The 71,157-nt window shown below is 44.1% G+C and overlaps 2 protein-coding genes across 7 annotated transcripts; one reads left to right on the forward strand and one right to left on the reverse strand.

The window, feature by feature from the left end:
* Nucleotides 1-1,771: 1,771 nt before the first annotated feature.
* On the forward strand, nucleotides 1,772-25,710 carry PLAT (plasminogen activator, tissue type). 2 transcript variants are annotated; one of them, XM_027599473.2, is made up of 15 exons: nucleotides 1,890-1,926; nucleotides 9,219-9,312; nucleotides 13,199-13,296; nucleotides 14,152-14,194; nucleotides 16,084-16,221; nucleotides 16,609-16,719; nucleotides 17,261-17,435; nucleotides 18,108-18,199; nucleotides 19,424-19,598; nucleotides 20,109-20,194; nucleotides 21,556-21,751; nucleotides 21,866-22,002; nucleotides 22,162-22,302; nucleotides 23,149-23,315; nucleotides 24,613-25,710. In XM_027599473.2, the coding sequence occupies exons 3-15, from the start codon at nucleotides 13,234-13,236 to the stop codon at nucleotides 24,769-24,771; spliced, it is 1,683 nt and encodes a 560-aa protein (XP_027455274.1). In that variant the 5' UTR covers nucleotides 1,890-1,926; nucleotides 9,219-9,312; nucleotides 13,199-13,233; the 3' UTR covers nucleotides 24,772-25,710. The 2 variants fall into 2 exon arrangements, with proteins under 2 accessions (XP_027455275.1, XP_027455274.1); XM_027599474.2 differs by lacking the exon at nucleotides 9,219-9,312 and having other exon boundaries at nucleotides 1,772-1,926; nucleotides 24,613-25,709.
* A 3,180-nt stretch (nucleotides 25,711-28,890) lies between these two features.
* On the reverse strand, nucleotides 28,891-47,256 carry AP3M2 (adaptor related protein complex 3 subunit mu 2). 5 transcript variants are annotated; one of them, XR_003521088.1, is made up of 10 exons: nucleotides 46,980-47,052; nucleotides 44,998-45,340; nucleotides 41,815-41,986; nucleotides 37,501-37,638; nucleotides 34,499-34,584; nucleotides 33,933-34,066; nucleotides 32,367-32,574; nucleotides 31,947-32,091; nucleotides 30,600-30,785; nucleotides 28,891-29,152 (listed from the first exon to the last, which is right to left on the reverse strand). XR_003521088.1 is itself a non-coding variant. In XM_027600578.1 (9 exons), the coding sequence occupies exons 2-9, from the start codon at nucleotides 45,268-45,270 to the stop codon at nucleotides 30,685-30,687; spliced, it is 1,257 nt and encodes a 418-aa protein (XP_027456379.1). In that variant the 5' UTR covers nucleotides 45,271-45,340; nucleotides 47,103-47,256; the 3' UTR covers nucleotides 28,891-30,684. The 5 variants fall into 5 exon arrangements, 4 of the variants coding, with proteins under 4 accessions (XP_027456379.1, XP_027456380.1, XP_027456378.1 ...); XM_027600578.1 differs by lacking the exon at nucleotides 46,980-47,052 and adding an exon at nucleotides 47,103-47,256 and having other exon boundaries at nucleotides 28,891-30,785; XM_027600579.1 differs by having other exon boundaries at nucleotides 28,891-30,785; nucleotides 47,037-47,078.
* Nucleotides 47,257-71,157: the final 23,901 nt, after the last annotated feature.

Raw genomic sequence — 71,157 nt, forward strand, 5'->3', positions numbered from 1 at the left:
AGCTCCACCCCACTGGAGACTACTTTGAAGGTTGTAATTAAATTTGCATTTTAAGTGGGGGCTAAAAACCTAAGGGAATGCATTTCTAAAGGTGGAATTGTAGGTATCCTGACAAGTGTTGGGAAAGGACTCTCCCTGCCCACTCCTGGATCACACACTGTTATGGATCCTGGCATATAGATCCTACCCCCCCCCCCCCGCCCCCCCCCCCCGCTCAGGCTTTAGGAGCCAATACCCAGGCTCCAATCTCTGTGTCATCTAAGGATTTAAGCGTAATCGTTCAGGAGTAAATCATCCCCTACAGGAGTTCAGATTAAAGATCCCTCCATCCCTGCTGAACCAAAATGGCAGAAAAAGCCTCTGGCCCTCGTCATGGCATTGCACATTACAGGGAGGTAGAGACGTCTCCATAGGACAGAGCCATTCTTGGCTGCAGCTTATCTGATGTCCTAGCTCCAATGCTCTGTAGCTAACTTGACCCCCATGGTTCCCCTTTTCTATAACGGCCATTGGCAGAGCTACGGCTTGATAAAAATATGGAAACACAGTTTGACTTTGGACACGACTGCCTTATTTTCCCACCTCAAAATCAGCTCTCATCGCTTGACAAATATGAGCACATTCAGGATCAGAATCTATGAAATCTGGCCTCTCCTACAAGCGCTGGTCATCCCTCAATTTCTTCTGCCCACCTCAGCCTTCTGATCCCTCTCCTGGCACCCTCTTCCTTCTTTCTTTCACACTGCCTTGTCTCAGCCAGACACCAACCAATAATACAGATGCCACATATCGAGCCCCGAGCCAGGGAGCTCCTGCACATGGTCACGCTCTAATCCATGCACGTGACCTCTGATGCGCTAGCTCAGCACGACTGAAAACCCTGGCTGAGGTCACATCCCTCATTACTGGTACCGCTGATTCAAGCCTAAGCCTCCCCCTACACCTGCTGCTTTTCCTTATCAGTCATCTGCAGGTTCTTAACAGGTCAAACAGGCTGCCCATAGCTAGGAGCATTTGCATTTAAAAGCAAACTCCAGAACAGGGGAAAGTTTAAGGGATGGATAACCAACGATAGAATTTCAGGCAAGGCTGTGCAGAAAGAGAGTTTAGACAGAGCACTGATTCAGGGCCCCCCACCTTTACTCCATAGCCCCACTCAGGAAATGCTGGAGCAGAGAAATCCTCAGCCATCACTTTACAGGGAAGTGAAATGATTTTCTCCATGATGATAGAGCGGGGGAGTGGCAGGGTGGGTGCCTGACGCAGATTTCAGGCTGGGGTACTTTCCACAGCAGAGGAGCCCTGCCCACCTTTGTTTACCGGCCCCCCTCTACCCCCTTCCCCACGTGCCCCAACCCTGGCACTTCTGCGCCTGGAGGGAACTGGTCCACCTGTCCAGTCCTCCCACCCTCTTGTGTCCAGAGGGGCAGATTTAGGGCTGGAGATTCCAGAAGAAGCCCTCAAGGCCTCGTCTGTGTGTATTTGTTTAGAACCGTAAAGTCCTCTTTCCATGATAGGCTCACAGCCAGCTGGTCCTGAGGGTCCCATTTAGGTCATAGACTAGGGCTTTAAAGGAAGATGATTGTTAAGGTTCCGTCCAACTCCCAAATTCCTGTGATTCGATGACATCAGGATTGTGAATAATCAGGCTGGCCCTAAACCAGGTTGGGCTGTGCTGCTTCCATCAGAAACTTCCTCCCCCTCTTTATAAAAACAGGCCCGCCCCACTCGGCTCCCTCAGGGCCCTGTCCACTGGACATTCTCTGGCTGCAGAGAAACCCGCCCACCCAGGGCCACTGACTCCACCCCTTGCCTTGAAACTTAAAGCAGGCCGGAGCTGTGCAAGGAGATTGGAGCGGAGGTCCCGCAAGAGCCCAGGGCTGAAGAGAAAGCTCTCCAGGGAGGGAAGGAAGGCGAGCAGTGGCGGTAAGTTGAATTCTGTGCCTCCCTGTCTGTCCATCTCCTCCTCTCTTAAAAGTCTTTCAGGCAAACTGAGCCAATAGAGGAATGCCTTCAGGAGGGACTGACTTTGTAATTCAGGCAAAAAGCGGATTAGCTAGAATCCGAGCCCCAAGGGAGCCTTCTTTTTGTATCTGCATTTCATTGGGATGGGCTGAAGTCTTTTGGAGGGGCGAGGGCAGTCAGGGGAAGAGAGAATAGGAGGGATTATTTTTTGGAGAAGAAATCTCTGCAGAGTAAAGGGGAAAGTGAAAAGAATTAGAGAAATGCTCTGAAGAGACAATGGGAAGCCCTCATGACTAAAGGGCAAAAAAACGTGCAATCAACTGCCTTCGGGATTTTTGGCTATCAGAGCCTGGAGGGTCCACGGGGTCTGGCTGCCGCCCTCCCTCAATGAGCCCATTAAGAAACCGGGGCTGGGGATGGGGTGGGGGGAGGCAGGGGTGGTGGTGCACGACTTGCCTCCTTGCCTTCGAGCGGGATTAAGTAGGTGGGAAGTGCTGGAAAAGAGAAGGCCTCTGATCTCCCCCCCCCCCCCCATGTCCCCTACGCCTATCTCCACTGGTTGGTTTTTGCCCAGTGTGCAAGTATGAGGTCCTCTTTAAGGACTTTCAATTACAGAGGGGAAGAATAACATCAATGGCTTTTCTTCCTAAGGTGCTCTGCAGGACGCATATCAGGGCTTTCCAGATTTTCACTGTTACTATCTTTATTTTCTTAACCTTCCTGGGAGGGAGCCAGGGAAGTAGAAAAACATGCTGCGCTCCCAGGTTAACTAGTGACAAATTCAAATGCAAAGAAGTGTGGAAATGATGATTTACCTGGTGGTCAAGTCAGGTTAATAATGGTGATCTCCTGCAGTGGATTGATGACAGAAAAAAATTATGTGTATGTGTGTGTGCATTTGCAATTCCATGAACAAATTCTGCAAAAACAACTAGTAAGCGGAGTCCCCTCAAAGGGGACTTCCTAGCAATTCTTGCCCACGGGCAGGAAGACTCATCCTGGGATCTAGACGCTGACTTGTCCAGAATCAATATATGACGGTCAGCCTGAGTGCTTCCTGTGAGAGCCGAGCCAGGCTCGGGGCACCAGCAGGGATTTGTGAATGTTGAAATAGAAAAAGCTCCACACCACTCATCAATTTATTCTACCTAAAGTGTTCTCAGAGGTGCCAACCTCAAACCTCTGGATCTCATCACGAATAAACGGTAGCTCCCCACTGCCCAGTGGTTTAGTCTCTGTCCACATTCCCTAAGACCAACTCGGTTTATTTTGTGATGCCACAGATCAGATACTCCTGGTGTCTGTGCTACTCGTCAGTGGCTTCATCACACGGGGTGGGGGTTGGGGAGGGACGGGACGACAGCCAGGGAGTAGCTGAGCAACAGCAGTGATTTGTGCTCATTGAGTAGAGGTTCTGGGACTCGGCTTTATTTTCCTGGGTCCCAACATGTTGAGTAGAACCATGCTCAGTACATTTCAAACTATTGTAACCAGCAGCCCGGCCATACCTAGTGACCGTATCCATCTAACGCTTTTATAAATGACTGGCTGGGACCACAGAGCATTCGGGGAAACTTACTGTCCAGGGGAGGCCTGTTACTAATCTGCAAACAGCACCTTTTCTAGTTAGGGGGTTTTAGAGCAACTGAAGGGGCCCTTTGACGAAGATCATCCTTTGGGAGGAGCGGTGCCAGCTTCAGGATTTACAAAGCTTCTAAAATGTGTGCAGGTTATTTTCAATCAGACAGTTGAGGGGGCATCGTGGTTCACAGGAATGGTGGTGAACTTAGCTCCAGTTCAAATTCAAAGTCCATCCACTTCTCAGAGATACTGAGTGCCTGGTGCTGAGGAAGAATTTAGGTGTTGAGTTGAAATGTTCAATTTCACTTGATTATTTGGCACTGTGCATCTGCAGTCTCAGAATAAAATTTCTACTTTCTGTGAGTGAATTTCAGCTCTGCTCTGATGAGATGGCTAGGATAGACAATGAGTGACCAGAATATTCTCTTCATTCATTCTTTGGGTCATTAGCTTTGCATGGAGAAAAATTCTGTGCATAGTTTCAGGCTATAAGCCTTCTCTTAAGCCAACCAGCTCGCAAAGCTGGTAGTCTCAAATCAAACCAGATAAAAGAATGAGGACAATTTGGACTCACAGAGAGTCAGAGCTAGAATGCATCTTAGTGATTATTCGCTCTGGTCCAACCCCAGGCCCAGCCACCTGTTCTCCTAATCCTGGCTTAGTTGTCTACTTACATATAAGAAGAGCATATTTTCTTGGCGATCTTTTGTACATTCTCCTGCCTGAGAAACTGACTTCTGGAGAAGGGGGTAGAGCGACAAACAAGCCTCTCGATCACCTGAAAAATAACATGTGTGCCAGTGGGGAAAATGAACCAGGTGCTAGGTACACAGCAAGCAATGCATAAACATTCTTAAAAGGGATGACTTGGGCAAGTTCTGGTGCCTATTACCATTACCCAGGAAATACTAACTAGCTGTTCTTCCTATAAAACTTAATGCAATTGCGTGTCCTTTGCAGCCGCCTAGCACCATCTATGCCAACAGCTGTGATCCTGAGGGTGACTCTTGGCTAGCAGGCCCATGATCAGGCAAGCACGGCTTGCTTACATGGTGCTCCTGACACAGGCATCTGAGGCTTGGAGAGGTTGGTTGGGGACTGATCTAGAAAACCTGATTCCCCCTTGAGCCTCTGAAGTAACCCACTTCAAGGTCAGGCTGAACCTAGATACTGAGATACCTTTATGCAAAGCCTTTTCTGTTTATTATATGGTCACAAATATTCCATTAATTTACAACTAGACATTAGGGAATCGAAACCGAACTCATGCCCCAAAGGCTCCTCCATCCTTGGAACTTTCGAGCTTTCCGAACCAAATTTCCTCCTAGGGATGCCCTCGAAGGGAGAGCCTGGGGTGTGTGAATCCTGTTCCTTTGCCCAGTGGCAGGTGTTCATGCTGAAGAGTAAGGGGCTCCAGCTGCTTGCTGCTATTACCCTGGGCCCCAAGCTATGGTCACCTCTTGGCAATGTACTCTCAGGAACACCTCTTTATTTTGTTCAACCAGCAGGTCATATAATATCAATTCCAGGAAGCCTACCTTGACCAGCCCCTTATCTCAACAAGAGGGAACTAGATCTCCCTCCTCTGCATTCTACTAAGACCCCTTCTTCCTCTGCATTTCCACCTTCTATCCCTACATCCCTGCATATACCACAGCACTGACCACACTGTACTATGATTACCTAATCACTTGTCTGTCCTGTGCCGAAACTATGAGTTTTTGAGGATAGAACATATATGTCTTTGCACCATGGAGCCTGTGCCTGGTCTGTGGTTGGTGCTCAGTAAATATTTGATGGTGGACACATAGAGTTGTTAAATCTTCGCCCATGAATTGAAGAAAGAAGGAAATTAGACTGAGCTGGGGCGTGAAGGAGAGGTGGATGGAGTGGAGGACCTGATAGATGGCCCCCAAGGAGGACACCCAAAGAGGGCCTCAAGCCCCTTTGTGAGAGGTCTTTTGCATGAACAGCTTGATGTCAGCTGAGGCCTCTGCAGGTAGGGGACAGGTAGGGAAGCTAAGCCCAGTAACCTGCTAGGAGTAATCTAAAAGAGAAAGTGCCAGTCAACTGGATCTCTGCTGGCTTTTCACATTTTGTCCTGTTCATAGAAAAGAGAAACTTGTTTTATTTTGCCTTTATTTTGTAGCAAGAGCCAGTGTCTGCCACCTGGGCTATAGAGAAAAAGAGAAGTTTTTTTTTCTTTTTTTTTCTTTTTCTGGGAAGCTCCAGTTTCCTTATTTTTCTAGCCTAATGTCTCTGGTTTTTAAACATCCACGTGGTCTGCATCAGACGGGCCTTATCAGTAGCAACAACAGCCTGGTCTTCCAGCTGTCTCGGGCGCTAATTCCAGCTTCTTCTGAGAGTCCAGAGTGGCCCTGATGTAAATAGGTCCTGGAAAGGCAAATTAAAAAAAAAAAAAACCCACATTCAAGATAGGATAAAAGACACCACCTCATATCCAGGAACTAATGGCTCCTGTTAATACTGGTCTGTGTGTGTAGATGAAAGGTGTGAGCTTTTATATCAGTTGTAAAGAATCCGGTGGCAGGTTATCACAAGATGTCTGCATGATCTAGGAAACAGTATTTGGGTATTAATGCTTGACCACAATGGGGAACCCCATAGATGTTAGCATCTTTCTGCCTTGGTAGCTTTCGGTTGTTTTTCCAGGGAGAAGCTGTTAATGTTGGTGCTCCCGTTATTGAAGGACACTCGTGACAGTACGGTTGACCTTACCGTGCACGGGCCATTGCGTCGTAGGGCCTTTGCCTGCTTCTTCTCTAATCGCCGTAGTAATTCAGCAAGGTGGGAATGATTGGCCCATTAGAAAATCCAGGAAACCACGCGCAACCTGTGTGTCAGGGTTGTGTCATGGAACTTGAAGACTCTAGAGGCTATGCCCCTTGCCCTGAGACATGCTGCCCCTCCCAAACAGCAACTCTGAGCGCATTAAAAACATTACGGTCCAGCATCAGGACATAGGAAGGAGTGGTGGAAAGTGTCGGCTCGAGTCCCGACACCACCTCTCACCACGTGTCTTGCCTTAGGGCCAAGGCCCTTATGCTTTTTTGAAGTTCGATTCTCTCTGTAGAAACAAGAGAATACTATTGCCTTAAATGATTCAAGAGTTGTAAAAGGGTTTTGTAAACTCTGCCTGGGAAGTGGTAGGTACTCAAATGCCTGTGGAGCAAGGGGCATTAATCCACACACAGCTCTCACAAACACACTGTAACATTGCTTTCCTGCGAGCCCAGGAAAATGTGGACACATTCAGTAATGATACAAGGAAAGCTTCTGATCAGTTTTCTGACTCATGGGTGTTGAAATCTGGAGGTGAACTGAAGGATTATCAAAGGATTGCGTATTTCGTTGCTTTGCAGTGATGTTGGCTTCAGGGAGCGGAAGGAACACCAGGAACTACCTTTGGGCTTAAGATGAGACACTGTTTTAGAGGAACATCGGATTGCAGGGTTTGTTTAAATTCAAACTTTGGGTTTAACATTTTATTGCACTGACTAATTGCATTGGCGTTTGTCAGCTGAACCTTGTTTTTTCTTCACAGGGTAAAAAGTTTATTAGGAAAGGGTTTTTGTTTTTATCCTAAAAGGAGGCAGGATGGATTTCTGTTTTCCTAGACCCATAACCAGCTCTCCCTTATTTCCTCCTAACAACCAGGATTACCTGGCAGAGGGTGGCCAGGGAGTAGATGACAGTGCTCAGTGCAGAGTTTTCAGAGCTGCCAGGTTAATTTCATGTAACTCAGGCACAAGTCGTCCGCCTATGGTTTGACGATGTTTCGGAGAGGATTCTGCCCTAAGTAACTAGTGAGATGGGAGGGAGCTAGGAGAGGATTCTGTTCTCTTCACCTCATTGGAATGGATCAAATTAGGTAAGAAACAGACTCTTCCTCTCTTGTCCCCTCATTATTCAAGAAGAGAGAAAATAAACTTTAACACACAGAAATTTAAGTACTGAAAAGTTAAGAATTGCCTACATGATGGCAGTTTCTGAAAATGGTTTTTATTCTGACAGCACGGCCTCTGTAAAAAGCAAGACCTGTGTGAGCAAGACCGGGGCTAAGAGGCTAGCGGCCCCTGTCCCGGGCTCCGTCTGGGACCCGCAAAGGTGCGCTTTTGTGGGGTCCCTGCCTGTGGGGCAGGCTTCCTCCTGCCATCTTACCCCCTCTCTTGTCCCGACTCTAGTGAAATGCCTTTGCTGTTCCAAGGAGTTCTGCCTTGGACCATTTCTTTTCTAATTTGTTGGCATCCATTCTGGGCCATGGTGGTTGTGGAGTGGAAGGAGGGTGTTGTTTGTTTAAAGCCATGAGTCACTTTAGAGTATTGGTATTCTTGGAGACCGACTCTGTCTTACTCAGATTTCCAGAGAGAAGCTTTGCAGAGCAATAATAACCTGAGACTCTCCTTTACCAGAGATTAAGGTAACAAACCTTGGACACGGTGTAAAATTTGATCATAGTATCAACTTCCTTTTGTCTTTCCCTTGCAATTTCCAGTCTCCTCTAGCTTGCTCCTATTTCTGCCTTTTTCTTGCTGGCAAGAGTAAAAACTACAAGTCCTTGAGTTCTATACCAGCTGGGGCAATTGCATTGTTTGTACCTAGAACCACAGAACTTGATTGACTGTGTTTGTACAGTTCTTCTATTGCAGATCACTTTCACACATGTGGTTGTGTTTAAATAAAAGTACTTAGACGCATTTTTAAGTGTTTCACAGTTGATACCCATTATATCATTTGTTCTCACAACAGCAGAAACCACAGTGTGTTAGCCCTGGAGGAAACCTCGAGAGTTTGGTTTTGCATCCCTGGGAGCTGATTTTATGTCTCAAAATATAGGCACTTTTGGGAAAGGCAGCATATCAATTTTTACTCAGTCATTCTAACCTTATGTGAATGAGCATATCAGTCCCTTTCCGAAGGGCAGATTTTTTTTTTCAAAGATTTTCTTTATTTGACAGAGTGGGGGAGCAGCAGAGGAAGAGGGAGAAGGATGCTCCCCACTGAGCAAGGAGCCTGAGGTGGGGTTTGATCCCAGGACCCTGGGGCCTGAGATAATGACCTGAGCTCATGACCTGAGCCAAAGGCAGACGCTTTAACTGACTGAGCTACCCAGGTGCCATCCCCAGAGGGCAGATTTTTAAGGGGGAAGATGGAGAAAGTAGGGCAGTTAAGCGTCCGACTCTTGACTGCAGCTCAGGTCATGATCTCAGGTCATTATCTCAGGGTTGTGAGATTGAGCCCTGCATATGGGCTCGGTGGGGAGTCTGCTTGCGATTCTCTCCCTCTGCCTCTCCCTCACCCCCCCCCCCCAATTCGTGCACGCACGCATGCATTCTCTCTCAAATAAATAAATCTTAAAAAAAAAAAAAAAGGACCATGTAAAGGCACTGAGACAACAGTTCATGTACTTTCCCCCTGGTCCTTCCCCTAGCTGTCCTGCTGCCGTCCCAGCGGCCTCACCCAGTGCAGACTCCACAGCTATGAATGGGTGCCCATCAATCAGCATGCCCCCATGTTACCACTGCAGAAACAAACCCTGAGTTTCTGGCTAGCGTGACCATTGATTTCTCAGCCACAATGGCACACTTCCTTGGCTCTAGCAGAGTAACCCCCTCCCTGGTTACCAGTCCATTGTTCCCGTTCTTCCCTAGAACAGTCATCACTCACGGTTGTTCAGAGGGGCCAGGGAAGAGAGCCACTCCAGTGCCGTCGCCAGCAGGACCCAATGCAGCTTCCAGACAGAAGGTCAGAGATGCTCTGGAAGCAGATGAGGCTTCCGCACGCAGACATGCAGGCTGGGTCCCACACAAGGATTCCTGCCCATGCATCCTTGAAATCCAGGCCATGCTTTATTTGCCAGGCCCTGTGTCCTGGTTTTTGGTTTTTTAATTTGCACAGATTCGTTGTCAATTTGCCAAGCTCTGTGTCTGCTGAACTCCATCCACCAGAGAGGGTGCCTTTTGCAAATTTGCAGAAATCAACTCTGTGTGCTAGCATGGGCCTGCCAGTGCTGGGGCCCCGGGATCTTGGGGACCATGGGCCTTGTGGCCGTTCCACTGTTAACCCTCACACAGCGATGTTTTCAGGGATTCAGGGATTCCAGTCTAACAAAAGTGAGACATTCTGGTGGGTTTCCTTCCTTCCTTCCTTCCTTCCTTCCTTCCTTCCTTCCTTCCTTCCTTCCTTCCTTCCTTCCTTCCTACTTTCCTTCCTTCCTTCCTCTTCCTTCTTTTCTTGCTTTTTTAGTTCTCTGACTCTGGGAAACTATGAAATAGAGCAGAAGGAAGAGGCCACAGAGAAAAAATAACAAGTCGTCTTTGTATTTATAGAATGAGCCTAGAAGGACTTCTTATACTCACTCCGCACATCTCACCTCCCACCCTCCTCACCGTGAGCACAGGGTGCTTCTGCCTTTGGCGGCAGCCCGTGCTTCATGGTGTTGGAGCCTGTCCTGGCGCTGGCTGGCCCCACGGACAGGGAGTCTGAGTCCCTGTTTCTGGTATTCACTTTGTTCTTTGTCCAGGCGCTGCCCCCAGACCTCTACACCCACCTCTTTAATGAAGGCAAAACAAGGACACATTTTTTCCTCCTCTCTTCCTTCTCCCTTGTCTTTGGACTGCACTGCTTGTCTGCTGGCGGGATGACTCATTTCTTTGTCATCCTCCTACCCCATTCAGCCTGTCCAGATGCTCTCATTGCCTCTGTGCAGCGAGATGGAGCTATAGCCTTGTTTGAGATTGTCACTGGATCGGCTCAAGGCCCAGCAAGGCCCCCAAAAGTGGAGGAAGATAAGGGCTAGTCGACTGAACAGAGACCGTCTCTCACTCTCCCAGGAGCAGAAGACAAAAATAGACTCCTTTGCCCCTTATGCCCCGGAGTTACGAAGGGTTTTCACATGATGCAGCTGTGGGAGCCGCAATGGAAGCCCTAAGTCATGCTCTGCCTCCCCGCCTGGTCCCCCTCCCCCGTTTGTCCGGGGAATGCAAATGTGTCAATACTGCACTTCTTACTTGGCAATTTTCCAACATCTAGAATTGTGTTCCAGTTAGAAGGACCCAGAGGTCCTTTTTTTTTTTTTTAGGACCCTGAATTCTTGAAATAAAACAGTATCTTGGTGGGCATCCAGAGGAAAAAAAAAGCAACCCCCCCCCACCGCCACCGCCCACCGGGGGCTTAGGCTAATGAGTTTATTGAAAGGGCTGGTTGGTTTGACAGGCAATGCTCAAGTTCCTTGTTGATGGGTGGCTCATTTACTCATTCATTGCTTCAGAATTTCTTCATAAATCCCTGAGAGCTACCTCAAGGCTTGGCCAGGATAATAAAGGATGGGACAATCTATATGCATATGTGAAACAGGATTAACATCTGGAGGAAGAGGGGGAATGCATTTAAGAAGATCTATTTTAAAAGGTTATAGGAAATGGGATGAAATTAAGAAGGGAAATTTAAGAGGGGTTTTGGGAAATTTTGAGAAAGAGGAAATCCAGAGCAGTTCCCTGTGACCAGAAGATTCCACCAAGTGCTCTTGTTTCCGATGGGCTCAACACCCCACTGCTCTCTTCTGAAACTTCAAGAAGCCTGTGAACAGTAGCAAGCTTCCTCCTCCCAGTGAGAAAAAGGCCCCCAAAGAGCACACCCTACGTGGCCTGCTGCCCAGTGGGGGGGCCTTGGCACTCCAAATTAGAACAAAGGCAGATTAGATCCTGCCTTCTTTCTGTTTCCTTCACAATGGGGGAGGGGGGTGGGGGCGGGCTGTGCTGGTTGGCAAGCTGGCCCTCTGAGCCTGGCCTCGTTGGAATCCTGTCAACCAGCCCCCGCTGCTCCCTCCCCTCAACCCCGGCTCCATTTCCCACCCCCTGCCTGTCCCCAGCAGCCCCAGAAGAAGCAGTGGGGCATAAAGAGTCCTTGCTGCCACTCGCCCTCTCTTTTTACCCTTGCTCCAAGGGGGGCCTGTGGCCAGTGAGGGGATGGGCACTTCCAACAGGGAAGTTCTTTGCAAAGAAACAAAGGGGACAGAGCCAGGTCAGGATGAAAGTTTTGGTAGCCTCTGTTCTGACAGGGCCCTTGAGGATCCTTGCGAGGGGGGAGGGGTGGGACCCAAAGTTGTTGTGACTGAAGGGAAATGACTCAAGGGAAGAAATGCCCTGATTTAATTCTTGTGGACAAAGGAGTGAGTGGGCCTGCCAGACCACAAAATAACACCCCGACCAACTAACCTAGTTTAAGCTGCAGAGGGCAAGATCACTGGGGAAACTGGGAATTTGGGGTCCAGGAAGATCTGAGTCTAAAGACCAAAAGCCAGATGCCTCTGTTCCTTTCTGCCAATTTGCACTTCCCTGGGCCTGTCTATAAAATAAGAGACAGACCTTCCAAGGGAGCAGTGGAGGGCTGGAGGGGCAAGAGCTGGGGCAGAGGAGCATTTCCTGTGTGGGACAAGGAGGCGTGGAAGTTCTAAGTGCAAGAACTGAGATTATCGGAGGTAGGTTGGCTCTGCGAGGTGCCAGTGGTAGAATCCCTATGGTGTCCTCTGAAAAAGTTTCAGAAGGGACATTTCTGTGGTTCCACCTAGTTGACCCCAGGGCAGGAACTCACTTTGAGCAAACCAAACTGACACTGGGTCCCCGGGCTGCCAAGAAGCACCAGGGATGGTCTCACTATTCAGCCCACAGAGAACTCCGGGCAAGACGATCTCCTAACCACCTGTGTCTATTGATGGATGAATAGATAAACAAGATGTGGTCTATACAGACAATGGAATCTTACTCAGCTTTAAAAAGGGAGATTTGGAGGCACCTGGGTGGCTCAGTTGGTTAAGCATCCAACTCTTGATCTCAGCTCAGGTCTTGATCTCAGGGTCATGAGTTCAAGCACTACCTTGGGCTCCATGCTGGGTATAGAGCCTACTTTACAAAAAAAAAAAAGGAGGAGATTCTGACACATGGCTCCACATGGATGAACCTTGAGAAGAGTATGCAAAGTGAAATGAGCCAGTCACAAAAGGACATGTACTCTATGATTCCACCTATATGAGGAACCTAGAGAGTCATCATATGCATAAAGACAGAAAGTATTCTACTTCCTAGTGGTTGCCAGGGGAATGGGGAGTTATTGTTTATTGGGTGCAGAGTTTCAGTTTGGGAAGATAATAAAGTTCTGCAGAGGGATGGTGGTGATGCTTGCATAACAATGTGAACATGCTTAATGCCACTGAACTGTGCACATAAAAAGGGTTAAGATGGTCAACTTTATGTATTTTACCACAATAAAAAATACATACAATTAAAAATATCTTCTAGGGGTGCCTGGGTGGCTCAGTCCATTAAGCGTCTGACTTCGGCTCAGGTCATGATCCCAGGGTCCTGGGATCGAGCCCGTCGGGCTCCCTGCTTAGTGGAGAGTCTGCTTCTCCCTCTCCCTCTGCCTGCCTCTTTGCCTACAGTGCTCTCTCTCTGTCAAGTAAATAAATAAAATCTTTAAAAATATCTTCCAGACATCGGTGGCATTTCCTGCCATGGGACCTGATGCTGGAGGGACTGGCCAGGATCAAGTCATAGGTTCTTGACCTTTCCATACTCCTTGATCTCTCGATCACACGATGAAGTTTTTTTTTTTTCCCCCCTGCCTCTTCCAGAATTTAAGGGACACTCTGAAGGAACGGTGAATACAATGAGGAGAGAGCTCGTGTGCGTTCTGCTGCTTTGTGGAGCAGCTCTCACCTTGTCCAGCCAGGTAGGAGGGCAGTTCAGGTCTGTGCCCCGAGCCTCGAGCCCGCGTACCCTCAATGGACTCAGGAGTCCCAAAGTGGTGTTCTGTCAGAGTGCAGAGGTCAGCAGTTACGGAGCGCAGTACACACACTCCTCTCTGTGTAGGATGCTCAGGATTCAGGCGCAGAACCCCAGGCAGTTCTTCTGACTTGGGCAAATAGTACTTAATCCTACTCCACTGCTACTGCCTGCCTTCTTTGGAGCTGTTTTTAAAGTATGTGTTTGAATTCATCCATAAAGCATCTAAAAAAGGTGGCGCACACGCCGTGAGCCCTGGAAGCTGGCAAGCTGACCTAGGCTGCTTACTATCTACTTGGGATGGAAGCCATACTACGGACATGCTCTCTAAAAATGCCCAGCGAGCAAGGGCACCATGGAGGGCCCATTGAGAGTACCTTGCACAGTGAGGTTTTAGAGGAGAGAGTTGGAGGGGACGGAGGGGGGCTACAACTCCACTAACCCCTTGCGGCTATTTAAATTTAGAATTAAATGCAATTAAAAATTCAGTTCAGTCGCACTAGCCCCATTTCAAGTGCTCAGTCACCACATGTGACTAGTGGTTACGGTATTGGACAGCACAGGTATTAAAGATTTTCATCACTCAGAAAGCTGTTTTGGTAGCACTGCTCTAGAAGGGGAGGACAAATTAGAAAAGAAGGCAAGAGGTGGACATTGCACCTGGGGCCAGCTACCCGAGGGGGAATCTTCAGGGCAGGTGGCATCTGACTGGGGGTGTGTAGGCAGTCTCTGGATCAACCATGTTTATTCCTAACACGCCCAGCATGGGCTGATCCTTCCTCCACCCCTGGTTGCTTTGCAGGAAATCCACACCCGATTCAGAAGAGGAGCCAGATCTTACAGAGGTAAGGTGAAGCTGAGGTGGAAGGGGGTCTATGGAAGCAGGAAGCAGAGTCAGGGCTTAGGAGCTCAGGGTGCTCTAGGCGCTGTCGGGGATTTATCTTCCACCACACCCAGCTTATGTAAGCTGTGTGAAGGTGAAATTTTGCAGGGTGATTCTGTAAAGATGCCTGCATCACCCCCCAGCTCTTACTCATTCACCTAGTTAGCTAAGGCCAGGTTCTGAGAGAACAGGAACAGGCGTGCCCTCAAGGAGTCCGGCTGTCAGGGAGTCACAGAGCTGGTGGGAGCCTGCCAGCTCAGTGGCCCGAAGCCCTGTTACACAGGTGACAAGACAGAGCCAGAGATTGAGCAACTGGCCCAAGGCCACACCGAGACCAGGCCGCAGCGGCACTGGTCCTCCGGGGTCCTTTTCTGGGCTGTGAGCCCCATCCTGCCAGAGTCCACCTGGCATCTTTGTTAACTGCCATCTCTGTGCTTCCACATCTTCTGGTTGGTCAAACCGGCGTAACGAACCTGGGTTACCTCACAGAAGTCCCACAGGTGTGGAAAGACTTTTCACTCTAGAGTCGACTTTAGAAACCTGAGGAAATCGCCGTGAGCATTAGGTAGGATTCCAAAAATAAAACATGCTCGCAGCCAGATTGTCTTGACTCTGGTTGGAAGAACTCTTGGGCCCAACTTCACATCTAAAGCTACCAACTTAGGACCCTCATTTCTTGTCCTTCATGACCTAGTTCCTTTGGCTCTGGAAGGCTTTGCAACACCTCTTTTAAAGTGGAAGTATGCTGTAACTTTTTTTTTTTTTGAGAGAGAGCGCGCATGCGCACACGCGTATCTATAGACACGCACGCGCGCACACACACCCACATACATGCAGGGTGGGGGGAGGCGCAGAGGGAGAGGGAGAATTTTCAGCAGGATCAGCGAGAGGCCCAATATGGGGCTCAATCTGAGACCCTGAGATCATGACCTGAGCCAAAACCAAGAGTCAGATGCTTAACTGACTGAGCCACTCAGGTGCCCCAACGCTGTACTCTTAATGCCTTTGCTGTTGGATAGCACAGCATTTCCGACAAGGGTATCCAGGCAGGGGACCCTCAAAAGAAACAACAGTATTATTTACAGCGAGCATGTGTCACTTCTTTAATTCATGAAAAGTTAAAGATTTCTTAAGTTGGCATTCTGGTTTGCAAACAGAGAGAGGCAAAGAAGGCAAGAATATCAATGCGAGTACTTAGACCGTTTTCATTAAATCAGAAATACTGGTGAGAGCAGCACATTCCCCACACAGACTAAGATGTCAATTTTCTTTCTTTTGGGCTAGCAATGCATCATTTCAGTGTGGTAACATTCATGTGGATCGATAACTCTGGTAGGCAATTATATACATGTGCATATTTCTGATGAATTAAAATGAAAAATTAGGGGCGCCTGGGTGGCTCAGTCGTTAAGCGTCTGCCTTCGGCTCAGGTCATGGTCCCCGGGTCCTGGGATTGAGCCCTGCATTGGGGTTCCTTGCTCAGCCGGAAGCCTGCTTCTCCCTTTCCCTCTGCCCCTCCCCTCCACTCCTGCTCTCCCTCTCTCTCTCAAATAAAATCTTTAAAAACACACACACACACACACACACAAAATATAATGAAAAAGTAGAGTATTACTTAGTAAATGCATTTTGATAGATAAATTCTTCCAAGATGAGGGCCCCGCCAAGGAAGAACAATAAAAGCGGTCTTTGGTGACAGATTCGCAGGTGTGTGCTGTCTTTGGGCCGGGAGCAGGGAAGGGATGAAGGATGGGTTGTATGACAAGTGAGTGAGGGACTCAGTAGGACCTGCGGTGGGGCGGCACCGTTTGGGGCTCGTGCCCTCAAGAGGCCGCCTGTCCCTCGTTCTAGTGAGTTGCAGAGACGAGAAGACGCAGACGCTGTACCTGCAGAACGAGTCGTGGCTGCGCCCGGGCCTGCGGGGCAACCGCGTGGAGTACTGCCGCTGCGTGGCCGGCCGCGCGCACTGCCACTCGGTGCCCGTCAGAGGTACGTACGCGCGCGCCGCCGAAGCTTCCAGCACCCGCGCCCGGCTCTCAGGCCCACGCCCCCTGTGTCCCCGGCCCGGCGCGCGCGCAACTTCAGATGGAGGTTACGGGCGTGCTGGGCCTCAGGCTAAGGTGGTGGCGCTGAGCCAGAACGTGAGACTGTGACCTGGGGCCCTCGCCTTCTCCTGCCTGGCCTCAGCTTCCTCGTCCGTCAAATGGGGAGAATGGGCGTACCTACCTCACGGTTTGCTGTGAGGAAGAAATAGCTCCTTTTGTAAAGCAACGAGAATAGTGCCTGGCTGGCAGAGCTTACTCTTAAAATCCTAATTCCTATTATCCTTGGAACTGCTGTGAAAGTGATTGGGGCTGCCTTGTTTGTCCTTGACAGTCTGCAGTGAACAGAGGTGCTTTAATGGCGGGGCGTGTCGGCAGGCTCTCTATTTCTCAGATTTTGTCTGCGAGTGTCCTGAAGGCTTTTTGGGGAAACGCTGCGAAATAGGTGAGTGGTGGGTGGGTGGGTGGGTGGTGTGAGAAGACGGACAGAATCCCAAGTCTTCCCAGAAAGGAGAGGAAGTGTTTGGTGACGGGGGCAGGGTGGGGACAGGGAAGGATCCTCCAAGGGTTCGTTAGGAAACCAGAGCGCTGGGCGCAGCGGGCAGAGCCTTGGGTGCCAAGCTGGGGTCTGCCTGGGGGACCCTGGCCACCCCGTGTACCTCCTGCGCCCCAGTAGCTTCGGCAGTCAGCCCGCCTCGTTGGTTTGGGGTGACGACAGAGCAGAAGTGAAACCCCTTTGGAAAACTAAATGACAGAAGGGGGAATGCACTTGGGAGGCGTCACGTGTCCTGTTTGCTCTCTCTCTCTCTTTTTTAAGATTTTATTTATTTATTTATTTCAGAGAGAGAGGGAGCACGAGTGGGATGAAGGGCAGAGGGAGAAGCAGACTCCCCGCTGAGCAGGGAGCCCGGATGCGGGGCTCGATCTCGGGATTTGGGATCATGACCGAGCCGCCCAGTTGCCCCATGTGTCCTGTTTTCAATCAGATGCCAGTGCCACGTGCTACAAGGACCAGGGTATCACCTACAGGGGCACGTGGAGCACCGCGGAAAGCGGGGCCGAGTGTGTGAACTGGAACAGCAGCGTGCTGGCCCTGAAGCGCTACTCGGGGCGGAGGCCCAACGCCATCCAGCTGGGCCTCGGGAATCACAATTACTGCAGGTGAGGGGGCCCCCCTTCCCGCGTGAGCTCGCTTCCCGCTGGTGAGGAGCTGCTACAGCTGGGGACACCACCGGGAGCTCATCAGGCAGCGGGCCCCCCGGAAACAGAACAGGCGCCTTCTCTACCGACGCAGTGATGTTCGCAGGCGGCGCCGGCCGCCGCGGGGCTGGCCCGTCTGGAGCATGTGGGCAGGCCCCCGGCTGCGAACTCCCACAGGCTTTGCTGTTGCGGTCTGGAGGCAGAGGTCTTCCCAGCTTTTGCCCCTAAGGCCTTGCACAGACTGGATGGGGCTACCACATGATAAAGGATAATCTCCTTTACTTCAAGTCCGCTGATTGTGGCTGTTAACCCTAGCTACAAAATCTCTTCATGACAGCACCTAGATTAGCGTTCGATTAGATAACTGGGCACTCAGAGCCAAGTTAACCCATAAAACTAACCGCCACAGGCCAGCCCTTGTCAACATGGCTTCTGTGCGCACCTCCTTAAACCATACTTAGTCTCCAAACAGAGACAGTAGCTAAGTCACATTTCCACCCGACATGATCCAGCTCCCCCGTGCACTGCCGAAAGCTCACTGACCTTTTCCCCGGAAGAGGATGCAAAGTCTTTGGGTCTCAGAGGGAGGCTTAACTTGGCACCTACCCCGGCCTTCCCTGGCTGCTTTTTCAGAAACCCGGACAGGGACTCAAGGCCCTGGTGCTACATCTTCAAGGCGGGCAAGTACAGCAGTGAGTTCTGCAGCACGCCAGCCTGCCCCGAGGGTAAGTGCTGCTTGCCCACCTTCCCCGGCAGCGTCCCCGGAAGTAGACTCTAGGAGGACCAAGCTGATTGTGTTTCTATAGCTGAGGACACTAAGGAGTGGGCTGGTGGTTCATCATTTTGGTTGCAGAGGGAAGAACATCAGGAGACTTAGGTCCTCACCCGGGCCTGGCCTCTAACTAGCGGTTGGACCTTGAGCTGGCCTCTTTACCCCCCCCCCCCGGGTCCCCCATTTCCTCGTGTACAGAGGAGAAGGGGGGCCGCGTTGGTGGTTTCCAGTCCTTTTGAGGATGAATGGAGATGCTCCCTTTTGTGATTGATGGGCCTTTTTCTCAATCTCTCTCTCTCTCAAAGATGTTTAATATGAGAAGGTTTTCCAAATTTAAAAATACTAAATTATAAAAAAGCACTATGAATTCTGTGGTGCTTTTACAAATAATGATATCCCAATAGTATAAAAAATGTGTTTTAAAGTTCTAAATATTCATATAAAATAATAATGTGCCTTCTGCCTACAGGTAAGTCTGACATACCTGTGAATTTGAGGACTCTTTATAGTAATTCTAAAGCATCCTCTCCCCTCCCAGGATCGGTAAATTGGGACTCACTAGTCTAGGGGGCCCTAAAGATTGCTTTAATTATGCTGTTTATAGTGGTACACTCTGCCAGTTTTAAATGGGGAGAAAGGAGGCTAAAATGGGGCAAATCGGTGAAAATAGGCAGCATCCGTACGTCCATATTCTCTCTTCCTGCTCAAGCCCAATAAACCCTTCAGAGCACTGGCAGACAAAATCTGAGAAACTGGGGCCTCTGACATGTCCCTCCATTGAAGAACTCTGGTTTGCCACAACCTGTCAAGTATAAGCAAGGAAACCCCCGTTTACTTTCAAAGCAGCTCCAGCAATAATCACTACTAATTGGGCATAGGCCCTTCCTGCCGAACGTGAACAAACCCTCAGGATCTCTCAACACAGCAATCCAGGCAGCCACATCCAACCGATGAAAGTTGGCCCACCAACTGAAAGCCATTTACCATCCCTATGTAAAAGGCCTTGAAGGAGGAGGAAAGAGGGGAGGTGGGATGGTATCTCCCCCCTCCTATGGGCAGGCTAAGTGCCTTCATCCTCTCAGGCCAGCAGCCCCGCTCAGGCCCTGTTGCAAACCCCGACTCGCCTGCGGTAGCATTTAATTGGTTTTGTTTCAGTTTGAGATTTCTTTTGTTCCAGAAAAAAATGAGGACTGCTACTTTGGAAAAGGGTTAGCATACCGTGGCACCTCCAGCCACACTACATCTGGTGCCCCCTGCCTCCAGTGGAATTCCATAGTCCTAACAGGCAAGGTCTACACAGCGTGGAAGACCAATTCTCAGGCACTGGGCCTGGGCAACCACAATTACTGCCGGTACGTAGCACAGGGTCCGTGGGGTTCATGTCTGGGCAGAAGGCAGGACTGGGACGTGGGATAGGAGATTTCATGCCTAAAGTTATATGAACGACCCAGAACCATGGATATTCTCTAGTCACACCTATTCACTTGCTAGAATAACACCTATTATAAAGAGGGAAGTTCACCAGTTTGTCAGCCCACATCCCACGTTCGAGGTGCTGTCCCATAGCCACTTAGTTCTCATCTGTTCTGTTCTTGTCTGGCTCCTTTCTCCCAGGGAATCATAAGACTGTCCTCACAGCACAGCTCACAGTCCCTTCCAACATCCCTGTGAGAGGGGAATGTTGTGTTGCTGATAGAAAAAATTAAACTTGTTTTCCTCTGGTGCGATCTTGGACAGAGCCATGTTCAGAACTCAGGCCCCTCCTTCCCAGCTCATTGCTTTGCCATTGGTTTACTGAGCCTCCTTCTGCTCTCATGTGGCTTCTGATGTGCTTGAAAACCTTAAACTCTCTTACCACCTAGGAACCCAGATGGGGATGCCAAGCCTTGGTGCCACGTGCTGAAGGACCGCAAGTTGACGTGGGAATACTGCGACGTGCCCCAGTGCTGTAAGGGCTGGCCCTTGGCCACCTCCCACTGCCCAGCCCCCCTTCTTGACCATTTCCTCTGCCACTTCCTGTGTCTTCACAGCTGTCTGGTTCAGACTGCATAGTTCCCAGATTTTCAGGAAGGCCGTGGTGGGGAGGGGCTTTCCATGACTGAAGCAATGGTGGGATGACAACTCTTCTGGCCAGGTGTTCACGTCCCACGCACGAGTGTGACACAGAGGGGCAAAACGAAGGAGAAGAACTGGCCAGTTTCTCTTAGAATTCATTAGGCTCTGAACGTCTCTCTCCAGATGCCTTTATTAATGATCGATGATGAGGTCGTGGTGAGAGCATGGAGGAGGATAGCTCACGCATATGGCTCCCTAGATAACAAAGTGCTCTCATAGCGTTCTCCCGACAGCGTGGTGAGAGGCGGTCTTCCTATCTTTGGTTTCTGGATGAGGAAACCAGTTCAGAAGTCACATGGCCTGCCCAAGCTCACTGGGCTCTGAGTAGCAGAGCCCGGGTCTGATCCCACATCCTCTGACCCCACAGCTGGTACTTCTGCTGTGAACTCTTCCAACCTTTCTCACAGAGCCCGTTTCACACAGGGGACCTGGGTGGGTGGAGGGAGCGGAAGACCGAGAGGAAATTCAAGTTGGCACATTTTGCTAAAAAACTTTAGAAATTGTCTGAGAATGGATTATTATTACTCCATTCCTGTGAACACACATATTAGCCAGAATGTTTCTCAAGGAACATACTATATAACTGGGCAGTAAGACACAAACTACCGATGGACTCACAACCAAGGCCGTGCATGGCGAGTCGTCGGTGAGCAGTATCCGTGAGCCCGCTCAGAGCCTGGTGGGCTGGGAGTGTTAAGAAAGCTCCACGAGCAGGTAGGATTTCACCTAGGCCTTGAAGAATGGGCAAGGTGGAGTAGATGGAAAAGAGATGGGGTAGACATCCTCCAGGAGAGAGCTGCAGGGCCTCGTTATTTCTGAAGCCGGGAGACGGGTGCAGGAAAAAACGGGGGTAATGAAGCATGGCAGAAAGATCCCATTTGGGGTCAGACAAATCTGGGTTCTAATCCGGGGGCCGCTGTGACCTTGGGCAAAAATTTCCCAGCTTCCCTGAAGTTGTGTGGTGAGGGTTAAAGATAGTGTATGTGCAGTGGTTGGTGTGCACTATGTGATCAACAGATGAAAGCTGTGGTTTTCGTTACCGCGGAGACTGTTCTAGCCCTCTCTATAGCCTGGACGCGAGCAGTAAGCCTGTGGAAACTCGGGGTTCCAAGAGAGAAAACCAAGATAGGTGCTCAAGGACCTCACCCAAGGACCGCAGGTCTGATCTCCCTTCTCCGTCCTCTCCTCTCCCAGCCACCTGTGGTCTGAGACAGTACAAGCAGCCACAGTTTCGCATTAAAGGAGGACTCTACACAGACATCACGTCTCATCCGTGGCAGGCCGCCATCTTTGTCAAGAGCAGGAGGTCACCAGGAGAGAGGTTTTTTTGTGGGGGAATACTAATCAGTTCCTGCTGGGTCCTGTCTGCTGCCCACTGCTTCCAGGAGAGGTAGGGACTCCAGAAAACCCAGTCAGTCTCCCTAGACTTTGAGGCCTTGAAACCAGGGCCTGTTAGAAGAAGCCTCACAGCAAGCAGTGCGTCCTAAGGCTCTTTCTCCATTAGGTATGATGCCCACCACCTTAGGGTGGTCTTGGGCAGAACATACCGAGAGGTCCCTGGAGAGGAGGAGCAGAAATTTGAAGTCGAAAAATACATCATCCATGAGGAATTTGATGAAGACACTTACAACAACGATATTGGTGAGATGTTCTGTGCTCCCTGCTCCAGATGACATGACACACACCCACCCATGTGCATCCGCACCTCTGCCTTCCTCCCCCTCCCCTCTCCTTCATCTTCCTCCCCTCCAATCAGACGAGCATCACATGGGGCTTATTCTCTTCTCGCTCTCCTCCCAGTCCTGCTGAAACTGAAGTCGGAGTCGCTACACTGCGCCCAGGAGAGCGACACCGTGCGCACTGTGTGTCTCCCCGAGGCCAACCTGAGGCTGCCCGACTGGACAGAATGTGAGCTGTCTGGCTACGGCAAGCACGAGGCGTGTAAGTGGGAGGAAGTCTCGGCCCCATCCTGTCTGTCTGCAGGACGGCGGGGCGTGCGGTTACTGAGAGGAAAAAGTCATGAGAAGGTTCTAGCCCTGGCTCAGGCACTGATGCTGTGTAAATGTAGGCAAGTTCCCTGCAGACCGAGAACCCATTGTCTGCCTGCCCCACCTCTCGGGGTCACTGTGCAGGTCAAGAAAGGGGTGAAAAGTACAAGTGCTTTAAAGGGCCTAAGACTGCAGGAAGGTTCTGATAAGAAGTGGAGGCGGGTGATTAGGGTGTGGGGCTCTTGCGACTCTGGTCCTGTAGGCCTGAGTCCACACCCTAGATCTGCACCTTGTAGTGGTGGGACCCAGGACGTGGGTTTTTATGTTACACTGGCCCCCTCGCTGGTCACATGGGGGTAGAATTGCCTACCTCCTTAGATTATGAGAATTGAATGATAGTAGGTTAAGCCAGTGGTTTTCAGCTGGGGTGTTTTTGCTGGCCATGTCTGGAGGCATTTTTGCTTGTTGCAACTCAGGATGGAGGTTTATACTAACATTTAGTGAGTCGAAGCAAGGGGGGCTGCCAAACATCTGCAGTGCACAGGACAGCCCCCCTCAAAAAAATGATCTGGCCCCAAATGTCAGTAGCGCTGCTCCTGAGAAACCATGGGCTAAACTCTATAAAATAGCTGGTTTTGTCGGTCAAAATGATATTGACAGTATTTCGTAGGCTTCAACCTCATCGATCTGAAAGCTGGATCCAAATTAACCATTATTAGAAAAATCAGCTTCCTCTTTCTAGAAGATTTACAAATAACTTTCCCTAAAACTGTAAGATGTTTTCCCTTCTCTGTTTCAGCTTCTCCTTTCTATTCTGAGCGGCTGAAGGAGGCTCATGTCAGGCTGTACCCGTCCAGCCGCTGCACATCACGGCATCTGTTCAACAAAACTGTCACAAGCAACATGCTGTGCGCCGGAGACACGCGAAGTGGTGGGAACCAGGCAAACCTGCACGATGCCTGCCAGGTAGACACAGGGGTCTCGCCCACCCGAGGGGAAAAGTGGTCCTTGGCCCACAGGTTCCTAAGCAAGACAAAGTTACAGCCAGAATGGATGCATTCATCTTGGTGAGGCGCTGGAGATTCTAGAGGAGGGCCTCAACGAAATAACACAATCGGAGAGAGATCAAAGTTACCCAAACCTAAGAAATCTAAACTGCAGGAAGTGTCCCCATTGTCTATACCGGAAACTCCACCTGATTCAGGGTTTCCTGTAAGCCCAGGCAATTGATCGACTATTGAAGTGATGGGTAAAGCAACACAGACGAAGCAATTCTTGACTTCTGGAGGGGTGGAGAATTGTTGGAGTCTGCCATGTAGAGGGGGGGGAGGAGAAGCTGCAGCTTGCCAGGGAGTATGACCCAGATGATTCGTGAGAAAGAAGTTTTAAAAACTCATGTCAGCCCTAGTATGAGGTTTTTCGCCTGGGAAAGCAAACTATTTCAGGCTCTCTGTGTCGGCACCCTTGTCAGAGTCGGTACTTCTATTTCATGATAACAGGGCCCTGGTATGGGACACGCACCAGCCTGTGGTATTAGGACCTAAATATAATCAAGGCACCGTTATTGATGAGACATTTTCGAGCCTACAGTGTGCCTAGCTCTCCATCGAGGGGCTGGGGGTTAGAGGGGAAACAAAAAGAAGGAAACGGGGCTCTTCCATTGAAGACTTTGTGGGCTTTGTTCTTATAAGGTAAATTATATCAGCATTTTCCCCTCAGTTCCTTGACAACCTTTGTCTTTTTGAATGGTTTCTTCAGAAACCTCAGCTGTAGCCCTAGCTCAACAGTCATAAAAAGGTTGTATGTAAAGTGAAACCATGATCTGCAAGCTTCAAGTTAAAAACAAAAACAAGAAATCATTTTGATTCAATAAGACAATAACAGCCAACAATTACCAAGAGTTTTACAAAATGTCGTGCTTTCTCCCAATTAATTCCCATAACAACCTCCCATACGGTACATAGTATGATCCCTAGCTTCGAGGATAAGAATACTGAAGCACGGTTAGCCTAAGGCCACACAGCCAGTAAGTGGTAGAGTTAAAAGGAGGGTTGTGGCCTGAAATGTCTGAGCAATTATCTCAATTCTGCTTTGCAATGTAGATACAGCATAATTGTCTACAGGATCAAGATCATCGAGATAAAAATTTCCCTCTCTGAAATTTTGAATAATACAACAATTAGCACTACAGATATTAACCCTAACTTCCCCCCCAAAGAGTTTGCGTTTTTTGCAAACAACTAACCTGTTCTCTCTACTGCAGGGTGACTCGGGTGGCCCCTTGGTGTGTATGAAGGACAATCGCATGACTCTGGTTGGCATCATCAGTTGGGGCATTGGCTGTGGGCAGAAAGATGTTCCTGGTATATATACCAAGGTTATTAATTACCTAGACTGGATTCAAAACAATATGCGACTGTGACCAAGGACATCCAGTTCCCTGAAATCATGGGAGACCCTGCTTCCTCCACTTCAGAAGACACACTAAGGCGGAGTGCTTCTTTACAGAGCTGAGCCATCACACAGTACAAGTGGTTGGCAGGGCAGGGGGAACCCATAGAAGGGGGGAGAGGATAGGTTTTAATAGGTACTTCCCATTTTAGAAGTTTTCAGGGGTTAAGATCTGATTTCAGAATATAGTTTGTCAGCCGAGAAGACGGATAAATGCCAACCCCTCCTGGAGTACCACCGTCTAAGGCAGAAGAGAGGAAGGGAGAGAAGCCCAACCTCCTGATCTGTCACCACGAGCAGCTTTGTAAATGGGACCACAAAGATGAAAGCATGTCTCAATAGTAAAAAAGTAACTAGATCCTTCAGGAAGGAAGGATTGCATTAGAAATGGAATGTCTATTTATAGTCACAAGGAAGCCCCGTGGGGGTCTCCTCGTAAGGGATGGGCTGGCTGGCCAGATCATGTTTCTCAACACCACCTTTTAAATCAAGTATTTGACTTTTCCCTTTCTCCACTTTACAGCTCTTGGAAGGAAATCTTTTTGTGTACAGTGTAAATCTTTTTTTCTTTATAATAAAACAGGAGACTTGTATCATTTTAGTAACTGATAAACTGGGCTTTAGTATATTTATATCAATCCGTTTTAGTTTTTACTTTGTTGCCACACCCCTGTATTATACTGTGCTGAAATAATAAATTCAGATTATTTTTCACATATTTTCCCAAATCAGAGTGGGATAATTTTCTTACACTTGCAGTATCTCACAGCTCATTTATTCTTGTTAGTCATGGTCACATTTTAAAAATCATCTCAGGGTGCCTGGGTGGCTCAGTTGGTTGAGCGGCTGCCTTCGGCTCAGGTCATGATCCTAGAGTCCTGGGATCGAGTCCCGCATCAGGCTCCCTGCGCGGCGGGAAGTCTGCTTCTCCCTCTGACCCTCCCCCCTCTCATGTGTTCTCTCTCTCTCATTCTTTCTCTCAAATAAAAAAAAAAATCTCAAATATTTCCTTTCATTCATTTGGCATGTAGAGAATACTCGCTGCATACAAGGCAACGTGCTAAGTGCTGTAGACAGTGGAAAGGGGGAGGAAGGCAGTTCTTGGTTTGACAGGAAAATAAGATAAATACCCGGGTAGAACAGAGATGGGTCACAAAAACAGCGGAGAGAAACTTTTACTTTTCAGTTGCAGGAAGTATGAGAGAATCTTAAGGGAAAACAGAGGTAGGGCTTTCAAAAATTGGGCGAGATCTGGACTGGTGGGGAGGAGGTGTGGGCAAGGCACCCTTGAGACCGGGAATGTCACTGCATGGAAATACAAGAGATCTGGAGAGGAAAAAGGGCGGTGGGAGTATGGGGAAGGATTTTGTACAGGTTGTTGGAAGTGAAGGTCATGAAGAATGTGGGTAGGGGGGGCGCCTGGGTGGCTCAGTCGGTTAAGCGACTGCCTTCAGCTCAGGTCATGATCCTGGAGTCCCGGGATCGGGGATCGAGTCCCGCATTGGGCTTCCCGCTCAGCGGGGAGTCTGCTTCTCCCTCTGACCCTCTTCCCTCTCGTGCTCGCTCTCATTCTCTCTCTCTCTCTCAAATAAATAAAATCTTAAAAAAAAATGTGGGTAGGAACTTAGATTATGGTGCTTTGAATGGCAAACTGAGTTTTGGACTTAATTCTAGGGGCAACACAGAGCCACTGGGGCTTGTGCGTAAGAGAATGAACGGAGCATGCCCCGGGGGAAAAAGAACGCCGAGGGGGATGGAATGAAAGCAGACTGGGTAGGCAGGCCCCGCGGACCACAAGCGCGGTAGTAGGAAGGAGAAGCGAGGGGAAACGAAGAACAGAAGCACGACCTTGCTGGCCAGCATGGCAACACCCCGCTGTTGGTCGGCCTAGAGGCTAGTATTGGCCATTTTCTTCCCATTCCATTTTCCTTCCCTGTTCGTCTGAAAGAATTAACTCCCAGACCGTGGGGCGCCTGGCTGCCTCAGTCAGAAGAGCATACAGCTCTTGATCTCGAGGTTGTGAGTTTGAGCCCCATGAGGGGTATAGAGATTATTTAAATAAAACTTAAAAAAACCATGAATTCCCAGACCAGCCCCCACTAGTATGTTACTTAAGGATGCTGCTTTCTGCTTCTCCTGGGCTTTCTTAACTAGAGCTGCAGCTCCTATCATCACTGCCACCCCAGATCCAAGAATAAATCTGCGGGGGCTTGCTGTTGGACACATGCAGCAGTTTCCTGGAGAGGAGAAAAAGTGGTTGCAGTTGTCTCTATCGAAAGGCTGTGAGAACTGCTCAGTTTAGAGGTTCTTAGAAGAAAAGTACATAGTTTTAGCTCACAGAAGAGACTAAAGCCCACGAGCTTGAGTTAGAGGGGAGCAAAACCCAAACTTCCCTGAAATCCTCAAGCCCCCGGAGCAGTTAAATCAACGCAGATCGCAGAAACTGAAGCCACAGATTCCTCCACCTTAGACCTCTCCCACACAAGTTTCCCGTGCAAGTGGCAGGTTTTATTTGAGATAGAAGAAGTGTCCCTCGGCCATTTTAGACAAACACTGCCCCAGGACAATAGGGAGGACTCCCAGCGAGCGCATCTCTGGCAGGAATTCAGTGGGTTTTGCCCCATCCCCTTTGCATGACAAGCCTTTCTTCAAAGACCCGGATGAATGAAATGAACTGAAGCAGCAAGGCTTCCTAGGATGGAAACGCCAAGTGACAGGCCCCAACATTCCTCTGGGTGAGGTCCGGGCGACCACAGACTGGATGAAGACACAAGAGGCCGCAGACCGAGCTGCAAGGCAGAGTCCCGGCCCCGCAGATTCCTTTGAATTACATTGAAATACATTCAAAGAACGACAACACATCATTATCCGGTGTGGGTTAGGAAATTTAGGACAAAATGTCTGGAACTAGGCTGACCAGGGAAAGGGTTATAAGGGGGAAATGATAGTTCCTTCTCCCCAGCTGGTTAATAAAGCAAATAGACGCTAACAGAGCTGAAAGATGAGAAAGATTCTTAGGTAGCTGTCCAATACATTTAGTGGGTAAAAACTTAAGAGGAACTCCGGATGCCTGGGTGGTTCAGTTGGTTAAGCGACTGCCTTCGGCTCAGGTCATGATCCTGGAGTCCCAGGATCGAGTCCTGCATTGGGCTCCTTGCTCAGCAGGGAGTCTGCTTCTCCCTCTGACCCTCCCCTCCTCATGTTCTCTCTCTCATTCTTTCTCTCAAATAAGTAAAATATTAAAAAAAAAAAAACTTAGAGGAACTCAGATGATGGAAACTGATACCCTAGAGCTCCCATCTGAGGTCTGGTTATCAAAAAGTGTCATAAATTTTTGGTTTCACGTTTAACTTCAAAAGCCAAAAACTCACCCGATCCCCAGTACTCGGAATCTTGGGGGAAAGTTTAAGAGTTTCAAATTCAATTCTTTTAAAATTCTAACAATTAAATAAAAAATTAATCTCATTGCTAGTACTGAGTCACCACCTACTGGCCACAGAGGAAAGTACACGTATTATAAAATGCACCTGGTCATCACACCACAGCGCAACCAGAACAGCCAGAGCGCGGGAAAAGACATGTTAACGACCAAGACAGGTAGGATGGAGTATTCATAAACACCAAACACTAGTTCCTAAACAGAAAAAGCCCTAACGTCTCTTCATGGCCACGAGGGATTTACCAAAGGATATCAGTATGGATATGGGATGACAACCAGTGTCCATACTTTTTTACAAAGACTGCCCATGACTTATGTTCCATTTTACGCCCAAACTGACAAGCCTAAGATCAAGAGCGTGGGGAAAGCACCAGAATAGCCATTGGCAGCTTTAATGGCTGGTCTTTAATGGGGAAAAATGACTAATCTTCACCTTTGTTCTTACAACCTTAAAAATGACATTAATGCCAACATCCCCTATTTCCAGAGATAACGAGAATCATACCATACCTATGGCGTTAGGTCTACTGGTTGAAAAGACAAAAGTAGTAAGATCCTCCCGAACTGATTTATTTCTTAGCGCTTCTACCGAGGCCTGCCTGGCCTAACACTACTGTTAGTCCCAGTAACAAGACACTTAGGACACAGACGACTGGTAAAACTCAACTTTATTACGATTTAAACACAGGAGATACTTCCACACATATTAAACACGTATGGAATCGAACAGCTCAACCAAGACGGCCTGCACTTCTTATGCTGACACCCTGATGGGTGGTCGCCGCGATGCTCCACTGGGCTCCAGAGGTCTGCTATGCAGGTGATACATTACTTCACATGCTAAGGCCTGGAGGTCCCATACCCTAGATACTTGATTTCTCCTCAAGTTCTTCCCTTGAAATTAGGAAACTGTCTGGGAGGAAATATCACAGCTAGATTTACAAACCTAAAAATATCCAGGGACCAAGACTGGTTGTTTTCCTATGACCTAGGAAACCTTAAAATCCTTCAGAGCCCTCAGAAGTAATTCCGAGTATTGTGGACTCATAGGCAGGGCTGTTCCCCTACCCTACCAGTATGTATGCAGGACATAGTCATTCAGGACAAATTCTGGAGCGATGGGAGTATGAAACACAACTGTTTGTATAGAGCACAATTTATCCCAGAGGAAAACCACAAAACAACATTACTCTGCAGCAAAAACAAGTCCAGGAAGTAGGGAGATAAAACTAGCAAAACAAAATTGCTGAAGGATTTGGAAACAGGGCTTTAGAGAAAAATTGTAGGGTTTGGAGAGGTCTTCATTTTTCTCCATGCATTAAGCAGAGCACAATATCACTCCTTAAGCTAGAATAATTTTAAAACCTGTCTTTTATATAAATTTTTAAAGACTCCAGCACTAGTCCAGCACTGACAAGTGTAAGTAAGGAGTCACTGGGTTACAGCCATGATGCACTTCATGAGGAAGCAGTTGGTCATCTACACTCCAAAACGGTGACACACAAAATCTGGCTGCCCTGGGATTATGGGATTGGCTTTTCTGAAACTGTCCTTGGGTAACAGGAAAAATGGTGAATTCTGCAATGTAAAGTGAATAAACTGTTTTGGGTTGGAAACGGGGCATTTCAGGCGGCCTCTGCCAGGAAGAGGGCAGGTCACCTTCTCACAGAAGATGACAGACCAAGTGCTAAAGGCAAACAGTAGTTAGTATCTGAAAACTGGTCGGATATCGTCATAGTCTTCAAGGGAAAATCTGATTCTACTGGGGTTTTCCATGTCATCAGTGGACTCAAATTTAAGAAGTTTCCAGTTCCCTTCTAGAAGTACTGATGATTTTATATATATATATATCAAAGTAGAGGGATCAGAAAGAAACCAACTCCACTCTTTTCCTTCCAACCCTCCTTCATATGGGGCTTGACTACTTCTCCTGCCCCTTTCACTTGAGCCTGTGTCCTCATACCTCTTCAATACTGTTTCCTTTCTTCTCCCTCATAGATCAGATCCTTAACTGGCCTTTCTGTGACTAACATTCATACTCTTCCAAGCTTTCTTTCCTTCTTTCTAATCTTTCTACCTTAAAAAACAAAAAGAAGTCGTTCGTTGGCTTTAGATCATTAAAGCCAAGCAAGTAACAAATGCTAGTCTTTTTCTATGGTAGCCACGTTAAGAATAGTCAAATATGGCATCAAGTGTCTCCACCCTCCGTCACACATCTCTTCTCGCAGAACTGAGTTGGTGCTGATTGTGTTTCAGTTCTGTCCAGTTCTCCCTGGCGACCCTTCTCTCCCTTGATTAGCTCCATGGCACTGAAGGCTAAGGAAAAAAGGGAGCGGGTGGGTCCAGAAGGGGATACTGACCTAGGAGACAGGCTGATATTTTTTACTTTTAGAAAGTAAGAAATGAAAAAGCGTTCATGACTGTTCTTTTTGCAAAACTCTCCCTTCAGGTTCGAACTTGGAACTTTCCAGCTTTGGTCATGTATTTTATGCCCTTAAAGGGTTTGTACTTTTCTCCATACATATCCAGACGATTCACCTTGAGTCCTGGAAGGAAGGAAGATAGGTGTTATTCAAAAAGGAGCATGTAGCATGTATGTTTAAATTCATTTTAATTCAGAGGGATCAGTGGGATAGAGACAGTTGTAACAATAAACCAGAAAAATAACAATAATTGTCCCTTATTTATTTCACTTTTCTAAAGCTCACAGGTTTTTGACTCTTGGTCCATACACCAATAATAAAAACTGCTCCAACATAAAGCTATCCTACTGGAAGACCTGTTTGTAAAGTGGCAAGGGCAGAAAGTTACATGCAGACTGATATGAGGATAAGGAAAGAATAAGACCCTTCTATGTTTTTCTCAAGTTATTGGATGGAATACATGAATAAATAATAAAATTAATGAATAATGAAATAAAATATAACTTAATGATGAATGCTTCCTAAGTATTCTCACTTCAGTGAGAATTCTCACTACAGCAAAACACATTTTATACTGTATAGGGCTTTAAAATTTGTGAAGTGTTTTAAGATGAAAGAGTTTATAATTGAAGTGAATGTTAACCACTTAAATTAGACAAGTTCTGTTGATAAAGAAAAATAGGAACTTTATATAAAGCTGAAGTCATCTCCTATCTGCCTTATACAGTTGTTCTAAGGATTAAATAATAACATAGATGAAAGAGCTTAAAACAGTGCCTGGCACATAGTAAATGCCTGATAGGCAGTAACTATCATCATCACCAGCCTGAGACAGGCGCAGACCTCAGCAGGCTGACGTGGGTTCCACATGGTAATAAAAGCAAATATGAAAGTCCTTCTGAATCTGGGGGAAAGGAGGGGAAATTATACTTCTTGGTTACCAGCTGAGAACGCAGAAGGCTTCCCATCCTGAAAACCTTGGGACTCCAAACTGACAACCCCAGTATGACTCAACACCTGCTTGCCAACACTCCATCTACCCACACTATTTCCTTCTCAACTGTATCTTATATATTGGCAGTCAAATCACTTCAGCCAACTTCAAAGTAAGGATGATGAACTTTCCCCAGAAATGCTAGAGAAGATTTTACTCAAGATTACCTATCAGGTAATGAAACCAAACTCCATAAACAGGGAGCCAGCAGAAGGCATTCTGAGATCTATGTCCTACTGGAGAGAGCCACCTCTGTTCTCATGAGGCCACCTAAGTCGTGAGTCACTCACCAGAAATGGCCAGCTGCTGGATCTTAAACTGCAGATTAATTGTGGGGTTCTCATCTGGCTTGGAAGCTCCAGCCTGAAGACTCATGGTCCCCTTCAAACTTGGTAGCTTTTGCGGATTTATTTTTCCTACATCCCATGACAGCATCTTTAAAGAAAAAAAAGAAGTTACAGTGGAACCTTTCATCTGAGGTGGTTCAGCTCTAACCTCAGGGCATATGTTCACAGTATTACGAGCTGCCCCTAGAGTGGTTTTCAATAGAGAAAACTATTTGTCACCATAAATTATCTCAAGGAGAAAAAGGATGCCCCTTTGATTAAGCTTTCCTTTCAACAAGGTGTAACGTCTATGTGGAGAGCTCCTGCAGAAATACTTCTATTTAATATCAGCAATTTGAAACCTCCTGCTTATTCTCCTCCTACCTTGGTAACTGGGTCAAATGTATGTGTCCCCTGAGATGGAGTGAGGCTCATATTCAGGACCCCTTTGGGCATCTGGCTGGTGACAATCACTCCCTCTATGGTCTTCCCCATAGTCTGCTTCGGTCCCACTGTTATTTCAAAGCGTCCAAGTGAACTACTGTCCCGGAAACTGATGCTATGTTTAACATACACTGGAATTGCCACCAGACTGGAAAAGAGAGACAAAAAACCCATTTCATTACTATACTGGAAAAATGGCAACATTTTCTTCTTTTATAGTTTTTGTTTTTGTTTTTTTCTTTGCCCCATTGACAGCTTTTCCTTCCTTATCTACTTCTTTACTCCTTATATTAAAAAAAAAAAAGGGCACAGGAAACACCCCAGTAATCTTCAATTTTTTTCTTTTTGTATAGCTAAGATGCTGTCTAGTAAGTGAACTAACTCTTCCAATGACTCTGAATAATATTAACAAAAACCAAAGGGTATCCTAAGCCTACTATGAGAAAGGCATTAGAGATAAAAATTAGGAGTCACCATATCTATGTGTTTTACTTTATGACATGTGACCAATAATTATCTGTACTTGGGAGAGTACTATTCATACCTCATGACCTTTTATAATATCTTGGGAGTGCTTTTACTGGACTTCCTCTGATCCTCATGAAATCTTATGAGGTACGTATGGTAGGTTGTCGTGATAGGACAGAGCAGGAAATAGAGAAATCACAGAGTAATACCAAAGCAGTAATAGTTCTTAACATCTATTAAACACTCCTGTATGCCAGTACTATGCTAGATGTTTTATCTCCATTATCTTGTTTAATCCTCCCAATAAGTATGAAGTAGGTACTGCTCCTGTCCTGATTTTATACATAATGATGTCCTTTTGCTTCACTAAGATTAAGTAACTTGCCCAAGGTCATATATCATAAGTACTGAAGATGGGGTTTAAATGTAGGCAGTCTGGGCCTAGAGCCTTTGCTCTCAAGCATGCAGATATTTTCCTAAATTATTTATTCCAAATCCCACAGGAAAGTATTGGTGGCTCTGAGGTGTCATGGCTCTCTTCAGTCTGTATTCCTTCTACTACACACCTTATACTAAGGGCTTCTAAAGTCCTTTGAAGAGATATTAAAGAGAATGTTCAAGACCAAAAATGACTGCCTTTTATGATTTTTCATAGCATAGTTTAATGCTCTTTTGGGTCATGGGGATTGAATACAGGTGTACTCGGATTCCAATTTGAGGAAAAAAGTGTTCTTGTTTAGACATACAGTAACAAAAACAGCAGCAGCAAACTTAATGAGCACCAACTTTGTGTTAAGCACTATTTAGACTGTTTTATTTAATCTTCAAACAAGGCCCATTTTTTTGTTTTCCACTTACAGATAAGAAAACAGACACAGAAAGGTTAAACAACTCACCTGAGGTTACCCGATTAGTAAGTACAGAAACTGGAATTTGAACCCAGGTAACTCTAGAGCCTGAGTCCTTAATCACTACGGATACTGTTTCCACATATACACATATACACAGATTCTATTCTTAATTATAAGGGCTGCTTACTTCTGTGCACTGACATGGTAAGAGAGCAGGCGAAAGTTTCCATCAGGAGGGATGAAGGAGAGAATACGCTCAGATTCCCAGCGCTTGAAACGAACACAAGGATGGAAGCTGACATCATCCAACAACCTAGGATTCTGTAGTCACCAGGCAAGGAAAAGCAATTAGGAGGAATTAAACACCCATATTGCTTTTGGGAAACTCATTCAGATGCTGTCTTTATTTAAACATGCACGCCCACACGCACACCCACACACACAAATTCTGTATCTACTTATAGAAAATTCAAGCCTGATACAAGCTTTGTGGCTGTCCTTAATTATTTTTTCTTTCTTTTTTTTTTTTTAAGTAGGCTCCACACCCAGCGTGGAACCCAGTGTGGGGCTTAAACTCACGACCCTGAGATCAAGACTTCAGCTGAGATCGAGAGTCGGACACTTAACTGATTAACCACCCAGGCACCCCTGTCTTTAATTATTTCTTACTGTTCCATTCCATTCTCACCACTGTCTTTCCAGAAGCAATTAATTTGCCATCCCGAGATCTGAACCTGTGGTTTAGGATTTTACCATGAAGGATAGCGTAAGGTCTGGCATTCCAGTCAGCTTGACGCAGGCATCAATGACCCCCTGGATCTCAGCAGTAATTGTGGAACCTGAGACAGGAACAAGACAAAAAAGACGGTAAGAGGTTATTCAACACTCCTGTCTTTCCCAACCAACTTATTTCCTCCCTACCACCTTAATCTTCTCTTTTCTTCCCCAACTTTTGTCTTCTCCCTCCCCCCCTTCCTTTCTTCCTTTCTTCTGTCCATCTATTCATCTACCCAATGCATTGGTCCATCCTTCTACACATTTATCAACTGCATATCAAATATGAGACACTATGATAAAGCAATGGGGATAAAAGATTAATGAGACAGTTATTAGCTTAAAGAAGTTTTCCATCTAGTACCAGAATCAAACAGGGTATCATCATAACCAATGGTTCAGAAAACCTCACAGCAGCAATTGCTCTCCCTATGGTCACCAATGAATCAAATGGACACTTTTCATCTTTATCCTATAGAAGTTCTCTGTAGCATGTCATTGTTGACCACTTCTCCCTTTGTAAAACCCTCCTTTCTCCTAACTTCACCTGGTTTTCTATTTTTCTAGCTCCTCTTCCTCAGTGCTTTTTGCGGGTTTCCCTTTTTTTTTAAATTTTTTATTGTTATGTTAATCACCATACATTACATCATTAGTTCTTGATGTAGTGTTCCATGATTCATTGTTTGTGCATAACACCCAGTGCTCCACACATAATATGCCCTCTTTAATACCCATCACCAGGCTAACCCATCACCCCACCCTCCTCCCCTCTAGAACCCTCAGTTTGTTTTTCAGAGTCCATCATCTCTCATGGTTCGTCTCCCCCTCCAACTTACTCCCCTTCATTCTTCCCCTCCTGCTATCTTCTTTTTCTTTTTTCTTAACATATGTTGCATTATTTGTTTCAGAAGTACAGATCCGTGATTCAACAGTCTTGCACAATTCACAGCGCTCACCATAGTACATACCCTCCCCAATGTCTATCACCCAGCTACCCCATCCCTCCCACCCCCCACCACTCCAGCAACCCTCAGTTTGTTTCCTGAGATTAAGAATTTCTCGTATCAGTGAGGTCATATGATACACGTCTTTCTCCGATTGACTTATTTCACTCAGCATAACACCCTCCAGTTCCATCCACATCGTTGCAAATGGCAAGATCTCATTCCTTTTGATGGCTGCATAATATTCCATTGTGTATATATACCACTTCTTTATCCATTCATCTGTTGATGGACATCTTGGCTCTTTCCACAGTTTGGCTATTGTGAACATTGCTGCTATAAACATTGGGGTACACGTACCCCTTCGGGTCCCTACATTTGTATCTTTGTGGTAAATACCCAGCAGTGCAATTGCTGGATCGTATGGTAGCTCTATTTTCAACTGTTTGAGGAACCTCCATACTGTTTTCCAGAGAGGTTGCACCAGCTTGCATTCCCACCAACAGTGTAGGAGGGTTCCCCTTTCTTGCGGGTTTCCCTTTCTTTGCACAGCTTTGAAATGCCCATGCTTTTTCACAATTCTGAACTTCTCTTTCCTTTCACTCAACACGGTCTCCTTGAGCTTCTCCCACAGGTTGCCTTTTCACTGTGTTGACTGTTTTTGTTGTGCAGAAACTTTTTAGTTTGATGCAATCCTAATTTTCTATTTTTGCTTTTGGTGTCATATCCAAAAAAGCCATTATCCAGACCAGTGTCAAGCAGCTCTTTCCCTGTGTCTTCTTCTAGCAGTTTTATGATTTCACATTTTACATTTAAGTCTTTAATCCATTTTGACTTTTGTTTTTTGTATTTTTTTTTTGGAGTGAGAGAAGGGTCCAGTTTTATTCTTCCACATGTGAATATTCTGTTTCCCCAGCATCATTTAATGAAGAGACTATCCTTTCCCCATGGTGTAATCTTGGTTCTCATCAAAGATCAGTTGACTGTAAATGCATGGTTTTATTTCTGAACTCTTTATTCTGTTTCATTGGCCTATGTGTCTGTTTTTATGCCAGTATAATAGTTTTGATTACTGTAGCTTTGTAATATATTTTGAAAACAGGAAGTATGAAGTCTCCAGCTTTGTTGTTCTTGCTCAAGATTGCTTTGGCTATTTGGGGTCTTTTGTGGTTCCATATGAATTTTAGCATTGTTTTTTCTATTTCTGTAAAGAGTGCCATTGGGATTTTGATGGGGATTACACTGAATCTATAGACTGCTTTGGGTAATATGGACTTTTTCAAAAGTTTTTAAAAATTTTTATTTTTGTTTGAAAGGGAGGGAGAAGGAGGGGCAGAGGGAGAGAGAGAATCTTTTTTTTTAAGATTTATTTGAGAGCAAGCATGAGCACGGGGCGGGGTGGTGGAGAGGGGCAGGAGAGGGAGAAGCAGACTCCCTGCTGAGCAAGCAGGGAGTCTGACGTGGGGCTCGATCCCAGGACCCTGAGATCATGACCTGAGCTGAAGGCAGACGCTTAATCGAATGAACCACCCAGGTGCCTCTGAACATTTTAGTAATATTAATTCTTCCATTCTGTGAACACAGGATGCCTTTCCATTTATTTGTGTCTTAATTTCCTTCATCAATGTTTTATAATTTTCTGAGTATGAGTTTGGTTAAGTTTATTCCTATTTTATTCTTTTTGGTGCTTTTGAAAATGGGACTGTTTTCTTAATTTTCTTTTAGCATAGTTCATTGTTTGTATTTAGAAATGCTACTGTTTTTTATGTTGATTGTATACCTTGCAACTTTACAGAATTTGTTTATTAGTTCTAACAGTTTTCTGTTGAGTCTTTAGGGGTCCCTACAAATATTATCATGTCATCTGCATCATAATATTTAAGTCTATTCCCAGTATCTAGCACAGTGCTTGACACAAAGTAGGCACTAAATTAAAATGAATGATCTTGAATGGGGGATAATTCTGATACTAGCAAGCACTGTATGAAGGAGACTCTTTCTACTTTCTAGTTCTGAAAACAGATTAAAAGCACCTACCTGATTTATCAATGATAGCATCAATCTCTTCGATCACATCAAAATAGGCCTCATTGTTGGTGTACTTCACCCCAGTTCTTCGCCAGGGCACCACTGACAGCTGTCCAGTAGGAAGCTGGTCACCCACATTGGTGCTTCCTAGATAATGAATATGACTGTAATTCCAATTGGATAATTAGATGTAACCAATTATCTAATAACTGGTAGAACACTTCCCTAAAAGTTTCTACGTTCCCATTATTCATGCACTCAATTGGAGAATTAAAAAAAAAAAAAAGTTTTCTCAACTTCTGTCTGGGTAACGTAGTCTATTCTAAAAACTTCTTTCCATCTGGTCTGCTTCTTTGAGCAGAATAAAGGTTAAAAAGTTACCTGAGAAACAGATATCATATTTTGGTTTTGAAAGAAACTTGAACTTGGTCTCTCAAATTTCACCATAGCTTGTAGCTTAAATAATGTACTGGCTTTCAGCAGGGATGGTGATCTACATATTAATATAAAATTTTTATGGGTAAAAACAGTATTCTACTTTAAGGTAGGTTCTTAAGTACATTTATGCTAGTTATTAAAATGCACACATTTTACTACTACTAATACTGAATCTTAGGAAAAGAATACAAATTAGGTCTTTCCCTGTCTATAAGAGTTGTAAAGCAATTCCCTGTTCCCCCCCGACAAGAATCAAAAATATTTTTTAATCCAAAAGTTCTATGCTATAATTCTGAAATATTATAACTAATTTAAAGTCTATTTCCTTCTTCTGTAACCTGGATATTTTTAATCTAAAGAAAGAAACATTAAACATACACATATATTCAGCATGTTTGCAAAACAGTTCAGCTTTTCAAAAATGACTCTCAGGTACCTTTTTCTAGATTTAAGAGAGATTCAGAAAAATGACTCCATAGTATTCATAAATGATTCAGGCACTAACAAAGAACTTAAGAGTTAAATGAACCCAGAATATTGAAAAACCCAACCAATGTGTTTTCTTAAAAAGAGGCACCACATATTAAAACATGTCATCAAGCTATAATAATTAAAGCAGTATGCTAAGGCAGGAAGCCTAAAAACAAAGAATCCACAGTGGCTTAGTACATGATAAAAATATTTTAAAACAGGGAATTAACAAATGGTGCTAGGACAGCTGGTAGACAATTTTGAAGAAATAAACGTGGAGCCTTACTTTACATTGTATACATGTATACATTGTATACCAAGATAATTTCCAAATGGATTAAAGAATTAAGTCCAAAATGAAACCATAAAAGAAAAAAGAAGACCTTCCCTTCTCTGAGATCAAAAAGACATTCCCCTATGTTTTCTTCTAACAATTATAAAGTTTGTATTTAACTCTTTGACCTTGCTAGAATTTATTTTGTATACAGAATGGGTAGAGGGACTTCATTTTGTTCTTATCAAAGCTGACTGTCCTAATATAATATGGTACCCTGGCCCCCTGGTCCACTGATTTGATATATGATCTATGTATATCAAATTCCTACAAAAGCAAGGGTCTGTTTCTGAACTTTCTTTTTCTTTTTCTTTTTTTTTTTTTTAAGATCTTATTTATTTGACAGAGACGGGGAGAGAGTGCAGCAGAGGGAGAAGCAGACTCCCAATGCTGAGCAGGGAGCCCAATGCAGGACTCTGTCCCAAGACCCTGGAATCATGACCTGAGCCGAAGGCAGACGCTTAACCAACTAAGCCACCCAGGCGCCCTGTTTCTGAACTTTCTACCTTATCGCAATCATCTATTTGTCTATTACTGGGCCAATACTACGTTTTAAAAATTACCAAAACTTATCTTGTATCTATCTGATGGGACACATTTTCTCTCCTGTTCTCGATCTTTTTAGAAAATATTTATTTTTGGGGCGTCTGGGTCAGTTAAGCATCTGCCTTCAGGTCATGATCTCAGGGTCCTGGGATCGAGCCCCATATCAGGCTCTCTGCTCAGTGGGGAGCCTGCTTCTCGCGCCCCCTCTGCTGCTCCCCTTGCTTATGCTTGCTGTCAGATAAATAAATAAAATCTTAAAAAATATGAAATGAAATGAAATAAAAAATATATATTTATTTTCAAAACTGTCTTGGCTTTTAGAGCTTATCTATGAGTTTTTGTCTCCTGTACCATATGAACTTAATATAGAGCTTGATATTTGACAAGATAAATCTGTCCAACAGCTTTGTAATTCTTTTTCAAAATATTCCCAGGTATTCTTGCGTATTCATACTTCTTAAAAATTATCTTTCAATCAGTTTGTTAAATGCCGTGCAACCCTTGTTTATATATTAAGCAAGAGCCAAAATGCCATGCAAACCCTCGTTTATATATTAAGCAAGAGCCAAAATATAAAAGCTGAATGAAGCAGAATGATTAATATGATTAAATCAGAATTAAATTGTGGCTAAACACACTGTAAACAATGCTAAATGACAAGTCTCACATAGACTGTGAGAAAATATCTGTAACAGGGGATCAAAAATGAACTACAAACTACCATGTATATTTCCAGTATTTCCAACATACACGATAGTTTAATGTCCTTAAACAAAAGGAATTCTTTTTCCTTTTTTTTTTTTTTTAAGTAGGCTCCACACCCAGCATGGAGCCCAATTTGGAACTTGAACTCACAACCCTGAGATCAAGACCTGAGCTGAGATCAAGAGTCAGACGCTTAACTGACTAAGCCACCCAGGTGTCCCGAAAGGATTCTTTTAAATTAGTATGAGAAAAGAACCACATTTCAACAACAAAAGAAAAACTGGGCAAAGGACACACAACTAGGTAATTCACAATAGAGGAAGTACAGTCAATGAATACTCGAAGGGTTTTAACTTCCTCAGTAATAAAAAATGAGGATATACATAAGATAAGACTAAACTGGGGCGCCTGGGTGGCTCAGTCAGTTAAGCATCTGCCTTTGGCTCAAGTCATGATCCCAGGGTCCTAGGATCAAGCCCTGCATTGGGCTCCCTGCTCAGTGGGAAGCCTAATTCTCCCTCTCCTGCTCCCCCTGCTTGTGTGCTCGCTCGTGTTCTCTCCCTGTCAAATAAATAAGTAAAATCTTTAAAAAAAAAAAAAAAAGAATTCAATTGCCAAAGTTTTGAAAAAAATTAATAATAATAGTAGGGTTGGCTAGGATGCATAGAAACTGCTACTGAAAGTATAAATTTTCTGAAGGGCAATTTGGCACAATGCATTAAAGTCCTTAAAATGAACATACCCTTTGATCTAGTACTTCCATTGCTAGTACTGAAAACATGTACACAAAGATTTAAGTATAAGAATGTTAATTCCTTTTTTTTAAAAGAACAAAAAATCAGAAACTCAGAAACACGGACCGAGTAAATAACTTAAGGTCTATTCCATATGGAAGAAAATTATAAAGTCACTAAAAATTATAAAAATTATAAAGTCACTAAAAATCATGTAGAAGAAAATGTATCATAATGGGATAATGTTCACAAAATACTGATGAAAGTTATAAAAAAATATACAAGCATCGTTTTTTAAAAATTCTATGCATCTATTCATTATTCATCTGTCTAGAAAATAGAAAAAGTATGTCAAAACTGTGGCGGGATTAAGTTATTTTGGGGACGCCTGGGTGGCTCCGTAAATTAAGTGTCTGCCTTCGGCTTCGGTGGTGATCCCAGGGTTCCAGGATGGAGCCCTGCATCAGGGGTTCCTGCTCAGCAGGGAGCCTGCTTCTCCCTCTGCCTGCCCCTTCCTCCTGCTTGTGTTCCCTCTCTCGCTGACAAATAAGTAAAATCTTTTTTAAAAGAAAGTTATTTTCAAGTTCTTTGTGCTTTTCTGTATCTCTGACATTTCTATAATAATCAAGTGTTTCTTCTGTAATCAGAAAAAAAAAAACCTCTTTTTAAAGGAGCACACTTGGGCGCCTGGGTGGCTCAGTTGGTTAAGCGACTGCCTTCGGCTCAGGTCATGATCCCGGAGTCCTGGGATCGAGTCCCACATCGGGCTCCCTGCTCAGCAGGGAGCCTGCTTCTCCCTCTGACCCTCCCCCCTCTCATGTACTCTCTCTCTCTCTCTCATTCTCGCTCTCTCAAATAAATAAATAAATCTTTAAAAAAAAAAATAAAGGAGCACACTTTATTCTGTCATTGAAATCAGGGTATTTTCTACATAACAAAGACACATTTCAGGTCATAATCAAAGACTATAATGAGCAAAATTAAAGCATCTGGACATCTGAGAGCCCCAAAGACAAGCACTCAAAACAATGCACAACGCGGGAGGAAGGCACACCCAGGACTGCAGCTCTCTGTGGGTTTCCCCTTTCTCCATACCTGTTATGGTGTTGACGACCGTTCGAAGGATAGTGGGAGGCTTTATCAGTTCTTTGAGGATGTTTGACTCAGTAGCCAATGGAAACCCATTGTCAAGCATCTCTTCTAGTACCTCATAAACCACAACCACATTGTCTTTGATCACTGGCTCTGAACAGACTCCAAAATAATCCTGATGAAAACACAATATATATAATGTAAATCATTCAGAGATTGTAATAAAGAGAATCATCCTAGGGAATAAGGATCTAGGCCTGTCCATGTGTTTACACAGTGCTTTTGGGATATTCTTCTACAATAAGGGAATGAAGCATAATCATAGTTCTCTTAAGTGGAGGCAGAAAGAACACTGGACTGGCTTATAGTACTAGTGTCATTACTAACTTCTTTTATAAATTAAGAGAAAGTCATTTAACCTTTTTGGGTTAGTTTCTTCAACTAGACAAAACTGAACCTAGACTATCATACGTGCTTAAGAACAAGAATTTGAAAGAACTATGCAAAATAATAATACTTGATATGACACAGATTGGACCCCAAAATCTTTTTAACCCTTTCTGTTGTATCATTCCTTAACATTCATGCAGCAAATACGAACTGAGAGGGAAATAAAATGAAATGAGGGAGATGAACTAGCACACCAGAAAATCTCTTTGGATCATCTCTACACTAAGATGCTAGGATTCTAAGGCTTTGTCCTTTTACTAATAAAGACTGAGATACTAAATGATCCAGGTTGTGGAAAAAACACTGGATTCCAAATCAGACCTGCATGGTAACCTTACCGTCACTTACTAGAAAAGTCATGCTAATTCGGGTTTTGATTTTTCTTTTAATAGTATAATTAGGATAATACCACTGGATGCACAGGGATGTTTTAAGAACTAAGCATGACTGATTAAATGATAGTATGTGTGGAAGTGCTTTGTAAACAAAAAGTACTTTATCAAATGTGATGCATGATGATTAAAAGAAAAATGCTCGTACTCATTTGATATGCCCCTTCTAGCAACATCAGTCACATCTTTTCCAGGACCTCTGAGATGGTCATACAACCCTCGTTGAATTCATCCACTGAAGGGAAATTCACCCTTTTGAGAAAGCCCGTTCTATTCATGGAAAGCTCTGATTATTAGAAAGTTCTTTCTTTTGCTAGACTGAAATTTGCTTCCTAGATTTGCCTTACAGAACAAATTTACATAACAGCTCCGCAGTTATTTGAAGACAGCTGCAAGCTTTCACTTCCATTTTTTTTCTCCCACCCAAACTGTTTGATCCTTCCACTGTTCATGCTGTGGTATGGTTTCTAGATTGTTCCACAACCTTGCCATTTCTTTGAATACGCTCTAGTTTCCCAATATGCTCCTAAAATCATGACATCCATAACTGAACAGACTGCAGCTGTGATCTAAATTACATCAGATAATGGCAAATATCAGAGACATTCCAATATCCAAGAACACTTAAGAGTCAGGAATGTGTTTCTAAAACAAGACTTCTTCTTTAAAAACAAGGATTTAAGGGGGGAAAAAAGTAACACATTTCCTTCCCAAGAGTGCTTTTCTTTTGAAAAATAAATAAGACACCTTACGAGATTTTATAAATCAGACATAATGTGAACTGAATCACTGGAAAGAATACCTATAAGTATGACAAATTGCTATAGCAAAAGCATTTGCAATTCTACAGCTGGAACTCCTCCATCATATTCCAGTACTAAAAAAATAATGCAGCCAGAGAGAAGACATTAAAATCAGGGTATGTCCATTTGCTTTTAACAAATCCTTCAAAAACGACAAGCTCTGAAGTCCCAGACTTCCAAACTAGCGACTTGACTGTTATCCCAAATTCCTCTGTGGTTTCCACTAGATTAAGCAACCTTTCTCACTTCCTGTCTTGTAATAAATTACATAATATTGGTATGAAGCAAATGCTGTGTTTCACCAATGGGACTGTTAATCTTAGAATGGGGTAAAATATCGTATGTGGAAATCATACTAAGGCCCAACAAGGGTAGTTTAAGGTCATAATACTGGGTTCTTCTACTTTTAGTTCCTCCACATACTGGGATTTACAATTCCCAAGTTTTTACTGTGGGAACCAACTGGTATGCCACATGAGAATTGGAAACCCAGAATCGTGCTACCAGCAAGTATTGGTGGGAAAAAAATTATGAAATATATGCTGTTCTAGACATGTGATACAGATATGACTGCAAATGAAAGGGCTCTTTGACTTGTTTTTTAATTTCATCATCATATCGGAGTCATTCTCTTCTCTAATTCCACAATTTCTGTATTCATATGACCAATTCCAGACTTCACATGACACAGAAGTTAAACCAAAGGGTCCTTGCTTCTCACTTACTGTCTGAGTTATGCAAATAACTGTAACACTTAGAATTTGAGCAATTCTTTTAGGGGGAAGGATCCCACTGTTTGAATTCAGAGTCTGGACAGCCTAAAATCCTCTGCTATAAATGGTGCTGACATCCTGGTATAACTTACTTATACTTCCCCTATACCCTGTTCCCCCAAGATCTTCAAATCTATTCCTGAAAGAAAAACTCAAAGTGAAAACCGTGTCTTGTAAAATGTGTCACTTAAATTCTTTACAGGAACAGAAGATTTTCCAATCTTGTTTGCAACAAGAGTTCATCACTGACACGCTGTGGATAAGCACCCCAAACCCAAGATGAAGTTTGGGTTCACAAATTACTCCTGCCAAGGAGAGTGAAACAAGCATTACTTAGCTTTTTCCTAACTTTTGAAAATATACGTATCTTTACACACTCATCACTTTTTGAGGCAACTCAAAGCAACGTAGTTGACAATGGCTAGCATCAAGTCCACTAAAACAAAACAAAAACCCAAAATTAAATTCCTCTGATTTATGAACAAAAAGTAGGGCAATTCCAATCTCCAGAACTAAAATGACTGTATACAATCATACCAAGTAGAGTGGCTTTCTTATGCAACAGGTTCAAATGTACTCAATTTGTCATATCAGATGCAGCCAATTCAATAAACAGAAACAAGAATCTTATCAGACGGGAGAGGAAGTGAGAGCAATGTCAGTTTTGATTTTTTTAAAAAGTTCCTTAATTAAAGCCGAATACAATGGAAAAAGAACCATAAAGATACTTTATAATTTACATGTACGAGCCTCCTCATATTCACGCACCTGAAATGTGTCCACTACGCGGTGAAGGAACTCAATAACAAACAGAGGTGGGACCTCTGTCTGGATCACAGCCACAAAAAAGATCTTGTGACGGTAAACACTTAAGAGATAGTGGTGAGGGGTAGGGATAACTGGAGGTACATTTTCTGCCTCAGTCGCTCTCTCTTGCGCCTCAAAAAAGTAATCACAAACAGAACGGCTGACCACACTTTTCCAATGTTTTTCCAGGAAAATATCTCCTGAGGAGTTGATCAAGAAGAGGCTATGAATCATGGTGGCGATTGTCAGTGAGAGAGGAAAGTCTTCTTTGGTCTGAAAGCCTCAGAACTGCCAATTTTCAACCCTAAAAATAAAAGAAGGCATGGTCAATTCCACTCAATCAAAACACTGTACCCATCCTTCAAGAGCAGACTCAAGTCCTCCTCTCCTGTAAGAATCTGAAGTATCCCTCCCTAGAATTGCTAAGGATAATTATCAGCCATCCTGTTTGCCAATCATCTACTGCCTGGTTATCTTTACTACTGCCTTAATTATAACCATTTAAAATTCTACTTAATTTTTGGATGTCTGTTTTCTCAACTGGACTGGAAGCTCCTTGAGAAAAAAGACCAGGCCTTACCGTTTCTTGTTGCCTCATTGCAGTGCTCCGCACACAGAAGAGAGTTTCAAAGAATATTGATGAGTTTCATGTATTTAGCCACAACTCACACATACATAAGAAATGCTTATGGTTGTCCACAGTCTCATATGGCAGCCATTAGCTAAATGCCACCATTAAGCACTTGATATGTGTCTGGTCTGAACAGAGATGTGCTGTAAGTATAAGTACACACCAGACTTTGAAGGTCTTGTATTAAAAATGGAATCTTAGATACCAATAATTTAATAGATTAATATTAACTCAATATTGATATTTTGATATATCAGGTAAATAAAATATACTAAAATTAATTTAACCTTGTTTTTAAAGGTTTTATTTATTTGACAGAGAGAGAGAGAGAGAGCACAAGCCGGGGGAGCCGCAGGCAGTGGGAGAAGCAGGCTCCCTGCTGAGCAAGGAGCCCTATGTGGGACTCAATCTCAGGACCCTGGGATCATGACCTGAGCTGAAGGCAGATGCTTAACCCACTGAGCCATCCAGGCGCCCCTAATTTAACCTTTTTAAAAAATGTGGTTACTAGAAAAATGTAAAATTACATTATCTGGTTCGCTTTATATATCTATTGGACAGCGTTGGTCCACGGATGGAAAGCCATCACTGTGGTCTTCATTCATTCAGTCAGACCCCATTCTCTGAGGACTTGTTATGAACAAGGTTCTGCATTGACTGCCCTAAAAAAAATCTCTCTGGGGGATACCCAAGGTCTCTCAGGCGGCAGCATCTCTATGGTGCCTGTCCCCAGTATGTGGCGCTCGCGCTGGACCCCAGGTGTGGGGAATGACCCCATTCCACGAGCTGGCTGCGAACTGGCCCAGGTGGTCAAACAGCAAAGGCCTGTCGTACCAAGTGCCCCAGGGCAAGCTTAATCCCTCTCTCCGCGGACGAGGCAGCAGAAGGGAGGGGAAGAGGTGGGTAACCAGGCTGGGGAGGAGAGGCGGCTGCTAAAGTGGGTTATTTTTGCGCTGGTCCCTGCCCAGCTGCCTGCGAGCAAAATATGATGGAGGCCGTTTAGGGCGGGGGTGGTGTGGGGGGGGGGCATTTAAGGTGTGCGCACGTTCAAGCGATGAAAAAGGTCGCCAGACTGTACACGTGCGTTGCCGTGGCAACAGTGTCCCCTCCTCCCTCAACCACAGGTCACCTCGCCAGCCCGGTACTCGGTCCCTCAGCTCTCCCCGCTGCATCCTGTATCTCGGAGGGTCAATCCCACGGCAACCCGTAACTCTGAACCTGCCCCGCGCGCCCGGCCCGGACCCTCGCGCATCCCAGTCCCCAACCCCCAACCCCCAGACCCCAGCCGAGAGCGTGCACGCGCTGCCCCCACCTCGGCCCCAGGTCGCGCGAGCCCTTCTCACCCAGCCTCGCTCTTCTCAGTACCCACCGTTCCGAAGCACAGACAGACACCGCCCCCCGGCCGTCCCCCGCACGCGCGCCGGCGGCCGCTCACCTGCTGATTGGCTGGCCCGTGGGCCTCACGCCAGCACCGCCCACGACAGAGATCTTAAAGCCTCTGATTGGACGTCAGTGATCCACTTCTCCCCTCTGATTGATCGCTGTCCGCCAGTCACATTCTTCTCGGCTTTGAGCCCCCAATTGGCCCTTGTTGAGGCTTCGGTAATCTCCAATTGGTGCAGTTCTGTGGCTCCGAGCCCTGATTGGCTGTCGTGAACAATCTGAGGGCCGCCTGGCCCTTAGTCATCCAGTCACAAAAGGGTGGCTGCTGCCGCCACCTGCGTAACCCTGGAATGTACCTCGAGGGGGATGCTAAAAAGTGTGATTTCCAGGGCACATTTGTCAAATAGCATATCATGGGTAACAAATCATGAGCAGTAATAACTACTTTCCATTAGATAAATGCATTTAAAAAGAGACACGATGCCTTTTCATTGATGTGCATCGGGGGAAGTAAAGGTGATTGGCTGTATAACGTCTTATTGAGAGCTCTGGACTTGGATTCAGTTGGCCTCTTCCAGCCCCAGCTAGACCACCACCTGCTTGACCTTGGACAAGGCACTTAATCTTTCAGAATCTCAGTTCCCAGATCTGAAAATGAGGTAGTTGGGCAGGTCTCTCTGCAAATTGCATTGGAGTTCTAATGAATTTGATAATACATTTTAAGTGATTCAAATCATTGTGATCCAGAGAGTCACGAAGTAAAAGTCAGACAAGGTTCACCTTTAGTTAAACTAAAAATTAATCATTAAATAAGATGAGGTATGTTCGATAAAATGGCAAACTGGTGTTAATGGTATTAATGCTGATCTAGACCACAAGGTTGTCACCCTGCTCCGGCTTTAGTTTTCACTTCAGTGAAAGGAAGCTTGAGAGGCAACTCCTCCATATGGAAGGCCATGATAAACGTATATTAAAGGTGGTATGGATTGTTCTTTGACATACTTGCTAAGGACAGATAGTTGACTAATTTTTAAATAAGCAAAAGAGAAAGTCCAAAATTAAAATGGCTGAATGATGTGGCATCGTATAAGCTTAGGGGCTCTGGTGCCAGACTGCCTGCATTTTAATCCTGATCCAACACTTGCCAGCTCTGTGACCTTGAGAAAGTACTTTAACTCCCCTAAATTTCAAGTTCCTCCCTTCGCAAATAAGGGCACTAAGAGTACCGACTGCACAGAGTTGTGAGCATTGAGTTAGAAAAGTGTTAGCGATTGTTACCACCTAAGAAACAGCACAAGATGCAATTGCACATGGTTACTAAGCAATGTGTGTCAAAGGTGCAGAAATGCAATCACTGCTGTGGGCCTTTCCCATTCGTTGCATTAATGTTTACTGAGAGCCTCCTATGTATCAAGCCCTGTGCGGGGGATGCTGCAATGACTGCCATCACAGGCATAGTGTCTGTTGTCACAGACGCTAGCTGAGAAGACAAATGAGAAGCAAGTAATTACAAAGCAGTGTGATGAGCAAGGAGCACACAGCGGGGGGGGGCAATGTTTGCTGGAGGAGGGGGCTGACCTAGAGTCAGGGAAGTCCTAAACAGAAACCTTAGAGATGAACGTAGATTCCTCAAATAAAAGGGTGGAAGGACAAAGACAAGATTACATGTGGAAAGCTCTAAAGATGAGAGAATTAAGTATAGCTGAGTTAGAATTGGAGAAAGAGTACAGGGAGACTAGAGTAGAGAGATACATGGGAGCCAGGTGGTTGTGAGCTTAATAATTGTTTGTATATATTGCTTATAAAATGATATATAGTAATATATACTGTAATTGTAATTACATAATTATATAATAACAATTATATATACAGAGCATACACACACACACACACACACATAAAAACACTGTGTGGCATGCACTGTCCATTTATTCCATAGATATTTAGTGAACCCTACTATGTACCATCACTGTCTGGTGTTTGGATGCATAACACCAGTGAACATAAAACAAAAATCCTTGCTCTAGTGGAGCTTACATTCTAGTGGAGAAGCAAACAATAATCCATAAATACAATAAGTAAAGTATATAGTATGTTCGATGTAAGTGCAGTGGAAAAAAAACAGAAGGGAGATCAGGAGTGTCATAGAACTGGAGGAAAAGCTATAGTTTTTAAAAGGGTAGTGAGAGTATGTCTCGTTGAGAAAAGACATTTGAGCAAAGACTTGAAGGAGAAGGAGCTAGCTATAGGGATATCTGGGGGAAGAGCATTCCAGTAAAGGGAATAGGCAGCGCAAAGGCCTTAAGACCAGAGCATGCTTGAGGAGTCCCAGGAAGAGTAAGGGTTCTACTGGAGTAGAATGAGCAAGGGGTAAAGTAGATGAGGTTACAAAATGGAGGCTGGGGACTTGACTACATAGGATCTTAAAATCTGTCATAAAGATTTTGGCTTATAGTGGTTGTGAAATGGGAAGCCAATGGAGGCTCTGAGAAAGGAGTGAAAGCATCTGATTTATCAATCTGCTGGCCTGAGAAGAGACTGTGGACAGGCCAGGGTGGAAGGAGACAAGTCAGGAGGTTGCTGTAGTAATCTAGGTGAGAGATGATGGGGCTTGGTCCAGGTGTAGGCACAGATGTTGGAATGAGGAGTCAGATTCTGTCTACAGCTTGAAAGAGGAGCCAGCTGGATTTCCAGGTCAATGGGATGTGAGGAGTGAGAACAAGAGAAAAGTGAAGGGCAACTGAGCCTGAGCATCTGGAAAGACAGTTCCAGCAACTGAGATTAAAAGGACTTTCCGCAGAGGAAGTTTGAATGAAAAAAATTAGGAGTTCAGCCTTGGACATATTAAATTTAATATAGCTATTAGCCATCAAGTGGCCATGTTGAGAAGGCAGCTGGATATATATGAGTCCAGGCTTTAGGAGACAGGGTCTGAGCTGGAGATGCACATTTGGGAGTTATCAGGATGTGGATATTAAAGCCATGAGTCCAGCTGAGATGACTAAGGGAATGAGCATGGAGAAAAGGACCAGAGTCCAGCGGCACTCCAAATTTAAAGGTTCACAGAGGAGAGGAAGATCCAGATTTATATAGTCTTCCCAACTACCCTAAAATGAACTACTGTTATGATCCCCTTTTGATAGATGAGAAAACTGCAGTGAGTGCTTAGGTAACCTGCCAAAGGTCCAGTAAGTAGGTAAGTAACACAGCTGGAGTTCACACACACAGCAAGATCTAAGCGGTCAGGTCTGGCACAGACTGCATGCCTCCTGCCTCTCTCAGAGGCCCGGGGCAGGAGACCCAGTGAAGAAATGTTAAGTAGGAGTGTGAAATGCTTTCAGATTTAAATTTCAGGGAGACCAGGCATGAGGAATGGATTGAAGAAGGCCAAGCTTGGGGGTAGGGGGATCATTTAGACTACTGCAGTAATCCACATGAGAGATGCTAGTGACTTCAACCAGCATGGGGGACTGGAGAAGTTAGTGGACAAATTCCGGAGGTGTTTGTTTGGAGGTAGAAAGAAGGGGATTAATTAGAAAGTGAGTAGTAAGGAAGAATGAGGAATCCAGGGTTATTCATAGGTTTCTGATTTGGGCAGCTGTATGAATGGATGTGTCATTTGTTGAGTTGGGGATCACTGGAAGAGAACCACATTGAGGGGAGGGAGAGGCGGCTGAATTTATTCATAGCAATGCCAAGGGTCATGTCCAAAGTCAACACTCAAATATTTTTTTAATTTAATCAAACATCATAGAATTTGGGAGCTCATAGGGATCTTGTCATGGTATTAAGAGGGGCCACAGGAAACCACTGACAAATGGCAAATCCATTTTATGCATAAAAATCTCTGGGAAAAGATTTTCTAAACCTGCCACTGACAAACCATCCTAGTGTTTATCAGCTCTCACAGCTGAGAAGTTTTTCTTTTCTTTTCTTTTTCTTTTTTTAAGATTTTATTCATTTATTTGAGAGAGAAAGAGCATGAGTGGGAGGTGAGGGCAGAGGGAGAGGGAGAAGCAGACCCCTGGCTGAACAAGGACCCCACCGAGGGGCTCAGTGTGGGGCTTGATGCTGGGCTCCATCCCAGGGCCCAGGGATCATGATCTGAGTTAACGGCAGACCCTTAACCAACGGAGCCACCCAGGCACCCCTGAGAAGTTTTTCTACTGTGAGAAGCCAATCTCAGCTCTCAGGGTTCCCTGAAAATTATTTAATTATCATTATTATTAATATTTTGGTCTGAGACAAGAGAGGCCTTGCTCACTGAGAAAGACATTTTTAAGGGCTCTGCAGTGGGGCCGCAAAACCCCTCTCTAGCTTTGACACTTCTTCCTCCTATCCATGAATGCTCCCCTTGCATCAAACCTCACTACTGGTCATGCACAGAAGAAGAGTGCCTTCTCTCCGTGTCTTTGTTCTCACTGATCCCTCTTCTTGGCATGTATTTATCTCTTACTCATCCTATTTGTGGAAATTCTCTCCAGCCCTCAAGGCCCAGCCATATGTTTTCTCCTCCACGAAGTCTGTCCCAAGCTGGATGCCCCCACACTAGAAGTAATTTCTCCCTCTTCTGTGACTAAATAGCATTTCACAGCTCCTTTATGTAACCTATAGTGCTTTTGACACTGTGCCACACATTCATGTATGCAGTCTGATCACCACAACTGGATTGTAAACTCTTTGAGAACCACAGTGTATATAGCTCAATGTCTAATATATATTCATTCATCTATTAAACTAACATTTATGGAGTGCCCACTATCTCCTGGACACTAAGGGTACAGAGACCATTAAAGTATGTTTTCAAGGAGCTTATAATCCAATGTGGGAAAAACCTCTAAAGAGAAGACCAGGTCCCTTTAAAAAATTAAAAACAGCTCCTTTAAGGCTGGTCATGGAAGGAGTCTTCTGGAGAGGAGAGCCTAAAGTCAACACCCCTAACCCTCAAACAAGAGACTCACCTTCCCCTTAGGGACTCCTGCTACTGGCTGCCCCCACCATGCTGGACTTGGGAGATTAGTATTCCTTTAACTCTTCAACATCAGTGTAGACACACTAGTTTTTGTTGAATTTCCCATAGCAGAGCAAAGACCAGGGTGGACACTTATACAAAGCTTGTTTAAAGACTTGGGGATAATAAAAGGGAAATGAACAGAAAGAGTCACATGCAACTAATAATGTAGCTCACAAGATGTGATGTGCTGAGGGTATTCTGGGGTGTATACCTGCTTCCAGGTGGCAGAACTTCTCTGTAACTCCTCTTACGCAGGAACCCCAGCAAAGCCATCTCAAGTTCCTGAAATCCAAACCCTGCCTGACAAGAAGACAGTAGCATCCCTCTTCCAGCAGCCTCAGGCTGGCCTCCTGGTTCTGATCTCCTGAGGGAAGTAATCCTTGAACCAAATGGCTCCTTCCCTAGATGCTATACCCAGGAATATCCAACCGTGAATATACCTAGATGCTCTAGCATAGTATAGCATAGCATAGCATAGCATAGCATAGCATAGCATAGCATAGCATAGCATAGCATAGCATAGCATAGCATAGCATAGCATAGCATTATTCTGTGGCTTCTTGCTAGATGCTCCTTCATTCTCTCTCTATACTCCCTGTCTAGATGACCTCATGAGTGTAAGTGCTCTTTTAATTATTTAATTTTGATTTTGTATCCCCAACCTCAACCTCTTCATAAACCTCCAGACCCACATATCAAATCACCCACTTGACATCTCCACTCAGGTGCCTTACAGACATGTTAAACAGGACAAAAAAGAGCTCTTGAGTTTTCTTCCCAAATCTGTTCCTTCTTCCAGCCCTACTCCATCTCCAGCTTTCCCCATCTTAGTAAACAACATCACTATCCATTCAACTACTCATACCAATACCCACAAGTCATCCTGAGGTCCTCCATTACCCTCATCCCTGCATCTAATCCAGAAACAGACCCTGTTGATTCCCTCACCAAGTATATCAGGAATCCATCCTCTCTCCAACTCTACTGTCACAACCCCAATTCAGGCCACCATCACCTCCTGCCTGAAAGACTATAAACCACCTACACCCCGATCTTCCAGCTCTACTCTCACCTCTTTCAATTCATTTTTATATACAGCAGCAAGAGTGAATTCAAAAAAACTATTAATGGTTATGTGAAGCTTAGACCCTCCAATGCCTTCCCATGGCATTAAATTCAAATGCTTTTACCACTTTGCTATAGACTGGTTGTGTCCCTCAAAATTCATATGTTAAGTCCTAATGCCCAATGGGATGGTATTTGGAAGTCAGGCCTGTGGGATGTGATTAGGTCATGAGAGTGAAGTCCTCATGGATGGGTCTCTTATAAGAGACCCCAGGGAGGAACCCCAGACTTACCACCATGTAGGGATGCAGAGAAAAGAAGGCTGTCTATGAACAACGAGGCAGGTCCTCACCAGACACTGAATCTGCTGGCGCCTTGATCTTGCACTTCCCCACCTCCAAAACTGTCAGAAATAAATGTTTGTCGTTTAAGCCACTCAGACTATGGTACTTGTGTTGCAGCAGCTTGAATGGACTAAGGCACATCTCTTTTATCTACCCCCTTCCATCTCTCCAATTGAATCTCCTGCCCCTCCCTCCAACCTACCCTCCCCACTCCCCACTTCTAGGCCCTAGAATGTGTTGTTCCCTCTGCTTGAAAGTTTTTTTCCCTGGTCTTCATATAGCTAGCTCCTTTTCTTTACCCTTAGGAGTAGGCAGTGGAGGAGGAAATTGTTTCATTACATGACCAAGTGAATGAATTATTATGCTCTAGGTCCTGTGATGGTGTATGTACAGACTACTGTAGAAGCAACCATTAAGTGTTCAAAAAAGAAAAGTTCATTCAGTAAAACTGAATTCCTAGTCTCCTTTGTTCTTATCCTAAATTGGAGCCAGTGGGGATCACATTCAGGTGCTGGAATGTCAGCTTCATATCAAGGAATCAGGCTTCTCTTAGGTTGCAGTTCCTCCATTCATATGGTGGGACTTTCACCTTCATGCTCACAACATTGTTGTCGTGGCTCCAGGCATCAAGCTAGATTCCAGGCAAAAAGGAGGAAAGACAAAAAGCAAATGTATATGAGCCAATGGGGAGTCAATTGCCTTTGACAAGCTTTTTCATGAGATCCTGCTTTTGCTCTATTGTTCAGTATTGAGCTAAAAGAGGTCCTGGGAATACTTTTAACTGGTCACGGTGACTACACCCACCTCCCAGATGGGACTCTGTTAATAAGGAAGACAGGAGAATGGAAATTGGGTAGACCACTAACAGGCTGTCCACAGCCAGTGGGAGCGAAGAGAGCAGCTACAGTCGATGAATGGTTTAGATATTTTAAATAAATTCTGGAATTGAAAGACTTAGGGAAGGCTGACTGGAAAACAGGGAAGCTACGCAAGATAACTGTTATGTAATCTCCACAAGATAGATTAAAATAAGAAGAAATGACAAAAACATGTCCATAGTAACAAGAAGGTCTGCTAAGTGATGGCCGGGAAGGGGGCAATGTGGTCAGCTCTGATCTGAAAGGACTGCAGGATGGCAGCTAGTCACAGGGTCGTAAATAGCCACAAACTGACCATGTGATCTTGGGCAGGTTATCTAGATAAATTCCTTGGATCAAAATGTTACCTGTAAAACGAGACAATTGAACTAAATTATCTTCAATATCTTTTCCAACTCAGGGCGCCTGGGTGGCTTCAGTCGGTTAAGCGTCTTCCTTTAGATCAGGTCATGATCTCAGGGTCCTGGGATCGACCCCTGCATCAGGCCTGTTTCTGCCTCTGCTTGTGCTCTCTCTCTCTTTTGCAAATAAATAAAATCTTAAAAAAAAAAGATCTTTTCCAACTCTAAATTTCTACTAGTAATGGTCTTTTTTTCTTTCTTTTTTAGCAGTGAAATATTTTAGACAAATGAAAACTTACATAGAAAACAGATAAAATAGAATGACATGGGGATCAGAATCCTAGAGTTCTACTTGGCCTTGTCTTAATCCCCATGGTGGCCACTGAGTTCTAGAGAGTGTATTTCTATATAGTTCCATGTGTAACTGTAACAAAATATAATAAAATGATGTATTTATTGGTATAAGTCAGCCTACAGATATAGCCATGAGTATTCTTTTCAGAAAGGGAAAATTGCTTTTATTTCTTAACAATTTTCAACACTTAAAAAAAAACCCATTAAGTTACATAACTAGGGTTTCAAATCATGACACTATGTGACTCTCATTTGAAATCACTGGGGAAATATCAAATCTCACAGGAAAATTGACAGAATTTCCTCCAAAACTTATTCAGTAATGTTGGGAAAGAAAGAAGCCTGGATTGTAAAGAGAAGTTTTCAGAGTAACATACTTATTATTTTCTAGGTAGTTATTTAGATAAAAATTATTCTCAGAGGAAAAAAACAAACCTTCACTTAGCAAATACTTGTTTCCTGTGTGCCAGACTTGGCTGCTTCCTGTTTACCAAAAGTAATTGTTGGTAATTCAAAGCAAAGACCAGAAAAATGTATCTCTTGTCAGTCACCTGCTGAACTTCCTTCCCTTTCACTTGATACACTTTTGACATTCCCAAAGTTTTAAAAAATACCCTTTTAAAACTTTATTCGAAAAAGTAGCAGTAGACTCAATGAATTCTGAAGCAGGTATCCTCAAATTTCCTCCTCTAGTGTTTACCCCTTGGAGGATAAGATTTTATGAATACTGATTATTTTTCTGATCCACACAGAATCCTAAGCTTATCTTTATCTCCAAAATAGCCCAACAAACCTGGTTTTACTCTAGAGATTCCCCACACTGGTGACTATAAGCTTCTGCATTTTTCTCTCCACTGTTTCCTTCCTCCTTCTTGATCCTGCTTTTTCGCTCACCAATGTGACCCTTTCAAGTTCCAGATAGGTCTGGAAAACACCATCTGTTCCAAGTATCCCTGGTGCAGATTACAGGTTCAGGGGCACTACTCCTTGAACTCCAAATCCCAGACACATGGCCAGCCAGACTTTTTTTCTCATTTTTTAATTTTTATAAAGCTCCTCCACAGGAGGGAAAAAAAAAGTAAATCGCATTTAGCTATGCATGAAAAGTAGTGCGAAACCTTAAGACATATTTTAATCCTACATTTCATTCCGAAGCTTGAAGAAAAACACAGGCTGTTGTTTCCATCATCGTGTCGCCTTGCCTTCAGCCAGAAGGTCGTCTAGCTGCCTGAGCCCGACATCCCTAAAACCGAGGCCTTCGTCTCGTGAAGCGACTAGTCTTTATTCTGGCGAACAGGCCGAATTTGGGCGCTCGCGCGGCGGAGGTCCTGCGCTACCAACGGGGACAGACTCGGCAATGAGCTCCTCGCTACAGAAGGTGGTGCTATTGGGTCTGAGGGGAGAAGCGGCCGGCCGGCGAACTCCGCGAGCAGCGCTGCAAGAGAAGAAACCCGGGATTTCTTAAGGTGAATTCCCCTACTTTGAACCCTCCACTTGAGAGGCTGACTTCTAGTAACTCAAAGAGTTGGAGGTACAGGCAGAAGTGCTCCGGCAGGACGGAGTCCGGGAGGAAACAGACACCAAAGCTAACAGGGGTGGCGACTCGGGGCCGGGCTCTCGCATCCAGGGGCGCCTTCTGGGGACGGGGTGCAGCGCGCGGAGAAAAGTTGTCGGGCGGAGAGAAAGGGTGGCGATGAAAACCAAATGTCTTTCATCCCCTGGAGACAAAGAGGTGCCTTCTTTTGACAACAGCTGCCAGTGCCACACACACCATACGGCGGGGCCGGCGGGGGAGGGGAGCCGGCGAGGAGAGCGTCTGAGGCGAGGACCGGCTCCGACTTCCAATAACGGGGTGGTTGTCATGGTGACGAGCCCTCCATCTGAAGGGGGCGGCTGAAAGGACCCATTGTTCTGGAGCGGGGCTGCCCGGCCTGCGCCTGTTTCTCAGAGACACCTTTGAACACCTCCCCGCGTTCCCGCGAGGCCGGCGGACGGTAGCCGGCAGAGTCTCCTCGGGAGCTGCGCGCCAGGCCCGCATACCACAGATGGCGACGCCGCCGCGGCTCCACACGCGGCGCGAGAGGAGCAAGCCGCCACTTGCCCCCCGACTCGCCGCCGCCCGCGCCTGCCCGCCCCAGAAATCGGCGTGCGACGGGCGCGCCGGCCGCCGCTCGGGCGCACACACCCCGACACTCAGTGGGTGACACGGCCGGCTCCCGCCCGGGGCGCGCAGCCCGACGGACGCGAGGCTTCCCGACCATGCTGGAGGACGAACCCGCGGCTCCGGGAGCACTTGCCGCGGCCTGGGGCCGGGGCGCGCGGGAAGGCTCCCCGCACCCCAGAATCACTTTTCAGTCGTGCCGGAAGAAAACAAAATCGCGGTGCAAAGATTAAGTTACAAGCAGCAGTGCAGTTTTCCTTATTAGAGCAAACAATTAGAAAAAAACCTGGAAGTCCGTCCCCGGGGGCTGGTTAAATCATGCGGGGCGTTAGCCCTCTGATGACATATTAAGCTGCCCTTAAAAAAAATGCAAGGCAACTTTATATGCAGAGATACGGGAATTTTCGGGTATACCCTAAGTAATCGAGCAAGGGGCAGAACAGTGTGAGTAGCGTGTGTCCGTAGACAGACACACGTACTGGTGTGTATGTGTGTGTTTGCGTCTGAGCGGTTGCTTAGGGCAACTGTGGGACTGGAGTCTGTAGTGGGGAGATGAAGAAAACTTCCTTTTCAGAAAACCATGTTGTCTTTTGTACTTTTTACATTTTGTCCTGTGTACCATGTATTACCTCTTTAAAAAAAAGAAAAACTTTTAAGGAGAACTTTAAAATTGTATTTGCTTGAACACTGTCTAATGAGGTTTGGAACCCTCCGTAAGTCATCTGAATGCCTTTTCTTTTTTTTAATGCTTTAATAAATATTAATTTTTAAAGTATACATATACAAACAGTACAAATACCATTAACTCACAGAGAGGCAAAGGTAAGTCACAGTGGCAAGTCAAATATAAAAACATACACTGAAGGCCAACTGATACTGGAGGATCCCACTGTATAATTCATCTATTATTATATCAGCTTAATCACAGGGCTTCCAAATTAAACTAATGACATTACATTAGGGTGATTTTCCTAACTACAAAATGATTTATAATCAGTGAAATGGACTACTGAGCCCCAATGACATGGATGGTCTTTCTATACAGATAAAAGTGAAAATTACTTAGCAGTGACTTCACCCAACAATGAAAACAAAGTAGCATCTCTTGAGCATGTACTGTGTGCCTTACTGAACACTGTGTTAGGAGTTTGATAGGTATTATATCTTTTAATTGTCCAAACAAACCATTTGCCTCTTTTACAAATGAAGAAACATGTAGAAATGTTCTGTTTACCCAATATCGTGCCGAACCTGAATTTGAATTTACATCTAACTCTAAAGCCTATCTATAGGTTCTTAGCATTTGCTTCACATGTTTCATCTCAAATTACTGTGACAATAATATAGGCTCAATATGACTTTCTAATCCCATGGTTTCACAAATTGAATAAATGGTATCTAAATATTAAGAGTTAGGCTGTGTTTGAGGGAACTTTTGTTGTAAACAGTGTTGTGGGCCTGTAAATGTTTAACTCATGCTATAGCCTGGTCGTCCTGCGTAAATATGAAGTCTTTGTTTTGTGAATAACTAATGTAATCTTTATGTAGGTGCCCATAAATAAAGTGTAATTGGAATAACGCCTTCTTTACTTGTTCATGTATTGTTTATGGCTGCTTTTGTACTACCGTGGCAGAGTTGAATACTTGTAAGATAGACTGTATGGCCCACAAAGACTAACCTATCTATGGTTTGGCCCCCTACAGAAAATGTTTGCTGATTTCTTGATCTAGAGTTAAGACCATGCACTTAGAAAGGCAAAAAGTACTTTTATAATTTAAAAATGCTGTCCCCATTCTAAAAGTGTTATTTTTATATTTGCCCAAGTATTCCTCTCCTATTCCAAACTGTACATTCAGGGCTGTCTCAGAAGGCTTTAGCATTTAGAAATTTCTTTCAGCTCTTACAAGATAAAGATGATATGCGTATTGTCTTAGGTTTCAGTCAGCCACAATGCTTTTTTTTCCGCCTGTGATAGGAAGCTCAGTGATGAGCACACATTGCTTTGCTTTGGAGGCTGTTCTTAACTGAAGACCTTCCAGGAAAAGAAAAAAGCCAAGGATATATGATACTTTGCCAAAACGAAGCAATTATTATGAGTTGAAATACATATCTTGTGAAATCATGTACAGTAGTTGGAACCAGCTTAGAGAGATGATTGCCACTGTCTTCCTTAGATTTCAAAGACGTGTGTTCCCTTTTCTTTTTTAAGCTTTAGTGATTCTGAAAATCAGGGAGAAGTTTGTATGAATTTGTAGGAGAGAACACGTGGGAAAAGAGCCCTGTCCCATCCACGGGGACAATTGCCACTAATCGTAAAATATAACTTTTAGGAAAATTGATTTGGGAGGATATGAATCCCAGTTACCCCTTCCTCTCCTTTACTGTTCCTGTCACCTTCTAGCTCAGAGCATTGGCAGTTTCTCCCTTGTTGCACAACCAGGAAGTCCTAGGTTTATGCCTATGGACAACACCTTTTTATAAGAGCCAAAAGCTGTAGGTGTATTTGGGCAGCAAGCTGAAGAACTTTCTGAGTTTGAAATTTTGTTTCTTTAAGCTGGGAAAAACTCTAAGCTCCTCCACCCAGTTAACAACTGACCTGTGTTGGCTTGTTTAAAGCACTCGTGAAGTTGGCCATAGTACAGAAGTCTTATGAAGCACTGGACTTACCAGTAGGAACAGAACACTTCCTATGTAATTATGGTAGAGCTATCACCCTACTCAACATCACTCAGAGGCAGGCAAATACTAATTCCAGCTAATAAAAATTAAATCCTGACTGTAGAATCTAGGCTAAGGGTTTATGGGTATTCACTGTACATTTCTTTCAAATTTTCTGTGTGTTTGGAAGTTTTTCTAATCGGATGTTGGGGAAAATCGATTCTAACCTGAAAGCTCCATTTTCTCTAAGTTTCTGAGGAACAAAACAAGACCGATATTTGAGGAAATATTAGAATTTTTCATTTAAAAACATACCCCACCCCTGTAAAACAAAACCAAAAACAAAAAACATCTTAAGATCATAAGGATACTATGAATAATAAAAACACAGAATGGGATTCAGAGTCTAAATAATTTCGAGGTCTCTTCTTAAGCTTGAAAATACTTTGGGGGAAAATATTTGGACATTTTCTAAGAAAATGATTCTCAGTATTATTCTTAAATTATTAAAGAATGGTAATAACACTAGTTGTGTATGAGAGTGGAATGTTCTCTGTATTCAATTTTAAATTGCCATTACTTGTTTCTGACTCCCAGATTACCCTCATTGTAGGCTTCCCTCTACCAGAAGTTCCTAAAGGACCTCAACCCAATGTAGATATCAAAGTCTCAAAGTCTTCTTTTCCCTTCTTTTCTCTCATCTCAGTAAGCATCCGTGGGCATCTCTTCCCACAGCTGCCAAACTACGCACCAGCTTCTACTTAATCTGTCCTTAGCCCTCTCAGCACCTCCCCCACCCTACAAGACGTCTTTTGATTAAGTGCATAAGGAGTGAAGTACTTATCTTACCAAATTAGAAAAAAAAGGGGGGGACTATGAAGAGAAAATGAAGAGAACAGTTAAGGATTGAAATCAATAAAGTTGAAAACTGACCAAGAAAAAAGAAAGTAAAAATGGAAAAGAATAGGAAGGAGATAATCATGGATATAGAAGAGATTTTTAAAAACGTTTTCTTCATAGAATTATGAATTATGTGACAGCATACTTGAAGATTTAGATGAAATGTACAATTTGTAGGTAGAATGCAAATGACAAAGAGTGACCCAAGAAAAGGTGGAAATCTGAATGGTCCATTATCATAGAAGAAATTGGAAAGATAATTAAACATCTTTCTGTTAGAAGAAGAGGAAAATAAAAACTATTATTAATATCTTCAGAGACATTAGAGGGATCTATGGGAATGAGAACAGAACAATATGAGAAAGGAGCATAGAGAAGAAAAACTAAGAAATAACTCTTAGAAATTTAAAATATGGCTATCTTAACTTGAAGATACAATAAAACATTTGGGAGAGTAAGTCTAGAAATCTCCCAGAAAGTATAGAAAAAGAGGTAGAGAAAACAGAAGAAAAGTATAAGAAAAACAGTAGACCAATGCAGAAAGTCTAATACCTTACTAACAGGAATGCTATAGAGATTAGAGGAAATGGAGAGAAGGAAAAGTTGTTTTTGATTTGTTTTGTTTTGTTTTAATCTAATGAAATTCTCAGTTCTGAAGGGCCTGAGTACCTAAATTGAAAGGATTCACTGAGTACCCAGGTCAAAGAATGAAAACCACCCACAGTAGGAAAAAGAAATATTTAAAACCTATATGGATTTAAAGACGAAGGAGGAGGAGGAGGAGGAAGAAGGGGAGGGAGGAGAAGAAGAAAAGAAAAGAAGAAAGCAAGAGGTGGAAGAAGAGAAGTGATAGGTTACCTGGTGCCTAGAGAGGGACAATATAGTTCTATTGGAGAACAAAAGAAGAATGATTTGGGTACATAGGAACCTGAGCAAAAACCAAACAAACAAAAAGTAACTTCAGGAAAAACAGAATGCTATATGAGAAAAGAAGTCTCATTACAGTATATTACTCAGTTTATCAGTAATAAAGGGTTAATATCCAGATATATAAAGAACTTCTACAACTCAACACCAAAAAAACAATCTAATTAAAAAATGGAGGGGTGCCTCAGTGGCTCAGTTGGTTAAGCATCCAACTCGTGATCTCAGCTCAGGTCTTGATCTCAGGGTGGTGAATTTAAGCCCCTCGTTGGGCTCCATGCTGGACATGGAGCCTACTTAAAAAAAAATTTTTTTTTAATGGGCAACAGACTTGAATAGACATTTGCCAAAGATGATATCAAAATTGACCGAAAAGCATATGAAAGATCCTCAATGTCGCTAATCATTTGGGAAATGCAAATTGAAACCACAGTGAGGTACTCCCTCACACCCTGTAAGATGGCTACTATAAAAAACAACAACAAAGTAAAATAACAAGTGTTGGTAAGGATGTGGGGAAATTGGAACACTTTTGCATAATTGGTGGGAATGTACAATGGTGTGGCCACTATGGAAAACAGTATAGTAGTTCCTCAAAAAAATAAAAAATATAGAAATATGATCCAACAATTTCACTTCTTGGTTATATTGAAAAGAATTGGAATCAGGGGGGCGCCTGGGTGACTCAGTTGTTAAGCGTCAGCCTTTGGCTCAGGTCATGATCCAGGGTCCTGGGATCGAGCCCTGTATCGGGCTCCCTGCTCTGCGGGAAGCCTACTTCTCCCTCTCCCCCTCCCCCTGCTTGTGTTCTCTCTCTCGCTGTGTCTCTCTCTGTTAAATAAATAAAATCTTTAAAAAAAAAAAGAATTGGAATTAGGGGCTTCAAGAGATATTAGGACATGCATGCTCATAGCAATGCTACTCACACAATAGCAGAAAGATGGAAGCAACCTAAGTGTCCATGAACAAATAAGTGGATGAACAAAATGTAATATATACAGATAATGCAATATTACACAGCCTTAAAAAGGAAGGCTCTTCTGACATATGTGACAACATGGGTGAACCTGGAGGACGTTATGCTAAGTGAAATAAATCAGTCACAAAAAGACAAATACTACATGATTCCAATTAAGCAGGTATCTAGAGTAGTCAAATTTATAGAGACAGAAAGTAGAATGGCAATTCAGGGGCTGGAGGAATAGGGAAATGAACACCTATGGTTTAATGGGTACAGAGTTTTAGTTTTGCAAGAGGAAAAAGTCCTGGAGATTGATTATACAACATTGTGAATATACTTAACATTATTAAACTGTACACCTAATGATTAAGATGGTAAATTTCATGCTATGTGTATTTTACCACAATTTAAAAATGTTTAAATTAACTCAAAATAGATCAAAGACCTTAATATAAGAACTAAAACTGTCAAACTCATAGAAGGAAACAGGTGTAAATCCGCATGACCTCGAATTATACAATAGTTTCTTGGGTATGACACCAAAAATACAAACAATCAAAGAAAAATAGATAAATTGGACTTCATCCAAATTAAAGACTATCAAGAAAGTGAAAAGACAACTGACAAAATGGAAGAAAATATTTGCAAATCTTGTATCAGATGAAGGTCTAGAATATATAAAGAACACTTACAATTCAACAAGAAAAAGACAAATAACCAACTTTAAAATATACAAAGATTTGAATAGACATTTCTCCAAAGAAAATATACAAATGGCCAAGAAACAGATGAGAAGATGTTTAAGATCTTTAGTCAACAGGAAAATGCCAATCAAAACCACAATGAGATACCACTTCATACTCACCAGGAAGGCTATAATAAACAAACAAAAAATAACAATTGTTGGAGTGAGAACTCAGAAACTTCACATATTGCTGGTGAGAATGTAAAATGGTGCAACTGCTATGGAAAACAATTGGGTAATTCCTTAATAAGTTAAACATGGAATTATCCTGTAACCCAATCGTTTCACTCCTAGGTAGGAGTGAATTGAAAATATGTTCACACAAAAACTTGTAAATGAATGTTCATAGCAGCATTTTTCAAAATGGCCAAAGAGTGAGAACAAGTTAAATGTCCCATCAACTGATAGATAAACAAAATGTGGTTTATCCACACAATGGCATAAAAAGACAAGTAATGATACATGCTACAACAGGATGAACTTTGAAAGCATATGCTAAGTCAAAGAAGCCAGCAACAAAAATCACATATATGATTCAATTTATGTGAAGTATCCAGAATAGGTAAGGTAAATTATAGAGATAGAAGTAAATTAACCTGGGGGGAGCGGAGCAAGATGGCAGAGGAGTAGGAGACCTGGATTTCGTCTGGTCTCAGGAATTCAGCTGAATAGGGATCAAACCATGCTGAACACCTATGAACTCAACAGGAGATCGAAGATAAGAAGAGTAACAACACTCTGAACAGAAAAGCGACCACTTTCTGGAAGGTAGGACGTGCGGAGAAGTGAATCCGAGGCGATATTCGGGAGGACAGACGGCGGGGGAGGGGGCCTCCGCCGGCGGCTTCTGGCAAGTGCTAGAGCCGCGGAGCACAAAATCAGAACTTTTAGAAGCCGGCTCCGCTGAGGGATTTCGCTCCAGTGGCTAAGCGGGGGGGGTGGAACCCTCGCGGGAAAGTGGGGTCTCAGGACCCTCGGGGTCACAGAAAGACCGGGGGAGCCTGAGTGCGGCAGAGCTCCCAGGTATCGGAGCAGGGAAGCCGGCTGCAGAGACGGAGCTGAGGCGCGGGATCTCAGCTCGGGGTCACCATAAACCGTGATCCGCAGCCCAGTCGGACCACTACTCCTCCAGCAGGGACCCAACAAGCAGCAGAGCTGGGGAGACTCCCCTTCCTCCCCCACGAGGAGCGGCGCAGGAGCGCACCACAGGGATCTGCTGGGTTTGGAGACTCCACACCGAGTCAGGTGCCAGAGATAGAAACGCTCGGTCACAGGCCGGGGAGGCATGGAGTGCGGCCGGAGACCGGGGAGACGGGAGTGACTGCTTTTCTCTGGGGGCACACTGAGGAGCAGGGCCCCGAGTTCTCAGCTCCTCCCGGCAGAGATTGGGAGGCCACCATTTTCACCCTGGTCCTCCAAAGCTGTACCGAGAGCTTGCAGGGAACAAAAGCTCCTGAGAGCAAACCGGAGCAGCTTGCTTAGCCCGGACCGACAAGGGTGGGGTAATTCCGCCTCCGGCAAAGACATTTGGGAACCACGGCAACAGGCCCCTCCCCCAGAAGATCAGTACTAACGGCCAGCAAGCCAAGACCAAGTTTACCGATCAAGGAGAACGGGAGAACTCCAGCGCTAGGGGAATACTGCACATAGAATTCATGGCTTTTTTACCATAATTCATTAGTTTTTCAAAGTTAATTTTTTTAACTGTTTTTTTAATTTTTCTTTTTCCCTTTTTCAAACATCAATCCCTTTTTAAAAAAACACATTTTTTATTTTTCATTTTTAGAGTCATATTTTTATCCCTTCATAGTAGTTTCCCTTATTTTTGGCATATATATATAAGTTGTTCTCTCTTTAAAATTTTGAGATACAATTTCTTCTAACAGATCAAAATATACCCTAAATCACTAGTGTATGGCTTTGTTCTAGTCTCCTGCCTGATCACATTCTCTCCTTTTTTTTTCTTTTTTCTTTTTCTTTTTAAATATTCTTCTTTCTTTTTAAAAACAACTTCTTATCAATTCCTTCTATAAAATCTTTTATAATTTTCATCTTTACAGTCATCTGCCATCCCTTCATTGTATCAACGCTTATTTTGTACATATATAAGTCTTTCTTCCTTTAAAATTTTAGCAGGCACTTTCTTCTGACAGACCAAAATATGCCCAAAAGCTAGTGTGTGGCACTGATCTATGCACTAGCCTGATCATATTTGATCATATTCTGTTTTTTTTTTTGTTTTGTTCTGTTTTTGTTTGTTTTTATCTTTTTCTTTTTCCTTTTTTTTTTTTTCTCTTCTTTCTTTCCCTTTCTTGTCCCCTGGTTTCAGGTCTTTTCTGATTTGTATACACTATATTTGCTGGGGACATTGTTAACCTGTTAGCATTCTGTTCTCTCATTCATCTGTTCTCCTCTGGACAAAATGACAAGACGAAAAAAATCACCTCAGCAAAAAGAACAAGAAGTAGTACCGTCTGCCAGGGACCTACTCAATACTGACATTAGTACGATGTCGGACCTAGAGTTCAGAAGCATGACTTTAAAGATACTAGCTGGGCTTGAAAAAAGTGTGGAAGTTATTAGAGAAACCCTTTCTGGAGAAATAAAAGAACTATAACCAAGTCAAAATCAAAAAGGCTATTAATGAGGTGCAATCAAAAATGGGGGCACTAACTGCTAGGATAAATGAGGCAGAAGAGAGAATCAGCGATATAGAAGAGCAAATAATGGAAAATGAAGCTGAGAAAAAGAGAGATAAACAACTACTGGATCACGAGGGCAGAATTCGAGAGATAAGTGATACGATAAGATGAAACAACATTAGAATAATTGGGATCCCAGAAGAAGAAGAAAGAGAGAGAGGGGCAGAAGGTATATTGGAGCAAATTATAGCAGAGAACTTCCCTAATGTGGGGAAGGAAACAGGCATCAAAATCCAGGAGGCACAGAGAACCCCTCTCAAAATCAATAAAAATAGGTCAACACCCCGACATCTAATAGTAAAACTTACCAGCCTCAAAGACAAAGAGAAAATCTTGAAAGCAGCTCGGGAGAAGAGATATGTAACCTATAATAGTAGAAACATTAGATTGGCAACAGACCTATCCACAGAGCCCTGGCAGGCCAGAAAGGACTGGCATGATATCTTCAGAGCACTAAACGAGAAAAATATGCAGCCAAGAATACTATATCCAGCTAGGCTATCATTGAAAATAGAAGGAGAGATAAAAATCTTCCAAGACAAACAAAAACTAAAGGAATTTGCAAACACGAAACCAGCCCTACAACAAATATTGAAAGAGGTCCTCTAAGCAAAAAAAGAGCCTAAAAGCAGCATAGATCAGAAAGGAGCACAGACAATATACAGTAACAGTCACCTTACAGGCAATACAATGGCACTAAATTCATACCTTTCAATAGTTACCCTGAATGTAAATGGGCTCAGTGCCCCAATCAAAAGACACAGGCTATCAGATTGGATTAAAAAATAAGACCCATCAATATGCTGTCTGCAAGAGACTCATTTTAGACCCAAAGACACCCCCAGATTGAAAGAGATGGGGTGGAAAACCATTTACCATGCTAATGGACACCAAAAGAAAGCTGGGATGGCAATCCTAATATCAGACAAATTAGATTTTAAAACAAAGACTGTAATCAGAGATGAGGAAGGACACTATATCCTACATAAAGGGTCTATCCAACAATAAGATCTAACAATTGTAAATATCTATGCCCCTAACGTGGGAGCAGCCAATTATATGAGGCAATTAATAACAAAAGCAAAGAAACACATTGACAACAATACCATAATAGTGGGGGACTTTAACACCCCCCTGACTGAAATGGAGAGATCATCTAAGCAAAAGATCAACAAGGAAATAAAGACTTTAAATGAAATACTGGACCAAATGGACTTCACAGCCATATTCAGAACATTCCATCCCAAAGCAACGGAATACACATTTTTCTCTGGTGCCCATGGAACATTCTCCAGAATTGATCACATCCTAGGTCACAAATCAGGTCTCAACCGGTACCAAAATATTGGGATTATTCCCTGCATATTTTCAGACCACAGTGCTTTGAAACTAAAACTCAATCACAAGAGGAAAGTCGGAAAGAACTCAAATACATGGAGGCTAAAGAGCATCCTACTAAAGAATGAATGGGTCAACCAGGAAATTAAAGAAGAATTAAAAAAATTCATGGAAACCAATGAAAATGAAAACACAACTGTTCAAAATCTTTGGGATACAGCAAAGGCAGTCCTGAGAGGAAAGTATATAGCAATTCAAGCCTTTCTCAAGAAACAAGGAAGGTCTCAAATATACAACCTAACCCTACACCTAAAGGAGCTGGAGAAAGAACAGCAAATAAAGCCTAAACCCAGCAGGAGAAGAGAAATAATAAAGATCAGAGCAGAAATCAATGAAATAGAAACCAAAAGAACAGTAGAACAGATCAACGAAACTAGGAGCTGGTTCTTTGAAAGAATTAACAAGATTGATAAACCCCTGGCCAGACTTATCCAAGAGAAAAGAGAAATGACCCAAATCAACAAAATCATGAATGAAAGAGGAGAGATCGCAACCAACACCAAAGAAATGCAAACAATTATAAGAACATATTATGAGCAACTCTATGCCAGCAAATTAGATAACCTGGAAGAAATGGGTGCATTCCTAGAGATGTATCAACTACCAAAATTGAACCAGGAAGAAATAGAAAACCTGAACAGACCTATAACCACTAAGGAAATTGAAGCAGTCATCAAAAATCTCCCATGAAAAAAATGCCCAGGGCCAGATGGCTTCCCAGGGAAATTCTATCAGACATTTCAAGAAGAATTACTACCTATTCTCCTGAAACTGTTCCAAAAAATAGAAATGGAAGGAAAACTTCCAAACTCATTTTATGAGGCCAGCATTACCTTGATCCCAAAACCAGACAAAGACCCTATCAAAAAGGAGAATTACAGACCAATATCCTTGATGAACATGGATGCAAAAATTCTCACCAAAATACTAGCCAATAGGATCCAACAGTAGATTAAAAGGATTATTCACCATGACCAAGTGGGATTTATCCCTGGGCTGCAAGGCTGGTTCAACATCCTCAAATCAATCAACGTGATACAATACATTAACAAAAGAAAGTACAAGAATCATATGATCCTCTCAATAGATGCAGAAAAAGCATTTGACAAAGTACAGCATCCTTTCTTGATCAAAACTCTTCAGAGTATAGGGATAGAGGGTACATACCTCAATATCATAAAAGCCATCTATGAAAAACCTACACTGACTATCATTCTCAATGGGGAAAAGCTGAGAGCTTTTCCCCTAAGGTCAGGAACGCGGCAGGGATGTCCACTCTCACCACTGCTATTCAACATAGTATTAGAAGTTCTAGCCACAGCAATCAGACAACAAAAAGAAATCAAAGGCATCCAAATCGGCAAAGAGGAAGTCAAACTCTCACTCTTTGCAGATGATATGATCCTTTATGTGGAAAACCCAAAAGACTCCACCCCAAAACTGCTAGAACTCATACAGGAATTCAGTAAAGTGACAGGATATAAAATCAATGCACAGAAATCAGTGGCATTCCAATACAGCAACAACAAGACAGAAGAGAGACAAATCAAGGAGTAGATCCCATTTACAATTGCACCCCAAACCATAAGATACCTAGGAATAAATTTAACCAAAGAGGCAAAGGATCTGTACTCAGAAAACTATAAAATGCTCATGAAAGAAATTGAAGAAGACACAAAGAAATGGAAAAACGTTCCATGCTCATGGATTGGAAAAACAAACATTGTGAAGATGTCAGTGCTACCTAGAGCAATCTACACATTCAATGCAATCCCCATCAAAATACCATCCACTTTTTTCAAAGAAATAGAACAAATAATCCTAAAATTTGTATGGAATCAGAAGAGACCCCGAATAGCCAGAGGAATGTTGAAAAAGAAAAGCAAAGCTGGCAGCATCACAATTCCAGACTTCCAGCTCTATTACAAAGCTGTCATCATCAAGACAGTATGGTACTGGCACAAAAACAGACACATAGATCAATGGAACAGAATAGAGAGCACAGAAATGGACCCTCAACTCTATGGTCAACTCATCTTTGACAAAGCAGGAAAGAATGTCCAACGGAAAAAAGACAGTCTCTTCAACAAATGGTGTTGGGAAAATTGGACAGCCACATGCAGAAGAATGAAACCGGACCATTTCCTTACACCACACACAAAAATAGACTCCAAATGGTTGAAAGACCTAAACGTGAGACAGGAGTCCATCAAAATCCTAAAGGAGAACACAGGCAGCAACCTCTTCCACCTCAGCCACAGCAACTTCTTCCTAGAAACATCACCAAAGGCAAAGGAAGCTAGGGCAAAAATGAACTATTGGGATTTCATCAAGATAAAAAGCTTTTGCACAGCAAAAGAAACAGTCCAGAGAACCAAAAGACAACCGACAGAATGGGAGAAAATATTTGCAAATGACATATCAGATAAAGGGCTAGTATCCAAAATCTATAAAGAACTTATCAAACTCAACACCCAAAGAACAAATAATCCAATCAAGAAATGGGCAGAAGACATGAAAAGACATTTTTCCAAAGAAGACATCCAAATGGCCAACAGACCCATGAAAAAGTGCTCAACATCGCGTGGCATCAGGGAAATCCAAATCAAAACCTCAATGAGATACCACCTCACACCCGTCAGAATGGCTAAAATTAACAAATCAGGAAACGACAGATGTTGGCGGGGATGTGGAGAAAGGGGAACCCTCCTACAGTGTTGGTGGGAATGCAAGCTGGTGCAACCTCTCTGGAAAACAGTATGGAGGTTCCTCAAACAGTTGAAAATAGAGCTACCATATGATCCAGCAGTTGCACTGCTGGATATTTACCACAAAGATACAAATGTAGGGATCCGAAGGGGTACGTGCACCACAGTGTTTATAGCAGCAATGTCCACAATAGCCAAACTGTGGAAAGAATCAAGATGTCCATCGACCGATGAATGGATAAAGAAGAAGTGGTATATATACACAATGGAATATTATGCAGGCATCAAAAGGAATGAGATCTTGCCTTTCGCAACGACGTGGATGGAACTGGAGGGTGTTATGCTGAGTGAAATAAGTCAATCAGAGAAAGACATGTATCATATGACCTCACTGATATGAGTAATTCTTAACCTCAGGAAACAAACTGAGGGTTGCTGGATCGGTGGGGGGGGTGGGAGGGATTGGGTGGCTGGGTGATAGACATTGGGGAGGGTATGTCCTATGGTGAGCGCTGTGAATTGTACAAGACTGATGAATCATGGATCTGTACTTCTGAAACAAATAATGCAATATATGTTAAGAAAAAAAAAGAAGATAGCAGGAGGGGAAGAATGAAGGGGAGTAAGTCGGCGGGGGAGACGAACCTTGAGAGACGATGGACTCTGAAAAACAAACTGAGGGTTCTAGAGGGGAGGGGGGTGGGGGGATGGGTTAGCCTGGTGATGGGTATTAAAGAGGGCACATTCTGCATGGAGCACTGGGTGTTATGCACAAACAATGAATCATGGAACACTACATCAGAAACTAATGATGTAATATATGGTGATTAACATAACAATAAAAAATTATTAAAAAAAAGAAGTAGATTAACCTCGTTTTGGGGAAAGGGAGAGTGGGAATGAGTGACAGCAAACGTGTATGGAGTTTCTTTTTTGGTGTGGTGCAAAATATT

The sequence above is a fragment of the Zalophus californianus genome, chromosome 2 (assembly GCF_009762305.2).
Source record: "Zalophus californianus isolate mZalCal1 chromosome 2, mZalCal1.pri.v2, whole genome shotgun sequence".
NCBI classification, from domain to species: Eukaryota; Metazoa; Chordata; class Mammalia; order Carnivora; family Otariidae; genus Zalophus; species Zalophus californianus.

Coding starts and splice junctions, on each gene's coding strand:
- PLAT (XM_027599474.2), top strand. CDS start 13,234: ATGAGGAGAGAGCTCGTGTGCGTTCTGCTGCTTTGTGGAGCAGCTCTC. Junction 14,195..16,083: donor AGGAGCCAGATCTTACAGAG/GTAAGGTGAAGC, acceptor CCCTCGTTCTAG/TGAGTTGCAGAGACGAGAAG. Junction 23,316..24,612: donor ACCTGCACGATGCCTGCCAG/GTAGACACAGGG, acceptor TCTCTACTGCAG/GGTGACTCGGGTGGCCCCTT.
- AP3M2 (XM_027600578.1), bottom strand. CDS start 45,270: ATGATTCATAGCCTCTTCTTGATCAACTCCTCAGGAGATATTTTCCTG. Junction 41,987..44,997: donor GCGTAGTGGACACATTTCAG/GTGCGTGAATAT, acceptor TGTTTTCATCAG/GATTATTTTGGAGTCTGTTC. Junction 34,585..37,500: donor TGCTATCATTGATAAATCAG/GTAGGTGCTTTT, acceptor TTCCTGTCTCAG/GTTCCACAATTACTGCTGAG.